Genomic DNA, 60,948 nt, shown 5'->3' with positions numbered 1-60,948 from the left:
GCTTTACCAAATGACCTAGGGAGGGGAAGAAAGAAATGAGACTGCGCAAGTTTGGTAAAGGAAGAGAAGCTTTCCCATCCAAGGACCAACCGGTGGCCCCTCAACTCTAGCTCTCCCCGCCCGTCCCGCCCCAGACCACGCCCGTCCCGCCCCAGACCACGCCCCAGGCCCCGCCCAAGGTCCGCCCCACTCGATCCTGGCGAGTCCCTCAGCCTCCGGCCTGGTTCGCGGGGCGCTTGCGCATTTCTTAAGGCGTCTCAGCACTGCCCGAATCAAAATGTGTGCGGGGGGTGGGGGTGGGGGCGGGAATTTCGTGCTTCCTACAGACCCCGCTACGGCGGCCTTCTGCGCTCTGCTAGAGCTGTCTTTTGCCTTCTTGGCCCTGACACTCCGGCTTCTTGTTCCCTGATATGGCTGAAGAGGTCATGTTATAAATTAGGCGATCTCCGGTCAGCCCGGCTCCTGGCGCAGGGTCCTTGGGCTGAGACTTAAAGCGGCGGCAGGGAAAGCAGGGTCCTTCTCTGGGGCAGTCGCGCAGGTAGCGGCTGCGGGAAGCCGGACACCGGGCGTCATGTATTACAAGTTTAGTGGCTTCACGCAGAAGTTGACTGGAACATGGGCTTCCGACGCCTATAGCCCGCAGGTACTGGTAGCGGCGGGCCGTCTCGGACAGAAGTGGTCGCCCGAGCCTCTGCGCCTGGCAGTCGTGAGGCCGGAGCAGGGCGGGATTTCTGCCTGCGGTTGGGTTTGGCTCGCCCCGCACCTCCCGGCCCCTTTCCGCATCTGCTTGCAGCGGCCGTTGAGGCTGCTCATTCTGTAGCTGCTTCCCCGGCGGGGCTGTTCCGGCGCGGAAGTTGGGCCTGGCATTCAGCTGGGGTCAAGGTGACCTCTGAGCTCGTTGCTTGTGGGTCGGGGGGTGGCTTGTGGGGTCGGCGTGGCCCAGAATGCGACCTGCCAAGAGTCTGAAGTTCGGCTTTGTCCTTTTTAAGGAGGTTCCGCTTTTGGTCTCCTCAGTGCTCCATTGGTACCTCCCTGCGTCGCCCAAAAGCTGCATCAAGGCACGAGGTTGGAGAGCTGGGATGACAGCACCGAGGGAAGCCACAGGGGCCGGAGAGGCTGTATGATCAGAATTGGGGGACTTGATGGGTTCTTTCAAATGTCCAGGTGAATCTGGGCAGTTACGTGGAAGGACCTTACGCTTCTCAGCTGTAACATGGTTGGCTGCAGCCATTTGAGTCTAAAAAGTATTCTGATTTCACTCATTTTGCTGGTTGGGAGTTTCAGCCTCAGTTGTAGACTCTTCATCAGAGCTAACGTCCTGGCTTTGCCACTATTTTTATGACCTTTATCAGGTTACTTAATTTATTGTGAGCTTAGTTTCATCTAGGGCAGCTTTAGTACAGGTTAAGTGAAGTGTGTGTCACGTCATTAGTAGTCTTTGGCAGATGGTTGGTACTGGGTAAGTGGTAGCTATTCTCCAGAAGTTGAGTGTGAGATACCATCATGTTCGTTCCTTATACTCACAGAGAAGTGTCGGAAATATTTGCAACTGAAATATGCAGTTGGAAAACTGGATTCGAATAGTAAGGATCCCAGGTGGGGTGTAAAGGATGCTCTATTGTTACCTCCTTTTTCTGGGGGACACAGCAACTTGCCCAAGTGGGGACGATGTTTTAAGAGATTTCAGGGTCACCTGGGTGGCTCAGTAGGTTAAGTGTCTGACTTAAGTTCAGGTCATGATCTCTGGGTCCTGGGATCGAGTCCCTAGTCGGGCTCCCTGCTCAGCGGGGAGTCTTCTGTCTCTCACTCTGCCCACCCCACCCTCCCCGCTCGTGCACTTGCTCTATTTCTCAAATAAAATCTTTTAAAAAAGTGATTTCAGTCTAAGATTAGATGTGCTGTTAATATTTGTGGTTTTTTTTTAAAGATTTTATTTATTTATTTGACAGACACAGCAAGAGAGGGAACACAAGCAGGGGGAGCGGGAGAGGGAGAAGCAGGCTTCCCGTTGAGCAGGGAGCCCGATGTGGGGCTCGATCCCAGGACCCCGGGATCATGACCTGAGCCGAAGGCAGATGCTTAACGACTGAGCCACCCAGGCGCCCCTAGATGCGCTGTTAATATTAACTAAGATAAGGGCGTCTGGGTGGCTCAGTCGGTTGAGGGTCTGACTTCAGCTCAGGTCATGATCCCAGGTCGCCCTGGAGCCCTGCGTCGCTGGGCTCTCTGCTCAGTAGGGAGCCTGCTTCTCCCTCCCCCTCTGCCTGCCACTTCCCCTGCTTGTGCGCTCTCTCTGTGTCAAATAAATAAATAAATAAATAAATAAATAAATAAATAAATAAATAAAAATTAAAAAAAAATTAAGATAGGGCAAGGATCCAGGTTTATAAATGTTGAACTTGTGATGATGTCATGTCTGGTAGTAGCTGGATTTAGGAATACAGAGTTTAATAGGTCTCGGTGTCTTCAGCCTATAGGTGGTAGTAGAATCTGTGGTGGGGAGATCACGCAGGGAGCATATAGAGAAGAAAGGTGGGAATATGATTAGACTACAGAAATACGAAGGGGAGGGTAGAGGAGGAACTTTTTTTTTTTTTTTAAGATTTTATTTATTTGACAGCGAAAGCAGGAACACAATTAGGGGGAGTGGTAGAGGGAGAAGCAGGCTTCCCGCCGAGCAGAGAGCCCGATGTGGGGCTCGGTCCCAGGACCCTGAGATCATGACCTGAGCCGAAGGCAGTCACTTAACGACTAGCCACCCAGGCGCCCGGAGGAGGAACATTGATCAAAAGAACAGACCAGGATTAGAAGGGAAACCAGTGTGGAGTCACTGAAGCCAAGTTGGTAGTGAGGTCTAAAGGAGGAGTTGTCAACAACAGTGATTTATTTCTTTTGCAGATTACAGGGGAATAGCCATTTCTATCATATTTGCTTCTATAGGAGTGTATTTTTCAGGGCACTGATCTTAAATGTTGCAGTTCAGTGAGTTTTGACAAGTGCATACACTGTAACCCATACCCCTGTTAACATATCGACATTCCGTCACCCCTAGGAAGTTCCCTTCCCTATCTCTGTCTTCCTTCCTATTGTGACTGTTATAAATTAATAGATTTGCTGTTTTTGAATTTCACGTAAATGGAACCACACAGTACTCTCTTGTGTAGGGCCTCCCCCCAGTCAATATTTTTGAGGTTCATTCATGTTACATGTATTAGTAGCTCCTTTTATTGCTTTGTAGGATTTCATTGTGTGAATATATCACAATTGATTTGTTTGTGGTTGTAGATGTTCTTTTATTTTTTTTTTATTTGTTAGCGCACAAGCAGGAGGAGCGGCAGGCAGAGGAAGAAGCGGCCTCCCCGCCGAGCAGGGAGCCCGATATGGCATTTGATCCCAGGACTCTGGGATCATGACCTGAGCCACCCAGGTGCTCTGTAGATTTAATAGAATTTTAGCATAATCTAGGTTTTGTTACTTAGCAAGGAAGTAAAATTTTAGACTAAAACATATGAAATGGAATTGGCTCTCAGAGCAGAGATTACCCTGAGATGCATGTGGTACAGGTAGGGCCTTCAGATTTCTAGTGCCTCTTAAATCACTGGGGAATCATTGAGTAGTAAGTTTAGCCATGGTAGATGGAGATAGATCATGAAGGGTGTAGGATGGTAGGACTTAATTTTGTGAGAAACAGGAATTTTCTTTTTTTTTTTTTTTTTTAAGATTTTATTTATTTATTTGAGACAGAGAGAGACAGAGAGAGCGCACATGAGAGGGGGGAGGGTCAGAGGGAGAAGCAGGCTCCCTGCCGAGCAGGGAGCCCGATGCGGGACTCGATCCCGGGACTCCAGGATCATGACCTGAGCCGAAGGCAGTCGCTTAACCAACTGAGCCACCCAGGTGCCCCAAGAAACAGGAATTTTCAAAACATCTTGATGGAGAAAGTTGTGCTAGAGTCTTGTCCAGAGGTTGAAACAAGGGCATACTTCTTACCTTTAGTTTCATGGAGGGTTTATGATGGAGGAGCAAGTATCATGACAGAGCTACGCCTGAAAAGATAATATGACTGGGAGAGACCAGTACCAGGGATGCCTGTTAAACCCATAAAATAGTTCAGGGTCTTCTGAGTGGGAAAGGAGAGAGGTCTGGGGGATAAGGATTTAGCAACTGATGCGGGAGACTGGGGGGATCAGAAAGGAGGACTCCAGGATGATTGGGTAGTGGGAGGATGGTGGTGCTTCCATTATAAACAGAGAGCTTGAATAGGTCTGTGAGGAACTGTGTGAATTTTGGACCTGCGGAGTGTGTTGTGTCCTGGAAACATGGAGGTGGTGATATCTTGCTGGCAGGTAGAACTTGAGTTGCTGCAGATTGACAGTTGTTTCTAGCCCTAAATCAGAGTGAATTCAGATCAGAGCACTGAAAAATTCTATCATTTAAAAATTAAAACAAAAAAATCATGTAATTCTCTTATTTCTCCACTCTCCTCAAACCTAAAAGGTAGAAGAAAAGGGAAACTTGGGCCAGTGAACTTCGAGGGGAAAAAAATCGAGTTGACTTTTCTCTTTAAAAATTTGGAGCAACTAGGGGCACCTGGCTGGCTCATTTGGTGGAGCATGAGACTCTCCGATCTTGAGGTTGTGAGTTTGAGCCCTGCATTGGGTGTAGAGATTACCTAAAAATAAAATCTTTTTTTTTTTTAAATTTTTTTCCCGAAGATTTTATTTATTTGACAGAGAGAGACACAGCGAGAGAGGGAACACAGGCAGGGGGAGTGGGAGAGGGAGAAGCAGGCTTCCCGCCGAGCAGGGAGCCCGATGCAGGGCTCGATCCCAGGACCTGAGCTGAAGGCAGACGCTTAACGACTGAGCCACCCAGGCACCCCTTAAAAATAAAATCTTAAGAAAATTTTTTGGAGCAACTATATTAGACTGGGAAGAACTCAGCCGCTGAATGTGGTTGCTGTTGAATGGCTCTTAATTGTAGAGGTAGTGATTGTGTAAATAGCTAAGAGATTTGGTATTAAAAAGCAAAACCTGTGATTTCCACTTGGTCTGCAGTCCACTATTTTAAGAACAGTATTCACTAGTTTTCTCATTTGTGGGAGATGTGGGAGGCTCTGCCATCAGCTACTCATTTGATTTACATGACTTTAGTTCTGAAATATTTAAGTCTACATGGTGGTGAAGCCATAGCTTATTTATACATTCAGCAGATATTTACTGAGTGTGCTCTTTGCTTTTTTAAGTCTTGGGAAGTAAGAGCAGTGAACAAAACATGCCAAAATCCTGCCTTTGTGAGGCTTCCATTGCAGTAGGGGGAGACAAAGTAAACAAAGTAAAATTTGGTTTGTTAGGTGCTTATAAGTGCTGTGGAGAAAAAAAAACTGGGAACGGGTGATAGGTTGTTAGCAGGGTAAAGGGGAGGACATGCAGTTTAAAAGGGTGGTAAGGGAATGTCTTGCTGAAAAGGTGACACATGGGCAAAGACCTGAAGGAGGTGAGGGTGCCAATCATGTGGATACCCAGAGAAGAGCATTCTAGGTAGAGGGAACAGTGCCTGGTGCCTGGGAGGTTTAAGGGGCTTGTCTAGGGGACTGGGGGTAGAGTAAGGGGATGATGTAAGTGGTAGGGTGGTGGGGTTTGAGGGGTGCATCTTATGGCCCTGGAAATCATTGTAAGAACTTTGGGTTTTGCTCAGTGTGAGGAGGCTTTTGGAGAGGTTGGAGCTGAGTAGTGACATCTACAATCACTGGTCACTGCATTAAGAGTAGACTGCAGGGCAGCCAGTGTGGAAATGGAAGGAGGGTGATCAGTTGGGGGGCTGTTATAAAAATCCAGGGGTTTGGACCAGAGTGTGGATTGGTGGAGATGGATGAGAAGTGGTCAGATGCTGAGTGTATTTTGAAAGTAGAGCCAAAAGGATTTGCAGTGTGTAAGCAGTATTAAAAATGATTCTGGGCACCTGGGTGGCTCAGTCCGTTAAGCATCTGACTCTTGATTTCGGCTCGGGTAATGATCTCAGGGTTGTGAGATTGAGCTGTAGAGGGCTTCGCATTCAGCGAGGAGTCTGCTGAGATCCTCTCCCTCTGTCTCCTCCTCCCCCACTCGCTCGGTCTCAAATAAAATCTTAAAAAAAAAAAAAGATTCCAAGGATCTTGGCCTGAAAACCTGGAAGGATGCTATCGTCAGTTACTGAGATGGGGAGGCCCATAATTCTTCTACATTGGGGCAGCCGCAACCCTGGAAGAGGCATAGGTGAAGGGATTTGCTTTAGGTACCTTCCTGTAAATACAGCTTCCTGTTCAAGTCCACTCTTGAGAACCCCAGGGTCAGTCCTGTCTAGCTGCCTTGAAACATTGGAAGCACTGACTGCTTTTAATTCTTAGGAAATTTAATGAGATAGGTGAATATCCATTCATACACATGATCTTAGCCAAAAGGCCGAGAAGCGATTAATATCCATTCCTTTTACCTGTGGGGCCAGGACAGCTGAATTATTGATTGTATGGTATAATAAAAATGTGTGGGTTTGAATCCCATCTTTCTTATGGAATCTCTGAGCTTTGTTTTAATCGTCGGTAACATGGGAGGCGCCTGGGTGGCTCAGTCGGTTAAGCGTCTGCCTTCACCTCAGGTCATGATCCCAGAGTCCCAGGATCGAGTCCTGCATCGGGCTCCCCACTTAGTGGGAAGTCTGCTTCTCCCTCTTATCTCCCCCCCCCAATGCTCGCGTGCACGCTGTCCCTCTCTCTCACTCACTCACTCTCTCAAATAAAATCTGAAAAAAAAAAAAAAAATCTGTAACATGGGACGATAATACCTCATTTACAGGGTTAATGTGAAGAGTAAATTTATTTATGAAGATTATGTAGGATCCTGAAAAGAAATGTTTATAAATAAAAACAGAATGTAGAATTTTATTTTTTAAAAGAATTTTATCCATTTATTTGACGGCATAAGCAGGGGGAGTGGCAGGCAGAGGGAGAAGCAGGCTCCCCACTGAGCAGGGACTTGGGGGCTCTATCCAGGACCCTGGGATCATGACCTGAGCCCAAGGCAGGGGCTTAACCGACTGAGCTGCCCAGGTGACCCTAGAATGTAGAATTTTATACTGCAACTGTAAAGATGTTAAAATACGCCTATAAAAAAAGATTGGAGGAGAATATACAAATTATAATAGTTAATGGGATAAGATACTGGGATTATTGGTAACTTTAAAATTCCATATTCTAAACTTACAGTATTATAAATGGAAATACGGAGTTATTTAAAACCATTAAGATGGTTGATACTCTTTTTTTCAGATGATATTGTTCAAAAACTTTGCTGTAGTTTTGAATCACTTGATGGGTGTACAAACACTGAGCGATTAGGTATAATCCTTTCTAAAAATGCACTCACATTAGTCCTGTCAAAACAAGAATTTAACTTCAAACCATTTTCGGAGCTGCTTGGTAGAAAGAGTTTTTAAATTTTTGCATTCAAGGGGAAATGATCCTTATAGGAGAAAATACAAAGCTCACAGAATAAAGGAGCCTGTTAAATTCTTTAGTTCAAAGAGAGATACTTTCTAACGTTGGTATCTCAGTAGTTAGGGCCTCTCTTCCCATCTCTAACTCCTTCTGAACCTGAGTGTATTATATACTAAATTTAGACTAGCAACTTATAAAACTTTCTCTCTAAATCAGTTGTTGCCTTTAAGCAATAGTTGAGAGGGGCGGGGCGCCTGGGTGGCTCAGTTGGTTAAGCGACTGCCTTCGGCTCAGGTCATGATCCTGGAGTCCCCGGGATCGAGTCCCGCATCGGGCTCCCTGCTCAGCAGGGGGTCTGCTTCTCCCTCTGCCCTCTTCCCTCTCATGCTCTCTGTCTCTCATTCTCTCTCTCTCAAATAAATAAATAAAATCTTTAAAAAAAAATAGTTGAGAGGGGCAGTGGGGCCAGGTAGTAGAATACTTAAAAACCCAAGGCTGTGGACTTTAGAGGGGCCTGAGTTTCGACGCTAGATGCCATCCTTTTTGCTACACGATCTTAGGCAAGTTGCCTTCTCTGATCTAGTTTTCTCCTCTATAAAATGGGAATAATAACATCTTGGTAGGGTTGCTGGCAGGATTAAATGAGATGATGTGTGTGAAATGCTTGATAGGATGCTGGGCATATAAGAAAGGCCGAGCACATAATTAGTGGCTGTTATTCCATAACATTAATATCCGTAATGGCAGGGATTGTATCTGTCTTATTCATCGTGTATTTTCAGGATAGAGTAAGGGCTCAGTCATATATGCTGAATGAGTGAATGCAGTGCAGAAAAAAGTCCACGGTTCATTCCCATTTGTGGGACTGTGTCAAAGAAATAGAAACGAAGTTTACTTTTTGGTGGGGGGTTAATTGAAGTATAGTTGATTTACAATATTATATTAGTTTCAGGTGTACAACATAGTGATATATACATTACAAAATGCTCACCACATAAGTGTAGTTATCATCTGTCACCTCACAGCATTATTGACTGTATTCTGTATGGTGTACTTTTTATCCTCCTGACTTATTTTACAACTGGAAGTTTGTACCTTTTAATTTCCTTCACCTCTTTCCCCTCATCCTCCCACCCACTCCACTCTGGCAACCACCAGTTCTCTGTATTTCTGAGTCTATTTCTATTTTTTGTTTTATTTTTTAGATCCCACACATAAGTGAAATATTAATGTGTTTTTTTTTTTTCTGTCTGACTTATTTCACTTAGCATAATACCCTCTAGGTCCATCCAAGTTGTTGCCAGTGGCAAAATCTTATTTTCATGGCTGAGTATTACTCCACTGTGTGTGTGTGTGTGTGTATCACATCTTCTTTATCCATTCTTCTGTTTTTTTTTTTTTTTAAGATTTTACCTACTTATTAGAGAGAGAGATAGCGAGAGAGGGAACACAATCAGGGGGAGTGGGAGAGGGAGAAGCAGGCTCCCTGCTGAGCAGAGAGCCCAATGTGGGGCCCGATCCCAGGGCTCTGGGATCGTGACCTGAGCCAAAGGCAGACGCTTAACGACTGAGCCACCCAGGCGCCCCTCCATTCATATATTGATGGACACTTACGTTGCTTCCATATCTTGGCTATTGTAAATAATGCTGCAGTAAACATAGGGGTGCACATATCTTTTTGAATTGATATTTTTGCTTTCTTTTTTTAAATATTTATTTATTCATAAGAGAGAGAGAGGCAGAGGGAGAAGCAGGCTCCGCAGGGAACAGGGAGCCTGATGTGGGACTCAATCCCAGGACCCCGGGATCATGACCTGAGCCGAAGGCAGACGCTTAACCATCTGAGTCACCCAGGCGCCCCCTATATTTTTGTTTTCTTTGGGTAAATACCCAGAAGCAGAATTACTGGTTTGTATGGTATTTGTATTTTTAATTTTTTGAGGGACCTCCATAACTGTTTTCCATAATGGCTGCACCAATTTATATTCCCATGAACAGTGCATGAGGGTTGCCTTTTTTCTGTATCCTCTACACACTTGTTATTTCTTGACTTTTTGATACTAGCCATTCTCATTGTGGTTTTGATTTGCATTTCCCTGATACTTAGTGATGTTGAACATCTTTTCATGTGTCTCTTGGCCATCTGTAAATCATCTTTGGAAAATGTGTGTTCAGGTCCTCTGTACATCTGTTTTTTTGGTATTGAGTTGTATAAGTTCTGTATAGATTTTGTATATTAACCCCTTATTGGATATATCATTTGCACATAATCTTCTCCCATTCAGTAGGTTGCCTTTTTGTTTTGGTGGTTTCCTTCACTGTGCAAAAGATTTTTAGTTTGATGTAGTCCCAATTGTTTATTTTTGCTTTTGTTTCCCTTACCTGAAGAGACCGATTCAGAAGAATGTTGATAAGGCTGATGTCTAAGAGACTGTGTATGTTTTCTTTTTAGGAGTTTATGATTTCAGGTCTTACATTTGGGTTTTTAATCCATTTGAATTTATTTTTTGTGGGTTTTGTTTTGTTTTTTTGGGGGGGGTTCCAATGATCCTTTATTGAAGTATTTTCTTTTGTAGTTCTTAACTAGCTGGGTATTCCACTGCACCACTATTGATGTCATCTATGATGTCATGAGGTGGTGGTCACCAACATTTGCAGCCCAACTGGATAGTCCCCATGATCTCTTCAATGGTTCCAGAGGGTTCTGTGGCTAAAGATTGGTGCCACATCTGTCAGGCAATGTTGACAATCTCACCAAAAGTGATATTTCCACTGTGCTTAATGTTTTTTTGCTTCTTTTTGTCTCTTGGCTGTTCCTTGAGGGCTTTGATAATCAGGGCAGAGGCAGAAGGTGCCTTTTCATTCTGGCCCTGTCTAATTTGAATGGTCACTTTCATTATAATCCTCAGACCCTTCCAATCACCCGTTGCCTTGGTGATGTCATCACCAACCTTTTTTGGAGACAGACCCAGGGGGCCAGTCTTCGAGGCTGGGGGGACGTGGCACTGACTTCCCCACTGGTGCTCCTCAGGTATACAGTACAGCTTTGATCTTGTTAGGATCGGACTTAGGTGGCATGGTGGAGGTGGCTGGTGTTGGATGAACCCTGATTCAGGACAACCAAAGACCATTGCAACTTTGTCTCCTAGTCCAAAGCCAAAAGCTCTTTTTTTTTTTTTTTAAATTTTTAAAAGTAATCTCTATACCCAACATGGGGCTTGAACTCATAACCCTGAGATCAGGAGTCACATGCTCTGGGGTGCCTGGGTGGCTCAGTTGTTAAGCATCTGCCTTCGGCTCAGGGTCCTGGGATTGAGCCCCATGTCCGGCTCCCTGCTTCGAGGGAGGCCTCCTTCTCCCACTCTCCCTGCTTGTGTTCCCTTGCTTGCTGTGTGTGTCTCTCTCTGTCAGATAAATAAATAAAATCTTTAAAAAGAAAAAAAAGTCACATGCTCTGCTGACTGAGCCAGCGAGGTGCCCCAAGTTAATTTATTTAGAGAGAAAGCAATGGGTGGGAGGGGAGGGAGAGAGAATCTGGAGCAGACTCCACACTGAATGCAGAGCCTGATGTGGGGCTGGATCCCACGACCGCAAGATCCTGACCTGAGCCAAAACAAAGAGTTGGACACTCAAGCGACTGAGCCACCCAGGCACCCCCAGTTTCATTCTTTTGCATGTAGCTGTCCAGTTTTACCAGCACCATTTATTGAAGAGACTGTCTTTTCCCCATTGTGTGTTTTTGTTTCCTTTGTTGTAGATTAATTGACCATATAAAGAATGGTTTTATTTCTGGGCTCTCTATTCTATTCCATTGATATCTATTTTTGTGCTAGTACCATACTGTTTGGATTATTATAGCTTTTGGTATACCTTGAAGTCTGGGATTGTGATACTTCAGCTTTTTTCTTCTTTTTCAAGATTGCTTTGGCTATTTGGGATCTTTGTGGTTCCATACAAATTTTAGGATTATTTTTTTCTTATTCTGTGAAAAATGTTATTGGTATTTTGATAGGGACTGTATCGAATCTGTAGGCTGCTTTGGGTAGTATGGGCATTTTAACAGTATTGATTCTTCCAGTTAATGAGTATGGTATATCTTTTGATTTATTTGTGTCTTCAGTTTCTTTCATCATTGTAATAGTTTTCAGAGTACAGGTCTTTCACCTCCATGGTTAAATTTTTTCCTTAGGTATTTCATTCTTTTTGATGTAGTTGAAAATGGGATTGTTTTCTTAATTTCTCTTTCTGCTGCTTCACTATTAGCATATTGAAATGCAACAGATTTCTGTATATTTTGTATCCTGGGACTTTATTGAATTCATGTATTCTAATATTTTTTTGGTGGAGTCAGCTGGAAATAGTGAAAGTTTTACTTCTTTCTTACCACTTAGGATGCCTTTTATTTCTTTTTCTTGTCTGATTGCTGTGGCTAGGACTTCAGTACTGTGTTGAATAAAAGTGGGGAGAAGGGACATCCTTGTTTTGTTCCTGATCTTAGAGAAAAAGCTTTCACTTTTCACCATTGAGTATGATGTTAGCTGGTGGATTTATCATATATGGTCTTTATTATATTGAGCTATGTTCCCTCTTAACCCACTTTGTTGAGAGTTTTTATCATAAATGGATGTTGAATTTTGTCAGATGTTTTTTCTGCATCTGTTGAGGTAATCATGTGATTTTTATCCTTCATTTTGTTAATGTTGTGTATCATGTTGATAGATTTGTGGATATTGAACCATTCTTGCATCCTGGAATAAGTCCCACTTGATCATGGTGAATGATCTTTTTAATGTATTGTTGAATTCAGTTTGCTAAATTTTGTTGAGTATTTTTTGCATCTGTATTCATCAGAGGTATTGGCCTGTAATTTTCTTTTTTGTATTGTATTTGGTTTTGGTATCAGGGTAATGCTGGCCTCGTAGAATGAATTTGGAAGAATTTCTTCCTCTTCTATTTTTGGGAATTGTTTGAGAATGACAGGTATTAACTCTTCTTTAAATGTTTGATAGGTTTTACCCCTGAAGTCCTGTAGTCCTGGACTTTTGTTTGTTGGGAATTTTTTGAAAACAAGATTCGCTTTCTCTACTAGTAATTGGTCTGCTCAGATTTGCTATTTCTTCCTGATTCAGTTTTGAAGATTGTATGTTTCTAGAAATTTATCTATTTCTTCTATATTGTCCAACTTGTTGGCATACAATTTTCATAGTAGTCTCTTATAATCCTGTGGTGTTAGTTGGAACTTCTCCTTCATTTGTGATTTTTTTTTGAGCTCTTTTTTCTTAATAAGTTTGCTAAAGGTTTATCAATTTTATCTTTTTGAAGAACCATTTCTTAGTTTCATTGGATTTTTTAGTCTCCATTTAATTTATTTCTACTATAATCCTTATTATTTCCTTCTTTCTTCTAACTTTGCTCTTCATTCTTTTTCTAGTTCCTTTAGGTGTAAAGTCAGGTTGTTGAGATTGTTCTTGTTTCTTGAGGTAGGCCTGTATTACTATAAATTTCCTCTGCTTGGGGTGCCTGGGTGGCTCAGTTGGTTAAGCGACTGCCTTCGGCTCAGGTCATGATCCTGGAGTCCCTGGATCAAGTCCCGCATCAGACTCCCTGCTCGGCGGGGAGTCTGCCTCTCCCTCTGACCCTCCCCCCTCTCATGTGCTTGCTCTCTCTCATTCTCTCTCTCTCAAATAAATAAATAAAATCTTTTAAAAAATAATAAAAATAAATAAAAATAAATAAAAATTTCCTCTGCTTTTGTTGCATCCCAAAGATTTTGAACCATTGTTTCCGTTTTCATTTCTCCGTGTATCTTTAAAATTTCCTCTTTGATTTCTTCCTTGATCCATGGATTGTTTAGGAGCATGTTGTTTAACCTCCATGTGTTTGTGTTTTTTTCTAGTTTTTTTTCCTAGAATTGATTTCTAGGTTCATACTGCTGTATGATGGAGAAGATGCTCCATCTTCTTAAATTTATTGAGACTTGTTTTGTGGCCTAACATGTAATCTGTCCTGGAGAATGTTCCAGGTGCGCTTAAGAAGTATGTATATTCTGCCGCTTATGGATGGAATGTTCTGTATATATCTGCTAGGTCTGTCTGGTCTAATGTTTTTTTTTTTTAAGATTTTATTTATTTATTTGAGAGAGAGAGAATGAGAGACAGAGAGCACGAGAGGGAAGAGGGCAGAGGGAGAAGCAGACCCCTGCTGAGCAGGGAGCCTGATGTGGGACTCGATCCCAGGACTCCAGGATCATGACCTGAGCCGAAGGCAGTCACTTAACCAACTGAGCCACCCAGGCGCCCAGGTCTAATGTTATTTAAAGCCACTGTTACCTTATTGATTTTATGTCTGGATTTTCTGTCCATTGATGTAAGGGGTGTTAAAGCCTCCTACTATTATTGTATTACTGTCAGTTTCTTCCTTTGTGTCTGTTAATATTTGCTTTGTATATTTAGGTGCTCCTATGTTGGGTGCATAGATATTTACAATTGTTGTGTCCTCTTGTTGGATTATTCCCTTTATAAAATGCCTTTCTTTGTCTCTTGTTACAGTCTTTGTTTTAAAGACTGCTTTGTCTGATAAAAGTTTTACTATCCCAGCTTTCTTTTTGCTTTCATTTGTATGGAATATTTTTTTTAGATCCTTTCACTTTCAGTCTATACGTGTCTTTAGGTCTGAAGAGAGCCTCTTATAGGCAACATATAGGTGCCCTTGTTTTTTATTCATTGAGTCACCCTTGTCTTTTTTTTTTTTTTAAGATTTTTAGTTTTTATTTATTTGTCAGAGCGAGCAAGAGCGCACAAACAGGGAGTGGCAGGCAGAGGGAGAAGCAGGCTTTCCACTGAGCAAGGAGCCCGATGTGGGACCGATCCCATGACCCTAGGATCATGACCTGAGCCGAAGGCAGATGCCCAACCGACTGAGCCACCCAGGCATCCCTGAATCACCCTTGTCTTTTGATTGGAGCATTTAGACCATTTACTTTTTTTTTTTTTTTTTAAGTAGGCTCCATTCATGACCCTGAGATCAAGAGTCAGACCCTTAACTGACTGAGCCACTCAAGTGCCCCATTTTTTTTTAGATCATTTACATTTAAAGTAATAATTTACAGGTGCCATTTTGTTGATTGTTTTCTGGTGGTTTTTGTTGTTTTTCTCTTTTTTCTCCTGGCTCTCTTCCCTTGTAATTGGTGACTTTAGTGTTTTACTTGGATTCCTTTCTTTTTTTTTTTTTTTGTGGATTTATTATAAAGTTTTTGGCTTCTGGTTAGCTTAAGGTTCATATATAACATCATTAGTATATAGCAGTCTATATTAAGCTGATGGTTGCTTAAGTTCGAACACATTCCAAAATCATTAATATTAAACCCTCCCCCATGTATGTAAATGTATATGATGTGATATTTTACATCTTTATTTTGTGAATCTCAACAAATTTTATAGATGTAATTGATTTTACTCATCTTCTAACTTTCATACTAGTTTTTTTTTTTTTTAAAGATTTTATTTATTTATTTGAGAGAGAGAATGAGAGAGAGCACGAGAGGGGAGAGGGTCAGAGGGAGAAGCAGACCCCCTGCTGAGCAGGGAGCCCGATGTGGGACTCGATCCCGGGACTCCAGGATCATGACCTGAGCCGAAGGCAGTTGCTTAACCAACTGAGCCACCCAGGCGCCCTCATACTAGTTTTTTAAGTGATTGATTTACTACCTTTATCATACGTTTGCTTTTACCAGTGAAGTTTTTGTTTCATAATTTTCTTCCAGTCATGGCCTTTTTTTTCCTGCTTAAAGTCCCTTTAACATTTCTTCTAAGTCTGGTTAAGTGGTGATGAACTCCTTTAACTTTTGTTTGTTTGGGGAAACTCCTATTTGTCCTTCAGTTCTGAATGATAATCTTGTCAGGTAGAGCATTCTTCGCTGTAGGTTTCTTCCTTTCAGTGCTTTGAATATATTGTGCCACTGTCTTCTGGCCTGCACAGTTTCTGCTGGAAAATCCATAGCCTCATGGGGTTTTCCTTGTACATAACTAGTTCCTTATCTCTTGCTGCTTTTAAGATTCTGTCTTTAATCCTTGTCATTTTCGTTGTTGTGTGTCTTGGTATGGATCTTCTTGGGTTCATCTTGTTCGGATCTCTCTCTGCTTCCTGGACCTAGATGTCTGCTTTTCCCAGGTTAGGGAAATTTTCAGCTGTTATGTCTTCAAGTAAGTTTTCTGCCTCTTTTCTCCTGGGACCCCTATAATGTGAATATTAGTATTGCTTGACATTGTTCTAGAGGGTCCCTTAACCTGTCTTTGTTTTTGCTGTTCAGCTTGGGTACTTTCTGTCTTCCAGATTGCTAATCTATTCATCCGCATCTTCTGATCTGCTGTTGATTCTCTCTAGGGTGTTTTTCATTTCAGTTATTGTATTCTTCAGCTCTGTTTGGTTCTTTTTTATATTTTTTATCTCTTTGTTGAGTTCTCTTACGCTTTTCTTTCAACTCCAGTGAGCATCTTTATAACCATTGCTTTGAACTCTTTATCAGGTCATTGCTTATCTCCATTTTATTTAGTTCTTTTTCTGAAGTTTTGTTCTTTTCTTTGGAGCATATTCCTTTTTCTCATTTTGTTTGTCTTTCTCTGTTTGTTTCTATGAATTAGTTGAAACAGCAACCTTCCCCAGTCTTGAAGGAGTGGCCTTGTGTAGGAGTGTCCCCTCTGTAGACTGTGTCTGGTGGCTTTGGCTGGCTAGAGCTGTAGTGGGCACAGGCTCAGGGCGCATTCTTTGGGTCTGCTCTGTGGGATGGTGGGAGCTGGGGCAAGTTCAGGCCAGGTGGTTCAGGGGTGCTTGGGTCTAGCACTGCCCTGGTGGGATGGCAGGAGCTGGGTCAGGCTCAGGCTGGGTTGTCCTCAGGCTCTCCACCCTGGGACACCATAGTGGGATGGCTAGAGCTGGGGCAGGATGTGCTGGCATGCTCTGCATAGGAAGTGCCCTGGATGGCTGCTGAAGCAGATGCGGGCCAGCGGTGTTCCAGGGTGTTTTGTGCCCAGGCCACCTTGGTGAGATAGCAAGGGCTGTAGTTGGTGCAGGCTGGGGTGTTCTGGTTTGTGCTGTGCTGGGGCAGCCGTAGTGGGATGGTTGGAGCTGAGGCAGGTGCATGTGGTGGAGAACACCTTTGGGGGACAGCTGGAGCTGGTGTGGGTTAGGGGCCCGAGGCTGCAGGCTGGCTAGCATGCCTGCTCCCATCTGCACTATCAAGGCAGAGGGGGAATGTAAACAATGGTGCTTGCTAACACCTTCTAACCAGAGGGAGTTCCAGCAGTTCTCCCACTATTTAGTAGTTGCTGTAGCATTAGTGTACGGGGCTTCCTTCACTTACAGTCTATTTGCCTTTTATTTTATTTTACTTTATTTTTTAAGATCTTACTTACTTGAGACAGAGAGAGAGAGAGCACAAGAGGGGGAGGGTCAGAGGGAGAAGCAGACTCCCCACTGAGCAGGGAGCCCTGACGAGGGACTCGATCCCAGGACTCCAGGATTATGACCTGAGCCGAAGGCAATCACTTAACTGACTGAGCTATGGGGTGCCCTCTGTTTACCTTTTATTTTTTATTTTTATTTTTTTTTAAAGATTTTATTTTTATTTATTTGAGACAGAGAGAATGAGAGACAGAGAGCATGAGAGGGAGGAGGGTCAGAGGGAGAAGCAGACTCCCTGCCGAGCAGGGAGCCCGATGCGGGACTCGATCCCGGGACTCCAGGATCATGACCCGAGCCGAAGGCAGTCGCTTAACCAACTGAGCCACCCAGGCGCCCTGTTTGCCTTTTAAACTGCTGTTTTTTTTTGCCCTACCCCCAGGTTGGGTGAATCTCTGTGTGGGCCTGTCAGTGCTATCCCTCCCTACTGCAGTTCCTGGCAAAAGGTGGGGTTCCTGTTGTTACCATGTCTTTGTCTCCTGCCATTCTCTGTGTGGTCCCTCTATCCTTTGCTATGCAGAAGCTGTTCAGTCAACCTTCAATTCTTCTTCAGGAGGATTTGCTCTCTATGTGTAGGTGTAGATTTGGTGTGTTCTTGGAGGAAGTGAGTTCAGAGTCTTTCTGTGCTGCCATCTTGGACCAAAACCAAGTTTGCTTTAATGTGTTTTTGTTGCCCTGTTGATCTTAATGCTTCCCTGGTGGGAGTATTATTGAAGCTTGCTTTCTTTCTTTCTTTCTTTTTTTTTTTTGAAGATTTTATTTATTTATTTGACAGAGAGCGAGTGAGAGAGGAACACAAGCGGGGGTATGGCAGAGGGAGAAGCAGGCTTCCTGGCGAGCAGGGAGCCTCATGCGGCGCTTGAGCCCAGGACCCTGGGACCATGACCTGAGCCAAAGGCAGACGCTTGACGACTGAGCCACCCAGCTGCCCCTCATTGAGGCTTTCAATATATGATCTTTAGAGTAGGTCTTGTCAGTTATATGTAAGTTTTTATTTCTTTGAAGAGATCAAGGACCAGGGGTCCGACAACTCTGTTAATTTGAGCAAAGGATTTTCTTTTTCATCTGTAAAATGAAAGAGGCTGAGCTTGAACCCTACTTCCTAACTTTAAATTTTTATTTTTTGTAGTTAGAATTTAATATAAAAGGATGTGATTTTATTGGTTTGTAACTCTTAGCTCATATCTTAATCTGCGGGTTATTTTGGAGAACCATCTCTATACCTGCCACTGTGGGTTTACTCTGTCAGATAGAAAACCAGACTTCCCCTTAGGTTCTTCTTCTTCTTCTTCTTCTTTTTTTTTTTTTTGTAGCTTTATTGAGATACAGTTTACATACCATACATTCACTCATTTAAAGTGTATAGCTCAGGGGCGCCTGGGTGGCTCAGTTGGTTAAGCGACTGCCTTCGGCTTAGGTCATGATCCTGGAGTCCTGGGATTGAGTCCCGCATGATTTGTGATTAGCAGCTCCCTGGGCCACATGAAATTTTGGTTAGATTTCCAAAGAGACCTGGCTGTCCCTTTTCTCCTCTGGGTGAGCAGACTCGGGTCTGCTGCTCCCTCTGACCCTCCTCCCTCTCATGCTCTCTGTCTCTCATTCTCTCTGTCTCAAAAAAAAAAAAAAAATAATAATAATAATAAAGTGTATAGCTCAGTGGTTTTTCAGTGTATTAATAGATACTGTGTAACCACTGCCACATTAATTTTTGAGCATTTTCGTCACCTCCAGAAGAAACGTATACCCTGCAGTTATCACCCCCCTGTTGCTCACCTCCTAGCCCTGGGCAGCTGCCGATCTACTTTCTGTCTGTGTAGATTTTCTTATTCTGGACTTGCATATGAATGGTGTCCTATAAGATGTGGTCTTTTTGACTAGCTTCTTTTACTTGGCATGTTTTTAAGGGTTATCCTTGTTGTAGCCTGTGACAGTACTTCATTTTTCTCCCCCTTTAGGTTCTTTTTAAGCTTGTGTGTTTGTCCTTCTGTCCATGTGGCCCAGGGAGCTGCTCATCACAAACCTGTGTTAACCCCCAATGTCGTTCAGTTTATATTATTGACTGTGTGCCGTGTGCCTGTGGCAGGCCCGCCGCTTTAGGCACGTAGTGTCTCATGCAGTCTTTTCAGGGGTAGATCCCAGTACTTTTATATACATGTCACAGATGAGAACACTGAGTTTCCTTTATTTTTACTATATCTGTTTTACTTACAGCTTTGTTAATGCTGGAAGGTTTAATCGCTCTAATTGTTTTGTTTTGTTTTCTGGTCCTGAAAGACAAGTCTCTTACCATTACAGGCTCTTCCAGATTGAGACATTTCTTTACTGTGTGTCTGGACAGTTTTTGATGTCTACTTTGGAGTTAAGAGATAACATGTTAGTACATCAGCTCACCCAGAGGAGAAAAGGGACAGCCAGGTCTCTTTGGAAATCTAACCAAAAGTTCATATAGATTATAAATGTTTTACTGATTTAATAGGAAGATAGACATAATAGTTATTTCTGGAAGCCCAGATTGGGCTTTTGTGGTTGGTTGTTTGCTTCCCTTCCTCCCCTGACCCCCATCTTAATGTCAGGGAATTCTTCTTGATGGGGTTTGCTGTGGGAAAGTGGACTAATGTATTTTGTTGAAAGTTTAAGGACTTTAAATCTTAAAATTAAAGGCCTTGTAATGCAGACTTGGAGAGCCTTTCCTTTCTTCTGGTGTGGTTGAATTACTGCCTCCACGATTCCAGACAGCCTGCTTGTGGAAAGGTTGTTCATAAGCTCAGGCATGCTTTCAACTTGACATTTTCCTTTTTCTTACAGGGATTAAGGCCTGTGGTTTCCACAGAAGCACCGCCTATCATATTTGCCACACCAACCAAACTGAGTTCTGATTTTGCGGTATATGATTATGCTGGGAAAAACAAAGTTCCTGAGCTGCAGAAGTTTTTCCAGGTGAGAGAAGACACTAGAACAGACACTAGAGAATAAGTTATTTTGGCAGTGAGTTTTCTTCTGGTGGTTTTTTGCTTGCTTGATATTAAAATTCACTGAGCTGTTAGAAGTAGAGGAGGCTCTCTTGGGTTTGCTGATCAACAGAGAGAAGCCAGAATTGGATTTTAAAATATTATTAATGGTAATCTGTGTACAGATAATAGGCCAGTGACCCAGCTGCAGATCAGGTGCTGTGGGAGTGGCAGTGTCTGTTCCTGCTGTTGCTAGAAGGCAGCTTCCCCATCCTCAAAAATATGTGCAGATTCAGGACCGGCTTGGGGACTTTTGGTCAGTTTAATCCCTTTTTATCCGATAAGTAAGACTTGATTGGGCATTTGGGGTCTTGAGTTATTATGGGGGAGGGAGTTTGGAGACTGTGCAAAATAATGGATTCAGCATTTTATGGAGTCTTTTTTTTTTTTTTAAGATTTTATTTATTTGACAGAGAGAGACACAGCGAGAGAGGGAACACAAACGGGGAGTGGGAGAGGGAGAAGCAGACTCCCTGCAGAGCAGGGAGCCCAATGTGGGGCTCGATCCCAGGACCCTGGGATCATGACCTGAGCTGAAGGCAGACGCTTAACGACTGAGCCACCCAGGCGCCCCTGTGGAGTCTCTCTCTTTTTTTTTTTTTTTTTAAGATTTTTATTTATTTATTTGAGAGAGAGAATGACATAGAGCATGAGATGGGGGAGGGTCAGAGGGAGAAGCAGACTCCCTGCTGAGCAGGGAGCCCGATGTGGGACTCGATCCCAGGACTCCAGGATCATGACCTGAGCTGAAGGCAGTCACTTAACCATCTGAGCCACCCAGGCACCCTGGAGTCTCTTTTTTAAACAAGGGTTTAACAGCTTAATGCAAAGAAGCCGAGTACAAAATGGACTAGAGCCTATTAATTGATCTGGTGAGCTCAGACATCATTGACTAAAGATCAGAAGTCAAACATTTCTTGTGCCTGTGGTTATTTAGCTGTGGCTTACTTTTGCTTTTTTTTTTTTTTTTTTTGCGAGAGAGAGAATGAGAGACAGCATGAGAGGGAGGAGGGTCAGAGGGAGAAGCAGACTCTCCGCTGAGCAGGGAGCCTGATGTGGGACTCGATCCCGGGACTCCAGGATCATGACCTGAGCCGAAGGCAGTCGCTTAACCAACTGAGCCACCCAGGCGCCCTTACTTTTGCTTTTAAAAGAAATCCACCCATGCTGCTTTCCTAATTAATATATGATGAATTTCTTAGAAATGTGGAATCTGTTGCATGCGTGTTCGTGAGGCTCCGTTTTGGAGAATGGCTTTGGCCTTACAGGGCTGTAGCTGCGTGTGTAAGGAAATGTATACCACTATTTCTGTGAGCATTCCGACGGATTAGGGCTTTTTCCACTGCAGTGTGTTGATGGATTAGTTATAAAGTAGAGACATTTGTTCTTTATTAGCCTAAACTGTAAAATCTTTTTATTATTAACCATGTCCTTGGTACTTCTTGCTTTCCAGAAATCTGACGGTGTGCCCATCCACCTGAAACGAGGCCTGCCTGACCAAATGCTTTACCGGACCACCATGGCGCTGACGCTGGGGGGGACCATCTACTGCCTGATCGCTCTCTACATGGCTTCGCGGCCCAGAAACAAATGAGTTAGGCTGCAGAGGACTGGTTTGCTTTTTGGCATAAACCCATTGAATTTTCATTTTTCACCGCTCTGTAAACATTTTCTTTTTTACTTGAATGGTTTACTTAAATTTTCCCAGAGAAATAGGAAGAGACTAAGGCACTATTTTGGTTTGTTTATGAAATGCACATGGTCCATCAGAGCTCATTGGACAGTTAAAACCATTGTTTAAAGAGATACTGCTGCTCTTTAGGCTCCTGATTTCCCTGGAGGTTCTGGAGGAAGGTCGCACACAGACTCATTGACAACAGTCTGTACTGAGGTCCTTGGGGACTCACAGTGGTGTTTTTGAGCATGGGGTGCAGAGACCTTTCTGGATTTGGATGTGATTGAGGAAGGAAGGAAGAAACCAAGGCCAGGAGCATGAAACGGGGGTTTGCGCTAGTAGACACCTTGGGGGTTTTTCCTTCTTGCAGTAAAATGTTAAGAAAAGTTATCTGCAGCCTGCCACTGTTCATTGGACAGTTTGTTTCCAAGGGCTACTTGCCTCCTCCCAGATCTTTAGTGAAATTTTAAGTGTAATTGTTATGTATTTATTCCACCTTGGGAGCAGAAAACACCTGTTCAGTGTTGCACTTTAGGCCAGTGTTGTTTTATTAATGCCACTGTGACACAGTCTCCTTTACCTTTTCAAAATGTTATGGCTTTAAATTATGATTTATTTTGATTGTGGAATAAATACATGAATGAAAAATCTCAGTTTTGAAGTCCTTTTGAATGCCCTTTCAGAATACCAGAGGCATCCTAAACCTGAGTCTCATTTCTTTCTTTTTAATTAGACACTAGATTATCTTTACAAAATGGTTCCTCAAAGTCAAGTAATAGGCTAATGGCATATTGATAATTACCATATGGTTCCTTATAAGAAACCAGCTTGCCCCGTAGTGAAATGTGCCTGTAACACACAGTTCATTTAGATATTAATTTCCTGTGCTGTCACAATCGGTAGGCTTCACATACGCTATATGAATGCTGAGAAAAGGTGGGATTTTATTATATGTAAAGTGGTAGTCTGTATCTTGCCATAGCAAGGAACAGTGACCTTTTACTGAGGTTAAAATAAACACCCAGTAGCATCCTCACAGGCTAGCTAGCAGGCCCTTACTTGTCTGTACAGATCTAAACTTTATTCTTCTCTGGTATTTCTTCCAAGTTTTTATTTTGAAAAACTTCAGACTACAGAAAGATTTTAAGACTGGTACAGTATACATCTGTGTCTCCTTCACTTAGCAATATATTGCCACTTTTGTGCTCTTGCTCCCTCACAAATGCAGGCACACCTAATGTATGTAAACACACATTTGTTCTTTGCTGTAGCAATTAAGATTAAGCTATGGAATTATGATAATTCAGCCATAAATATAAATACTTCAGGCAGTATCTTAAGAATAAGGACATTTTCCTTTGTAGCCATAATACAGTTGTCACACTCAATTTAACAATGATAACAATACTGCTTATTTAATATATATTCTCTATTTAAATTTCCCCAGGCATCCCAATGATGTGTCCTTTATAATTGTGTTTTTTAAAATAACAGCTTTATTGGAATATAATTCCCATACCATACAATTCACCTATTTTATTTTATTTTTTTAAAGATTTTTTTATTTTAGAGAGTGTGTATGCATGGGTGAGGAGGTGCAGAGGGAGAGGGACAGACAGAATCTCAAGCAGACTCCCTGCTGAGTGCAGAGCCCTACATGGGGCTCGATCTTAACACCCTGAGATCATGACCCGAGCTGAAATCAAAAGTCGGACGTTCAACTGACTGAGCCGTCCAGGCGCCCCTACAGTTCACCTATTTAAAATATGTAATTCAGTGGTTTTTACCATATCCAGAGTTGTGCAACCATGACTACAATCAATATATTTAAAAATATTTTATTTATTTATTTGACAGAGACACAGCAAGAGCAGGAACACAAGCGGGGGGAGTGGGAGAGGGAGAAGCAGGCTTCCTGCGGAGCAGGGAGCCCGATGCGGGGCTGGATCCCAGGACCCTGGATCATGACCTGAGCCGAAGGCAGACGCTTAACGACTGAGCCACCCAGGCGCCCCACCACAATCAATTTTAAAACATTTCGTTACCCTAAGAGGAGGTCCTGTGCCTGTTAAGTCATTCCTCTTCTCCACCCCACCTCCTAGCCTGAGGCAACCGCTGATCTATTTTCTTTCTCTCTAGATTTGTCTTTTCTGGACATTTCATGTAAATATAATCATTTGATAGGTGCTCTTCTGTGACTGTCTTCTCTCTGTAATGAATTCAAGGTTCAGCCGTTTGTAGCACGTGTCAGTACTTCATTCCTTTTTATGGCTGAATATTTCATTGTATAGATAGGCCACATTTTGTTTATCCATCCATCAGTTGATGGACATGTAGGTTATTTCCACTTTTTGACTACAACGAATATGCTATTAATGCTTCAATGGACACCGGTGTACAGGTTTTTGAATGGGCCTGTGTTTTCATTTCTCTTGAGTCCATACCTAGGATATACCTAGGAGTGGAATTGCTGGGTCATATAGTGACTCCGAGTTTAATTTCTTGAGGAGTTGCCAGACTTTCCAAATCAGCTTTACCATTTGACATTCCTGCCAGCAGTGCTAGTTGATTTTGTTTTTGTTTTAGGTCCAGGAGCCTCTCGAGGATCACACATCGTATTTAATTGCCGTGTCCCGTTAGCCTTTTTTATCCAGAATAGTCCCCGGTGTCCTTCATTGTAGAGTTTGGGGAGTTCAGGGCAGTTTGCAGAACATCCTTCAACTTGGATTTGTCTTACTGTCTCCTTATGATTGGATTGAGGTTAAAACATTTTTGTCAGGAATTCTTCATATGTGGTATTCTCATTATATCAAGTGGTACTTGAGGATAACTTTATTCAGCTATTGTCTGCCAGATTTCTCCCTTATAAGATACCCTTTCCCCTTTGTAATTAATAAGTAATCTGTGGGGTGATACTTGAGCCTGGGAATATCCTATTGTTAGCAGTTTTACATCCAGTGTAGTAGTCTTGGTGTTCTTGACTGAAGCATTTATTACTAAGGTGGTTGTAAAAAAGTGATTCTCTATTCTGTCATTCCTTCTACATTGTTGACATTTCCCTGTGAAGATGAGCTCTCCTCTCCCCTTTCAGAAGTTTTAGTGGGATTTCCTCATTCAGTGTAATCACCGTGTCTGTCATTATTCATTCCAATGCTTCAGTGCACCTCAAATTTGGCTTCTGTGTCCTATTGACATGCCCCGTCAATCTTTGAGTATTTCTTTACTCTCTGACACACAAAATGCTTTCTGTGCTTACCTTGCTTTTCTCTACCCTAGTTTCTTCTGTTTACTTTCAGATGTGTTCTGTGTATACATATGGATGCATTTTCCTTCTCTGCCTATTTTATTTTTGCCTAAATGGTACTGTACATTCCTACTAGTCAGTCGTAGTTTAGAGATTGTTCTCTGCCTCATTTTCCTGAATTATTCTCTATCTTATGAATACACCGGAGTTTATTTAACTATTCTCCTTTTGATGGGTATTTAGTCTTAAATTTTTTGCCTTAATCACCACTTTAATATATGATCTTTCCATCTCGTCTTAGATATTGTTGAATGTATTTGTAGGATAATTCCTAGAAGTGAGACTTATAAGGCAAAGGGGATGTGTATTTCCAGTTTTCATAGCTAGCCTCACTGATAGGGATGGTGCCCATGTGCGTTCCTACTTAGCTGTGTTGAGGGTACCTGCTCCTCCTCCCTTTTGCCAGCAAAATGCTCTCTCAGACTGTTTGATCTTTGCCAGTTTGGTAGGTGATAACATTTCTCTGGTTTAAATTGTCTTTCTAGGAGCACCTGGGTGGCTCAGTTGGTTAAGCGTCTGCCTTCAGCTCAGGTCATAATCCCAGGGTCCTGGGATCGAGTCCCGCGTCGGGTTCCCTGCCCCTCAGGGAAGCCTGCTTCTCCCTCTCCTTCTGCCCCTCCCCCTGCTCGCTCGCTCTCTCTCTCGTTCTCTGGCTCTCTCTCAAATAATATCTTTTTTTTTTTTTTTAAGATTTTTATTTATTTATTCATGAGAGACAGAGAGAGAGAGAGGCAGAGGAAGAAGCAGGCTCCCAAGGAGCAGAGAGCCCGATGCGGGACTCGATCCCAGGACCCTGGGATCATGACCTGAGCCGAAGGCAGACGCTTAACCATCTGAGCCACCCAGGCGCCCTCAAATAATATCTTTTTAAAAAAAATTGTACTGTAACTAGTGATGTGGAATATCTTTTATTTACAATTTTTAATTTTTAAAGTCCTTTCATTTTAAGGTTAAGTTTTCTTTTCCTTTTTTGTGAACTGTCTATTCATGTACTTTGCTACTTACATCTATTTGCTCCTTGCTAATGCTGTCAGTGTCATTGGTCCATGCGGCTGACTTCATCAGGAGTGGGCTCTGCTGACTCCTGTGTGAGCCAAACCTCCTCCGATCGCAAGTCCCTGAGATGTATTAGAACCAGCCGGTGCAGAAAGGGGCTTTTCCAGGACCCGAGTGGAGCTGGGCCTCCCAGGGCTTACTTTTGGGACCAACGTGGTTGACCTTTCTGTCACCCTTCAGCTGTGCAGCTGTGTCATTCTCTGTTTCTCATTGCACATGGTAGGAAATGGTTGTCGAGTCACTGGAAACCAGCCTCAAATGTCAGGAGAGAGAATATCTTTGGCTTCTTTTGGGTCAGGTGTCCCCCATTGGGCCAGCCAGCTGTTCGGTGCCAGGCCTTGGGGGCAGATGTGGGAAGGGGCACAAGTGGTTGTATTCTTGGGCCTTTAATGCTGGCTTCAGGCCTTTTGGTGTATTCTGAGTTAGGACTCTTCCTTCCAAGCAGGTTACTTTGAACCTTCGTCACGTTGGGTTGTTTCCTCAGAGGCGGATTGACTGTCCTCCTCCTCAGTGCTGTCTGGATGAAATGCTGTCACCAGAGGGACATTCACCTCTCCTCGCCTCCTTCAGGCGATATAGTTAGTCTGTACAATGTCCGTCCGGACTCATGTTCCCCTGGGGGTAGGAAGCCTCCTGAAGTAGAGCTGTCTGAGAACGCACCTGGCTCAAGGGCTCCCTTACCATCTTTTTCCGCTCTTCAAAAGGATGGCAAGCCCCTCAGCCATCTAATCAGACCACCCTGGGTTGTCCTGGAGCATAAAAACCATCTCGGGGTGCCAGGGGATAATTGCAGATATTGATCATGTTGAGATTGTGACTCTAAGCCTGGGTAAACAAATCCTTTTGCAAGTTACAAATTTTCTGGGTCCTTGCTTTTAACAGAGTTGAAGGAGGAACCAATTGAGTTCAGTTGATCACTAAAAATAATTTGGATAATAGATTAGTATGTAGCTTTTGGCATATTATAACTCAGGAGTTAAGAATTCAGAGATGCTGTTACCACAAAACTGGAGTGGAATTGGTGCTGCAGCTGTCTTACTTTAACAGTAAGCAAGAGTCATCCATGGAAGTATGAGCCAGCTCCCTTCACCTAATCAGGATGCATTTCTTTCTTTTTTCCAAAAAAATTTTTTTGGGTGGGGGGAGGGGGAGAGGATTCCAAGCAGGCTCTGCAGTGGGTGTGGAGGGCCCAGGGCTCTCCTGATGCAGGGCTCCATCTCACTACCTGATCTCATGATCTGAGCCAAAATCAAGAGTTGGATGCTTAACCGACTGAGCCACCCAGGTGCCCCAGGGTGTATTTCTAATAAAACTTTGCTCATATGTAATAATTATAGATATTTATATTGTTGTTTTGATCAAATTTGTGTTAAAAGTAATTCTATTTTTTTTTTTTAATTATTTATTTGCTAGCGAGAGAGGGAACACAAGCAGGGGAGTGGGAGAGGGAGAAGCAGGCTTCCCGCTGAGCAGGGAGCCCGATGCGGGGCTCGATCCCAGGACCCTGGGATCATGACCTGAGCCGAAGGCAGATGCTTAACGACTGAGCCACCCAGGTGCCCCTAAAAGTAATTCTAATAGCGTTAATCCAGAATAAAATATTTTTAACACTTAGATCTTATGGTCATAGGAAATTTAACCAATATTAAATTTTAATGTTGCAGAGAATTGTAAGTATGATCAATAAGACTTTCAAGCCTAATAATATCTTACATTAAGATAAGATTTGGGGAACGCCTGGGTGGCTCGGTTAAGCGTCTGCCTTCGGCTTGGGTCATGATCCCAGGTTTCTGGGATCGAGTCCCGCATCAGGCTCCTTGCTCAGTGGGGAGCCTGCTTCTCCCTCTGCCCGCTCTGTCTGCAGCTCTCCCTGCTTGTGCTCTCTCTCTTGCTCTGACAAATAAAATCTTAAAAAAAAAAAGATAAAGATAAAATTTGGGGGGCAGGTAAAAGTTTAGGTGGAAAAGAGAAATCCATACAAGCTCAAGGAGAAATTTCCATTACATAGACATTTGTATTTTTGACTAGATGAAGGTAGGTGTCTAACTGCAGTGGTATTTATATTCCACTGAATACATTTATACGAGTGATTTAATAGTTTACACCCATATCTGTCATACACCAGAAACTATACTCTTTGCAGCTATTTAAACATAACATCTAAAATGTTTCATTGTAAGCTTATATATACAAAGGGCACACATAAGTTCTCAGAGTTCTTTTCAGGTGCGCAAGAGCAAGAAAGGTTGCAAGTGGCTGTACTTCTCCCTTCAAAGAAGTGCCCACTCCTTCGTTCTGTCAGCCAGATTCCCCTTCGGGGGCTGGCTAGCTTTCCCTCTGCTCCCTGGGCCCTCGTCCGGTGTGGCGCTGGTGTGAGGCCGTCAGTGGCCTGGCAGAGGCAGGCGGCTTTAGAACACTAGCTGGCCGGCTCTCGTTGCTGTACTTTTCCTTCCCTTTGTGTGTGGAGCCCTAGGCAGGCTCCCTGGGCTTGTTTGGTGTTGAGCTTTCCGTTCCCCAAGTCTTCGTGCAGACTTTTCTTACGGTTGCAAGCTGTGGAAACCTCTTATTTTCTGCCCATTGACCTTCAGTAGCTAGAGGTTATGCCAGGGGCAGTGATTCATTGCATAGAAATTGCCATACTACTTGCTCTGAGCAATTAATACATTTATTTGACATTTTGCACATATTCTGGGTTGCATCACCTTTTTTTTTTTTTTTAAAGATTTATTTATTTATTTATTTGACAGAGAAAGAGAGCAAGAGAGCACAAGCAGGGGGAACGGCAGGCAGAGGGAGAGGGAGAAGCAGGCTTCCCGCGAGCAGGGAGCCCGATGCGGGGCTCGATCCCAGGATCCTGGGATCATGACCTGAGCCGAAGGCAGACGCTTAACCGACTGAGCCCCCTCCAGGCTCCCCTGGGTTGCATCACTCTTTAAACTAGCACCCAAAACTGTCGAAGTGGGGTCCTGTCCTCAGTGCCCTTCTTGTCAGGGTGATTGGCTGTCCTCCTTGGTTGTCCAGGGCTCCTCTGACCCACGGTTATCAAGGAATTCCACTAATCCTCTGCTTCTACCAGCTATTTCATTAGTGTGCAAACGCACATGCTCTTAGGTGCCGGGGCCCAAAGATGAATCCGATGCCTTTGCCTTTGTAAGCAAGCACTGTGATTGTATTTAAGGAAACACCTTGAAATTTTTTAGGTCCTTTTCAGGGTCTTAGAGTTGATAAACCATATGACCAAGAAACTCTTTTGTTATGGAGGAGTTCCGCTATTAACACTCACCTGTCCCAGTCTGGGTGCTCCATGTGTCTGGTGGAGTTTGGTGCTTTAGGACAGGCTGTGCCTGGGTGGGTGCGGGTGGGGGGACCCTGGCTGTGGCTTCTTGCACCTTGGCTGTAGGAGGTTGCCCCTGCTGTCGTGAAGGCTTCAGCCGATCCTTGGTCTCGTTATATGAAGAGAGCAACTGGGATGGCTCAGCCACCTCCCAAGGTGGGGACAGGAGTGGGATGAGTCATTTGCCTTTGGTGCCGCTGGCTGCTGTCACTTGCATAAGCTTGAATCGGGAACCTGACCTTTGTGTGGTTCCAGGATGGCGTTCCGGGCTGCCTCAGGACGGGTTGGATAGGCGGGTGCTGCTTTTGTTGAGGGTCTGGAGTTGGTCAGAACGGATTTCCAAGGGAGTTGTTGCAAATACCAATGGAAACGGGGTAAGCAGAGTGGCTGGGAATGGCATTCTTTAGATGTTTTTTTCTTTTTTTTCCCCCTCAAATTCTGACAAAGCCCTCCTGGGACATCCTGTGTTCCCTTGCCCATGACCTGGAGCTTTGTCACGGTCAGATGAGTATACCTCAAGGCCAAAGCACTGGCCCTTTACGCTGCCCAGCACGCACGAGCCAGACCGGCCAAGTGTAAATACCACATTCTGGTGGAAGTCGGCTGCTGCTGCCCCAGGCAGTAGCGGTAGGGTCGCCTCCCAGTCAGCGGCGGAAAAGGGCCTGGGCCTGGCTATCAAGTACAACTACCAGAATCAGGGAGCAGCGTTTTCAAAGGAAGACAAGGGGAGGTTGAGTTCGGGGCCAGGCTGAAGTGCAGGCAACCGGCTCGATGATAGGAGCGTTTCCTGAGGGCACCTCCCCGTAGGAGGGCCACGCCAGGGCTCCTGAATGTCTCAGCTCGGCTCTGGAGTGGGGAGATGGGGGTGGAGGGCAGGAGGCAGAGGGAGAGCGTGGGGGGGCTTGGACAGGGGTCTGCTGTCCCCAGCATTTGTGGGAAAAGTCAAGGAAGGAGGCGGCTTGGTTGCTCAGCTCAGCCCGAGCCCCTCTCCTTAGGCCCTGGCGTAGGTTAGGGAATTGCCTTGCCACCGGAGAGGGTGGGGGAAAGACGGAGGAAGTTCCAGAATCGGTTAATACCTGTCAGGCTCCCAGCCCATCTCATACTCCCCCACAGCTCTCCCCTGCTCAGGCCACAAAACCTCTGTGTTAGACAGCAGATTAATTTGAAAATTGAGTTGCAGCTGGATGAGTTGATGTCAACTTCAAAGTTCACTGGTGTTTAATTAAAGCCATCCAGAGACTAAACCTGCTTCCAGGAAATTATTCTGACCGAATAATTAAAGAGAATAAAGGTTAGATTTGTGTTTCTGGCTGAGTCTGTGTTGCATTCGGCATCTCCAAAACATGAATTCCATTAACCTTTCATGAACCAACATTAAATTGCTTTCAATTAGTTGTCATTCTAATTCAAGTAGAGTCACACAGAAGAGCCTTTGTTTATACTTGGTGTCTGTTCCCTTTTCTCCTCTGGAATTATGTCCTCTTGAAACAGTCATTTGGAAAATTGGTTTGTAACTTCGTGTCTGCCCATCCGTCCTTCAGTCAGGACCTACTGAGTGAACACCAGGAAGGACTGCGCGGGGGACAGGGAGGCCACGGCTGCAGCCCGGGGCTGGGGTAAGTCTCCACCGCTGGGGCTGGGTTGAGGTGTGTCACTTGCAGAAATGTGTCCCGGGACAGCGGGAGCCAAAGTTAAGGAATGACGAGGTAGCCCGTCCAGCCTGGGCCAGCTTGGACAGGCCTCGGGGAGGTCTTCCCAGGAGGGCTTGTGGGTTGGGAGGGGAGGGTGCTGCCATTAAAAACAGAAGGGACGGCCTGACTCCACTTGTGAGGACAGTCGTGCCTTAGGCTTCGTATACAACAGCCGCTCAGGCCCGGGGTTTCTTGGTGTTGCCAGTTGACCCCAGCACCGCTGAGCTGGCTCTGGAAGCCTTGTTGCTGCTTTTCTTTCCTGATTCCCTCGCTCCTGGGCTGTCTCTGGCCCCTCACGAGTTTTATGGTTTTTGTGGGGTTTTTTTAGGATTTTATTTATTTATTGGTCAGAGAGAGAGCGCACAGGCAGGGGGAGCGGCAGGTAGAGGGAGAAGCAGGCTCCCCTCAGAGCAGGGAGCCCGATGCGGGGCTCGATCGCAGGACCCCGGGATCATGACCTGAGCTGAAGGCAGACACTTAACGACTGAGCCACCCAGGTGTCCCTAAGTTTTATGTTCTTAACCCTATGACCCACCAGGTGTCCTGTTGTCCTTTCCCAAAAGGCTTTTCTGTGAGCAGATGTGGGGTTATCTGAGGATAGGCAGGTTCCCTGTCAGACTGGGGACTTGCCCCGTCTTCACTGTCATTAACCCTCAGCACATTCTGTCCCTTCTCTAATGGCTCTGTGCCAGATGCTGTGTCGGGCGATAGGGACCAGAAAGCGGTGACCTTGTCTCTGGCCTCCAGAGCTCACAGAATGATGAGCTTAACCAAAGTGCAACAGAACCGTCTAGACGCAGAACCAGGGCCCAGGAGGGCGAGGGGAGGGAGCACTGTTTAAATTCATAGTGCACAGCTAGATGCTTTCCAGCAGAACGTGGTGGGGAAGGACATTTGGCCTGAGGGAAGAACGTGTGCTGATGGGTGAGAGCATCCTGGATGTGCTTGAGGAGGTGGGGAGAGGAATGGCAGGACTCATGAGGAAAGAGGGAGGCTCAGGCCAGGTCATGAAGAGTGTGTGTGTGTGTGTGTGTGTGAGAGAGAGAGAGAGAGAGAGAGAGAGAGAGGAATGGCAGGACTCATGAGGAAAGAGGGAGGCTCAGGGAGGCTCAGGCCAGGTCATGAAGAGAGAGAGAGAGAGACAGAGAGAGAGTGTGTGTGTGTGTGTGTTCGTTCCAGTGATGACTCAGCTTGGCTTCTGGGTGAGTGAAGGTACAAGACTGGGGGTAAGCAGAGCAGGGCATGTTTTGTTGGGGAAAAATGGATTGTTGGTGAGGCCTCTAGGCGAAGAATTCTGGTAGGCAGTTGGGTCTGGAGGTATAAACTGGAGAGTGAGCAGGATTCAGGGGGCACTGCCCCACTGCTAGGGGGTGTAAGTAAGTGAGGAGACAGAATGGGGGAAACACGCCTATTTCCAGAGTAGGTGGGAGGGAGGGAGCCTGGGATGGCTCATAGGGCAGAAGAGCAGGGGGAACACAGTGTTCTATGGAAGAAGCCAGACACAACAGAACACAGGATATCATTCCATGTGCGTAAAAGTTAAAACCAGGCAAAACTAATCCATGGTGACAGGGGTCAGAGCAGAGGTTACCCTTGTCGGGGTACTGACAGGAGGAAGGGTCACAAGGCCGACTCCTGAGTGTTGGGAATGTTCCAGGTCTTTATCTGGGTGCGTTACACGTACGTGTGCGTGGGTACAGGTATACTAAGGTTTGTGTTCTGTACTGTAAGTTAGACCTAAACAATAATGTTTTTTTTTTTCCTAGAGAGAGAGAGTGTGTGTGCATATGCTAGCGCGAGGGGGGAGGCGGGCAGGGGCAGAGGGAGAGGGAGAATCTTAAGCAGACTCCATGCCCAGCGTGGAGCCCAACTTGGGGCTCCATTGCATGACCCTAAGATCATGACCTGAGCCGAAATCCGGAGCTTCACCTGCTGCACCCCACCTAACCGAGCTTGCAAAAAAAAAAAAGGAAGATGGATGTAGAGGGGAGGAAAAATAATTTTTTTCCATTCTTCTGGCTTCTTGGCTGAGACCCCTGAAATAAAAGAGATGAACACGAGAAAAACCGAAGTTGAACAACACATTTACCTCATGTGTGCCCGGGGGACGCCGAGGGGGCGACGAGTCACTCCGCGGGGTAGCCTGGAGTTCAGGCTTCGGTCCGTCTCCGTGGGGGAAGGGGAGAGGAACGAAAGCCTTTTAGGGGAGAGTAAATGACTATCAGGGAAGATGAGGGGGCCCTAGAAGAACAGATGGGAGGTATGACAGTTTGCGCCGAGGTTTGTCAGGGTGTGGCGTCCATTTCTAGTCTCCCCTCCTGATGAGACCCGGGCCCCCCCGGCTGAAGACGCTCCGGGGCGGGGCGGGGGGGGCTGTGCTCCTTGAGGAGCGGCGGTTTTAGGCAGACGGGGCTTCCGAGAAGGCCCCTCCCTGCATCTGCTGGCTCTCAGGGCCTCCGGCTCCCGATCGCCACCAGACCCGGGTGGCCTGGGTCTGGGGGCGTGTTCTGCCACCCTGCGGAAGGAAGATGGAAGCAGGCGGGAGGGAGGGCGGAGGGAAGCGGGAAGCCCGGCGCCGGTGGCGTCAGCCGAGGACGGGCAGCCCCGGAGGAATGACGGCCACTGGCCGCACAGGGTGGAGGCTGCCCCGTCGGGGCTCCTGTGCTCACCCGTGCTGTGCAGCGAGCGGCTGCGAGCGGACCCCGACACTGACTCGGAACCGGGAGGAGCGCAGACGCGCAGGGGCCCCGCGTTCCCGAGAGCGGCCCCGTGCTTCGTCCGTGCCTTCGGGGGGCAGGCGGCCGCGCCTGCGCTTGCCTGACCGCCCTCCCCGCAAGGCCCCGTGTTTCAATTTGGTAATGCTTCATTAGAAAAGGTGATTCCTCTTTTTTTTTTTTTTTTGAAAAGGTGATTCCTTACTGCAATTTAACTTAAAAGAACTTTCTTCGAGTTTACTGTGCGGGTTTCCCGTAGAAACCACTTGAGCCGCGGTGGCCCTCCACGGCGGCTTTTTTTTTTTTTTTTTAAGATTTTATTTATTTATTTGAGAGAGAGAATGAGAGAGAGCACATGAGAAGGGGGAGGGTCAGAGGGAGAAGCAGACTCCCCACTGATTGGGGAACCCCATGCGGACCCGATCCAGGGACTCCAGGATCACGACCTGAGCCGACGGCAGTCGCTTAACCAGCTGAGCCACCCGGGCGCCCCCACGGCGGCTTTATTAGCAGAGCCCCCTGCGGGTTCCCTGGCTTTCCGGCCAAGCTGCCGTGCTGCTCGCGCCCTCCGGGGCAAAGTGTTTACCGTGAGGCCGGCTCCAGCGCCCGGCGCTAGCACGGCTGCGCTCGCTCGCTCTCTAGCTCGCTCTCTCGCTCTCTCTCTCGGTCTCTCGGGCTCCGGCAGCGCGGGGCTTCCCCGCGCAGGTAGGGGCAGCGCCGGGGCTCCCCGGGGTGCCCCGAGGCAGCACGCAGAGAACCTACGCTTACCAGAGCCCGCGATGAAGAATGGCTTTGCTGGCCCAGCTTCGTTTTTTCCTTTTCCGCACTCCTCCCTTGCCCCCGAGGCAGGGCGGAGCCGGTGAGCCTTGGCCGCGGGCCTGGACCTTCCTGGTGCTCCGGGGCCCCGTGAGGGCGGAGTCTTAACATACTCTTCCAGGGGAGAGGGGCGCTCTTGGCCCCGCTCAGACTGAATTCATCTTCTAAATGGAAATGTCCGGGCCTGGCAGACATGCTCGCTGACGGTTCTGGCGGTGGGGTGTTCGTGGGCAGCAAACGGTAGGCCGCGTGCGAACGCATTTGGCCGAGGAAGCCGGGGCCTGTCGCTCTCCAGGGAGAAAGTCTGACGACCTAATCTCCGTTCCGCTGCAGCGCCCGACCTCGGAGTGGAATTATTCTGTCTCCTGTCGTTTTATTAGTTCTCCATAGGGGAGGTTTCAGCCCAAGCGCCCGAGGGCAGGCAGCGGCGGGCGGCGTCCGGGGAGGGTTTCCAAGGGCAGTTTCCAAATCCGAAGCGAAGGCAGCCAGAAACGAGGAGGCGGCAGGGGGTGCAGAATGCCCCAGCAAAGGCGGAGGACCCCCGAGGGCCATTCGTCGCCGCGCGTGTCCTCGGAGGGGCGCGCCAGCGGGTGAAGCCTCGGCGCTCCCAGGTTGGCTCTCGCCCCTGCTGTCGCAGATGCTGAGCGTTACAGCCGCGCCTCCGGCCACTGCCTCCACCGCGCCTGGGGTCCCTGGGGTCCCTGGGGTCCCTGGGGCCCCTTCACGCCCACCCCGCAGCTGGGAATTCTCCCGCAGACCTCGGGAGCAGGGGGCGGCCGCGCGGCTGTGGAGAGGCTCTTTGATGAGCTGCAAGGTTCTACTTGACCTGTAGGTGGAGGACCTCAAGTGCACGAGGTCAGAAATTTTATGAAAAAGGATGGTTGTATTAAGGCCCATTTCCTCTTCCACGTTCCCTTCAAAAGCATAAAGGGAAGGTCAAGTTCCTACACCATTATTTTTAAGCTTCGTATTTTGAAATAGGTAGACTCACAGGAGGTTTTTTTTTTTTTTTTAAAGATTTTATTTATTTATTCATGAGAGACAGAGAGAGAGGCAGAGGGAGAAGCAGGCTCCCCGCCGAGCAGGGAGCCCGATGCGGGACTCGATCCCGGGACCCTGGGATCATGACCTGAGCCGAAGGCAGACGCTTAACCATCTGAGCCACCCAGGCACCCTCACAGGAGGTTTTAAGCAGAGTAGAGAGTCCTGTGAGCCCTTCCCTAGGTTTCACCCAACGGTGAGGCCTGAGATAATAATGTAGGCCCATCACGCGGCAGGGATCCACACTGCAGACCTTGTGCAGTCTGCACCAGTGTTGTATGTGCTCACGTTCGTGCGAGTGTGTCATTCTATGCATTAGAATCCCATGTATGGATTTGTGTGATCACCGTCACCACCGATACGCCTGCAGACTGTTTATCCCTGCAGGGCCACCCTGCGGGGTGATACCTCCCCCCTTCTGTCCCTGTGCCCTGGCAGTCGCTAATCCGTTCTCTATGGTCATTTCAAGAATGTTATATAAATGGGAATATAGTAAGCATTCAAGATTGGCTCTTTTTTCACCATGTATAATGAATGCCCTTATGCTCCATCTGAATTTTCACGTGTGAATAGTTTTTTTTTTTTTTAAGATTTTATTTATTTATTTGAGAGAGAGAATGAGATAGAGAGAGCATGAGAGGGGGGAGGGTCAGAGAGAGAGGCAGACTCCCTGATGAGCAGGGAGCCCGATGTGGGACTCGATCCCAGGACTCCAGGATCATGACCTGAGCCGAAGGCAGTCGCTTAACCAACTGAGCCACCCAGGCGCCCTGAATAGTTCTTTTTTATTCAGTGTTCTGTTGTAGGGGTTCTGCATCATTATTTATTAAATATCAAAATTTAACCTTTCGGATGTTAGAGAATTTAAGCAATGGATGGGTGGTTTCCATAGATGACCAATCCAAGATTCCTTAGTAAGGATATTTACTTTTCTTCTTTTTTTTTTCCAAGATTTTGTTTATTTATTTGACAGAGAGACACAGCGAGAGAGGGAACACAAGCAAGGGGAGTGGGAGAGGGAGAAGCAGGCCTCCCACCGAGCAGGGAGCCCGATGGGGGCTCGATCCCAGGACCCTGGGATCATGACCTGAGCCGAACGAAGGCAGACGCTTAACGACTGAGCGTTATTTACTTTTCACATTTCAAATCATATACTACTAATAGCATGCAGTTCGTTCTCTAATTCTGGGGGGGACCTGATTTTGCCACATACCAGTTCTAAGCTATAGAAGGCCTGTCTTTACAACCTTCCTAGGTCACATGCACCATTGAGGGCAGGGCTGTGTCTGTCTCGTCGTGGGATTCCCCACCGAGCCCGGCACAGCTGCCCGCCCGAGGCAGCCTGGTATCATCTACCTGCTGTGTGGACGACTCTTTTTGACCCAGTCCCGTACACGTGCCCCAGGAGTCAAAGTAGCTACTGCGTGGAAGGTGCTAGCAGCCCAATACATAGTTGTAGAGAGACTGGAGTCTATAGAAAGAAGAGGACCTGCCTTCTCCGGACGCCAAGCTTACAGTTCTGTTAACGGAACCAGTGTTCTGCAGTTGACACGGTAAGAGAATGCGGGCTTCTGGTTTCCCTGCTTCCAACCAGGTTTCCGAGTGAGCCCCACCGAGTGGGCGCTAAGCGGGCATCGCTGTGCAGAGGCAGGCTGCAAAGCCTTTTCCCAGGATGCACTCTGGGTGGCTACATGAACATCAAGAATGAAACAGGATGGTTGGGCGCCTGGGTGGCTCAGTTGGTTAAGCGACTGCCTTCGGCTCAGGTCATGATCCTGGAGTCCCGGGATCGAGTCCCGCATTGGGCTACCTGCTCGGCAGGGAGTCTGCTTCTCCCTCTCCCGCTCCCCCCTCTTGTGCTCTTTCTCTCTCTCACTCTCTCTAATAAATAAATAAAATCTTAAAAAAAAAAAAAAAGAAACAGGATGGCCAGGTTATGAAGGCTTTGCTTTTTACTGAAAAAGTTGCTTTTCCTACCTGAGGCCATTTCTTCTGCCCCCCCCCCCCCGTTTTCTGTGCCTTTGGTGAGATCTGGTGAAAGTCAACTCCGCCAGGAGTTGAAACCTGCCTCTGGAGCCGATTTTGTGTAATCCCACTGAGATGTTTAGCCATCAGCCCCGTAATTATGTGTGTTCATCTCTGTCGATGGGTGGCTCCCAAGGAAATCTATTTTCAGGACCACATGTTTACATTGTTGAGGGAGAGGAGGTGCAAGATCAAAGCCCTCTGGCTGAGCGTGGGGCTGGCAGAGACGCCAGGCTTGCGGTGAGAAGTGTGGGATGGGGAATGAGGACAAAGTGGGGAATACACTTGGCTAATGACAGAAAGAAGCTGCTACGCTTCGTTTTCAACGTAATGGAAATTGCCCAAAGGTCGGAAAACAAGGGAGCAGCGTCTCCACACAAAGAGGTTTAAACTGAACACGAGGGACTGAGGACCTGTGCGCCTGACTGTGGCTAAAGAAGGCAGGAAGAGCAGGTACTTGTTGGCAGCAGGTGCCACAGGATGGTGTAAGGGCCTGGAAGCTTCTCGGCCCTGCGCTCTGGTTATGGGGGTGGCAGGAGAGGGGCTTGTGCATGAGGAGGGTCACTTTAACTTGGTGCCTCTGTTCAGAGCTCAGTGCTGCCTTCTCCAAGTCGAATTGCTTTGTAGCTTTTCCTTACGCTGCTCTTCGGTGCTTGCAACTCGTTTAACCTAGTTCATTCTTGGTAGTAGGAACGACTGAGTCCTCTGTGGTGTGCGAGCAGCGGGGCGCAGGGGGGCAGGAGGCGCTGGCGTCCAGTCTTGGCTCAGCCACTTGCTAGTAGTGTGACCCGACTTCTCTGTTCAAGTTGCCTTGTGCGTAAAATGGAGGGAATCAAATTTAGGATTGCCGGAAGAACCGAACGAGTTTGCACACGGAACGCCTGGGTTACCCGAACCGTTAGCTCTTCCTGTTGGACAGCAGTTAGATATGCGGGGAGCCCTACTGTAGCCACTGGGCACTCATTTCCACCCACCTCTTCAGGTTTTTGTCCGGGTACAGAAGGGGTACCAGTAAGTTTCTCTGCCAGATTTCTGGACTGGCCCAAAGAGAAAACAAAACCCAACAGAAACGTATTCAGTTCAGGAAGCCATGGTCTCCTGAGGATGTCACTCATGGACACAGAAATCAAACAGGCTGACATTTCCAGGAGAGTCAGTGAATTTTTTTTTCCCCGTTTGGGATGATTTCTCTTTATTCCTTTGCCTTCTTTATATTAGAGCATTAAGGATTATTGTAGGGACTTAATGAGTGTCGAGTAGAAATTCAGGTTTTCTTTGGAAAAGGTGAACCAATTAGTGCAGAACATTTAACGTGATCTGAGGTCTGAGACCCTGGGAGGAGAGCAAAAGCCGCCTCTTGACTAAGGGTTACATCTGTTTTATGGTAAACAGGCCTGGAGACCTTTCTGTGGTCCTTGAGGACTGCGGTCCTGGGGCCCAGGCAGAGCAGGCTTCTCCAGCAAGGCCTGGCTTCCGTGCTGGGGACAGATGTGCGGCATCACTGTGGGAAGTCTTACCGCATGCCGCCCCCCCGTCCCCCGGAGTGAAGATGGAGATGGACACAGGCCCTCTTGTTTCCAGATTCTCTGTATTTACCCTATTTACCCTCATTTTTCCCTCTGTCCTCCCTGTTTCTACAGCATGTGTTTCTCAGGGCACCTGGGTGGCTCAGTCAGTTAAGCGTCCCAGCTCTTGATTTCGGCTCAGGCATGATCTCAGGGTCCTGAGATCGAGCCCCGTGTTGGGTGCTGCCCTGAGCGTGAAGCCTGCTCGAGACCCTCTCTCCCCCTTTCTCCCCTGTGCGCACTCCTCAGGTCTTTCTCCTTGTGGGAGTGGCAGAAGCACGGTTACGAAGCATGACATCCAGGCATGGCCATTACCTAAGTAAAAGGAACATGGATCACTTGCTACATCTCCCCATCTCCTTGCCTACTGGTAACACTCCACCAGCGCATGAAGGCCCGGGCTGCTGGAGGTGTGCTGGCCCACTGGTGCTTCTCTTGACCCAGGTCCTATCTAACTGCTCATCAAGCCTGGTCATCTTTGTCCTAAACACATGTTCTTAAACTCACTCAACTTCATCTCAGTTCCAGCTTTAAGCTGGAAACCCAGTTCCTTCTAGAAGTTATACCAACAGGCCGGTATGTTTAAAATCGATTTCATCATTTCCTCTTTATGGATCTCCTCTTTTTATTGAGAGGAAAAATCACATTGTTCAGGGGGTTTGTTCTGATGCCTGTCAAGCCATTTTGTCTCCAAATTGGTAGGAGAGTAATTCCTGCCCCAGGGCAGCCTCTCTGGGGTGAGTGGATAGGAGTGGCTGGGAACATAGATTCATAGTCACTAAGGATGAATAAGAGAACGATGAAAACCCCATTTCCATGCTTTTGAAACTAAGCAACGTATGGAATGCTCCCAACCTGATTTTTCAGAAAGAAAAATTTGTAGCAGCCAACTGATGGTTGTGGCCCAGAGGATGTGTCCCTAGGCACCACGGGAGAGGAGGAGGAAGCCGGGGGTGCAGGGCCCTGCCCAGGGCCAGGACTTCACTGAGGCGGACGCGGGAGGCAGTGACAGGAGGCTGGCAGGCAAGTAACCAGGATCGCCAGGATGATCCACTGTTAAACATTAGACAAAGTGTGGACATGGAATAAATTAAAACGAAGCCATTCCCCTAGTAAGCGGAAGCATACACCAGACCAGAACGGGGGTATCCCCGGCAGCGGTCAGCTGGTAACGGCCGTGTCTTCTGATAACCGGACAGTTACGGAAACGAGAGTCAAGACGCCTGAAACATTTTGATCGTTTTATTTTATAATCTTCAAAATTTTCTGCCATGAGACAGGAATGCATGATAGAAATGGCTCAACATCTTCACATGAAACACTTGGATTCGCTTTCATTCACAAGTTTTTCTAAAAACATCTACAATTTCATAATCCCACCCACTTGCAACCATTATCACAGATTTAATTGACCATTAAACAGTAGTTGCCAGCAAGAGAGCCGGACCGCTTTCTGCGCATTAGTAGTGTCTTCTGAAACTACCACCCAAGATATCACGATTATAAGTCTCATTGTACACAGCAGCCCCGAAGGTGACTGGGGTCCCCAAAGAAACTCCCTGCTTATCACGGAGAGCTGTGTCGCCCAGGTACTGAAAGAAATGCTTTTTCTTCTAGAACTACTTGTTCATCTCAGCACATGCTGACCTGATGATTTAATTACACTGCTATAAGGCAAGTATATATGCCTGGTATTTACTGATGCTCTGATAATTACGTATAGAACATACTGAAGAAAGATGGGATTGCTTGGAATCTCTCTCTCTTCTTTTGAAGAGAACTACTTTGAGGTTTTTTTTTTGAACAACTGTAAACAAAAGGAAAGAGATATACATGGACATATACCTATACACACGGAGATAGACACTGAGTATTTTCAATGTGGCGTATATCTTCCTATATAGATACACACAGAGTGTCTACACTCACCCCTTCACACATACCCGCACCCTTACATACAGCATGTGAATGTAAATGTGAGTGTCCTTAGGAGTTCACTGCAGTTTGTATATTAATTACCAAATGATGATGAGATACCTGATTTGTATTACTCCTGAGAAGATACTAGAAGGGAATGACAGTTCTGATGCACTTTGGAATGGCACAATCACGTAAACACTTGCATACTTATACTTAAGACTTATGAACTCAAAGTTTCTAAACATGATCTAACAAAAAATTCAGCAAGTTAAAAAATAAATCAAAACAGTTTTTTTATAATCAATGTATAAACAAATATATAGGAAATGCATATTTGTCAGTAACTATAGTAGAAACATGTACTTAAGAAAAACAGTCATCTGACAAAAAAACAAAACAAAACTATCCAATGCATAATCCATGCATTGCCCAAAATAGCAGAGGACAGCCACATCAGAACTGCAAGGCTTACAGCAACTCTACCAGAGAAAAATTACCATATATAGGAAGTCTGTTAAGTATGCAATTTATAAAAAATTACTGTGACTGTTATTCATACTTCTATAAAAAAGAATTTGTAATTTTCAGTCTTACCCCTCAATATAATCTATATAAAAATTATAACTAAACCAATGAATTTCAAGCACCAATTCAAACTTACTGTATTTATATTTCTCCTATTATCAAAGGAACAAATTATGAGGAAGGCTAAGCTAAAATTAGCCAAGTAATTCTTGCAGTTTAGTTTTATAGGCATGCGGTTTTTCTTCTTCCATTCACTTGAATGCCAAACACTGAAAAATGTTCTGGCCAGTAAAGGAATCCTTGGAGGAATCCATTATTTCTGAGTATTAATGGTTTAATATACATTAAAAGCTCTTTAACAAACCACTGCTTTCTTAGTTCTAAGATAAAATAGATCTGCACACAAGAAATGAAGGGACTGTTCCTCACAACGACTTAGAAAAGGCAGCACCAGAGGGCAGACTAGCAAGCACGTCTGCCCATCTAGCGCTCATGTAAGGAAACGGTGTTGGGACGCAAGGCAACCCCACTGCAGGTGGCAATACTCAAGTTTTTCACTAAAAAATTTCCACCAGACATTCGGGGTGGGAGGATATCTCAGAGTGCATTTTTTCTTTTTTGGTTGTTTTTTTCTTCTGATTTTTCTGCTTCAGGGGGGAAAAAAAGGCAGTCTGAGCCAGTAGATGAGTAACAGTGTTTGTGATGCCTCTGGGTTGTTCCTGAAGAAAGCTTGTTCAGATAACAAGGGGTTTATTTTAAATCCATACAACTGCTGTTTTTGTTTCCAGTATTGACATCATACCACTTACATACAAGGTAATTTCTGAGACAATGTTTCAGTCTTTCCTGCTATTAAAAGTTTGGTTAATTTTCAACACACACCCAACTGAACCTTTAGGTCTGCCGCACTTGAGAGACTGCAGGTAAGACTACTGAAAACAGATCGTGTGGAAACCCAGATCTCCATCAAGAGTGATCTCCACCACTCCCCAGCCTGTTACCTGAACTCTATCACAAGATCACACGCAGTTGAAGGAGGAGAGAGTCGCACTGAAGTCCTGCTGTTAAGACAGGAGCGAGGGGTCTTGCTGGTCCTCGGTAAGAATGGCTTCACTCTGAGTGGATGGCTCCTCATACATAGGCTCACCGAGGTCTTCACTGCCCCCTTCACTCTGCTCCTCGATGGGGTCCTCACTGGGCTCCACAGTCTGTTTCAGGCTGTTCTCCAGAAGTGTGGGAGAACTGCTTATTCTATTTTCTTCTTCAGCTGTCTCATTTAAGGGCTGGGAAGGAGGTGGCGTGGGAGTGTCAGACTGCATGACACTTTCGATGGAAGAGACGGGGGCTTTGGTTAGAGTACCATCGGCTACAATCTCATTTTGAGGCAAAGATAACTTTTCTACAAGTTTCCACTGAATGATGCTCATGTCTTTTCCACCAGTTGAAATCAGGTGACTGTCATTATGAGTAAAACTGACATTGGTGACATGGCTGCTGTGGGCACTATACTTGTGACTGGGAGCCTGGAAGAAACAAATCAGACAGGAAAATTAAGCTCATTCTTCACATTTACATGCCTGCTTACAGCAATGGAAGCGACTAGCTGAGGGAGGTAATTCAAGTCACAGAGTCAGCAAATCTGAGGAATGGAGCTAGCAGTAATTTCCTTCTGATACCTATTTCTATGGGAGAAACAAAACAGAGTAACTGGATATACATCCATACAGTCAGATCATATATTTCAAAAAATAACATCATAAATAATCTCTTCCGGATGTCAGTTTAGTACACTTGTCAGAGCTTAGTAACTATTCTGTTGAGATGGCTAGGGGAGAATTTAGGCAGGCAGGACTAGGAACTCTAGGAGCTTTATAATGTTGATCGTATGTATAACAAAATGTTTTAGTAGGTTTAGGAGACATTAAAATACCTGCTAAAAAATTACTGATCAACAAAAATGAATAAAACAACTGTCTTCTGTAACGGTCTTCTTGACCTTAACGGCAAAGGAGTAAACAAGGAGCGCTGGCCTGGACGCTCATGGGGGCACTGCCCCCCGCTCCCCTCCCCCGGGCCCCACGGCATCACAGGCAGTGGAGTAACTCTTACACATCTCTTCTCATCATCAACACAAAAATATTCCCAGACAAAAGGCCCTACACCACTAGTTTTTATTAAATTGATCTTACCTTTGCTTTGGAGCAGGGATACTGAAACAGATGAACTTTGCAGAAATCATCAGCAACAGCGATCACCTTCCTGTTGTGGGATCGCACCAGTGCATTGATATCAGTCCCGTCGGATCCTTCTGGCCAGACACCTTTGATATGGGAACACAGGGGTGTAGAAAAATTAGTCTAAAAGATAACTGTGATGCCACATGGGTTTATTTAATTTTAGAATCTTAATTCACTTTAATCTGTGTTCAGATTTCTTAGTGGCTCAACACTTCATTCAAAGGATGAAGTTTTACCCAAAATCTAATAAAATTCAGTGAAAATAGCCTCAAGATGGAAAATTTAAAGAAACAAAAGTACTCACTAGTAACCAGCAGGTGGTGCTAACAAATAGTTTTAGCTTAATTCACCTCCGCAAATAAGCTCTTCCTTTTTAAAGTTTCTAGTTGGAGGGGAAATTCTGTTACTTGTATAGCAAGGTGCAGAAAAACAAAGCTACAGCTCTAGTTCTTCAAAGCAGACTCTGGGGAAGCTGTGTAAAATGTACACACTCTTTCCTTGCTGTTCTCTTCAAGCAGGCACTTAAAAGAAAACCTCCAAGATTCTTTCTTATCTTAATGGAAATGCATAGGCCATCCACTAGTCTACCATGCTATCCCATAGAATTTTCATAGAACTATTATTTATTTCCAGAAACATAACAAATTTAATTATTCTGAATCATTATGAAGCACTGGTGATCATGTTCAACATAATTAGCACAAAACCCTATTAAGACTAGATGGAAATTACGGAATACAGAAGGGCTGAGATGCTGGCCTCTGAGAACAAAGAAATTTTTGGTAAATTCGCTAACACAAGTCAAAACACTTCTTAACTGACATCTCTTAAATAAATATTACCAAGCTATTGGCTACTGTTTCAGTTTCACCCAGAATAATGAAATCGTGTTTGGATGAGTCAGAGTTCTTTTGTTTTTAATTTCTTGCTAGCCCAGTACTCTCCTCCATCTCTACAGAAGTTGTGTTTAGCAGAGGGACCTAGAATGGATTATTTTTCTAATGTACACAGCATAAAGAACTGTTCTGATCTGCAAACAGGCTGGAGGAGAGAAACACCCCCCCCCCCCCCCATCAGAAGGCAGAGATGTTGTTAAAGGTAAAGTACTCATATTCTGGACATTGCTTGAGGGATTGATGTCCCCCTCCTATCCAGTATTCTAATTACTGAGAACAACTCTTTTTAGTTCTTTGCAGACAAGGCTTTATTATCTTAACTTTCCATTTGTCTTGTAACTTTTTCAGAAGGATGTCCCCAGATTGGGAAAAGGCTTACAAAACTGTCACAGAAAAGATTTCAAGAAATATCTAAAACATCAGATTAGGAATGATTTCCAAATTTTATCTTATTTAAATAATGTCTACTAAAAATGCCTTTATATTTCAACAAATGGTGCTGGGACACCTGGACATTCACATGCAAGAGAGTAAGAACTGCTGACAAGGATGTGGGGAACCCCTCGTATGTCACTGGCGGGAATATAAATGGTGCAGCCACTTTGGAAAACATTCTGGCAGTTCTTCAAAAGGTTAAACACAAGGTTACCATTGGACTCTGGAATTCCACTCCTAGGTATATTTCAAGGGAAATGAAAACATGTCTACACAAAGACCTGCACATGCTTGTTCACAGCAGCATTATTTATACTAGCTGAAAAGTGGAAACAACCCAAGTGTCTGTCAACTGATAATGGATAAACAAAATGTGGTATATGCATACAAGGAGCTATTACTCAGCCATAAAACAAAATGCTGATACACGCTACAATGTGGATGATCTTGAAAACATTCTACATGAAAGTCCAGACTAAGTTATTAGAGAAAGAAAGTAGATTAGTGGCTCGTGGGTGCAGAGGGAGGGAGGGTGGGGAGCGACTGCTAATGGGTAGAATGTTTCTTATTAGGGTGATGAAAATGTTCTCAAATTAGACAGTGGTGATGGCCACACTACAGTTCTAAAACCACTGTACTGTACTCTTTAAGTAGGTGAATTATGTAGTATGCTCAATGAAGCTATTTTAAAAATGCCTTTACAAATTAAAATATTTCAGTTTTCACTTGGAGGAAAAAAAAAATAGGAAGGTGATCTGTGCTATTATTTCAAGTGTCTTTCATATTTACTGAGGAACAAAAGTCTGCTGGATTCTGCAGAGAACTTCATACTGGTCTGATCCTAACACACTTCATTTCTCTGAATCTGGCATTAACAGTGATAACACTGAAGAACACACGCAGACTCTTTTTCATTTAGAAATTTAAGCAAGTAATTGTTATATATAAGAACCCCACAAGCCATCTTTTCCCATCAGGTGTCATGTTCTTACCAAAGACTTGAAAGCCTAGCACACAGGTATATGTTGTCCAATCGGTGTCCTTACAATCTGATCGATTCCTGATTAGTTTGCAGCCATTTGGAATGTCCCCTTTAAATTTAGAAACAGGAAGTATAACCATAGTGCCTGTGTATAAATGTATTTGAAAGTGTATCTTGATTCAAACTAGCCACGTTTATTTGTATTTATAATCCATACACTGAAAAATGTTAAGATACATTTAAAAAGGAAAAAACAGTGTTGCCTTTAACAGGGTTTATAAAACTACAAAACTGTTCCCCACTGAAATTGTTTTTCTTTAAAAAAGCATAAATGCCCATGCATTATACTCTTTCCTCTCTCCAGGAAAAGTTAAATACAAAGCAGTATTAAAGCAGCAATCTCCCTAAGTAATTTCTTAGGACTACATGTCTACATATATAGTAAGTTAATTCCTTACTTTCTTGGAGAGGTGAACCACATTTGAGATTCTCATTCCTTAGCTCAGGGTAACATATGTTTTGTCAAGTCAGAGAGCCAGCATGCACTCTACACAATTCAAATTCTGCACAGCCTGTTCATTTGCGCCCCTGACAGACACTTCTCAGCTGGATGTGATCATTCATACTTACAGTACAATATCTCATAGTCTCCTGAGTTAGACATTATATACTTGTTGTCTGGGGACCAGTCAAGGTGTGTGATATAGCTGGAATGTCCCTAGGGAATAACAGATCGACTATTAGAAAGCATTTAGCGTTTTGAATAATAAACAGTTTAGTAGCCAACAGGTTTTCTGAGTATAGCCATTCATCTGGAATTACTAATGTATACAGTGGAGCATCACAGCCTCTAGAACAGACCAGGGCAGGTCTTTAGTTCTTTTTCACCCTATCTTGTTGGGAACCAAAGATGCAGGTATGCAAAGATGCCACGTGATACATGAAGAGTTCTAGTAGAACTCTGGAATGGGGGCGCCTGGGTGGCTCAGTCGGTCAAGCATCCAATTCTTGATTTTGGCCCAGGTCATGATCTCAGTCGTGGGATCGAGCCCTGTGTCGGGCTCTGCGCTCAGGGTGGTCTGTTCCTCCCCCATGCTCTCGCGTTCTAGCTCTAAAATAAATAAATAAAATCTTAAAAAAACAAAAACAAAACAATTAACTCTGGAATGAAAGAGATCTCACCACAGTGGAAACATTAAGCACCTGGAACTCGGGAGTATCCTGCTGGCCTCTCCACCTAGACAGCAGCAACAAGCACCTATTACCTGTGTCAGACTTCCAAGAAAGAGGAGTCTTGTAGACTTGTGCCTTAAAGGACACTTCACAGATCACCTTCCCTTGGGTCTTCTTCCAAGTCACTGGTGTCCCCTTTAGAAGAACTTAAGTTTTTGAGAATGAAGTAAAGGGTTCTAGGTTGGTCACAGAGAGTACAGTTTTCCTGGGCTGCTTCTTAGCATCCATGGTACACCCCAGAGGCTGGGGAAGATGGTGCAGATACATGGGCACGTGGAGGTCTCCTAGGAAAACTCTTATCTCCAAAGAATATTTCTGGGGAAAAGTCACCCAACATGTACTCCTTCAGAACAGCTGGATCCAATATGACCACCTGACTCATTAAAACATTCCTGAAACAGGAGACAAGATCTTATTCTGCTCTAGTTTCTACTAACACTGTGGGAATTAAATTAAGACAAAAAACTACTAAATGCTGTACTTTGTTGCCTGTGTAAGCATTTGATGATTTCTAAGCTAAATCACGCACAGGTCTTAATGGTGGCACAATGAGACTCAAAAGCACTTTTATCTCCTATAGTCTGTTGTAAAGCATATTTAATTTCTATTGTACTTTTTGAATCACCAGCTTTCTGCTTTTTAATTAAAAAATTCAAAGTACCTTAGGTGCAGTTTCTAATGATTCACACAAAGTACTCTAATTACTCTATTACTTTCTGAAAGTCTAATGACACCTCTCTGGAGCTATGATCTCCCCCACAGTGCTGTATGGCAAATATATTTATACATTTAAATAAATTTAAATGCTGTGAATTTGAGAACTGTGAAGCTCCTGAAATCACCAGAGATTAGGAGGTGTACTGGAAAACAGGTTGGGAATCACTTGCTAGGCACAATGGAGACCTACCAGCTTCACAAGAATTCAAGTTTCAAAGGCATAAAGACACATTTGGTTACTGGATATTTTCTGAATCTGGCAGGAGGATAAGGTTCACACAAATCCTTTTCATGGTACACCCGAGTCTGATGATGCCTGGCTCTGGTGTTAGAAGCCATGCCTCTCAGATAAGAAAACTGCTGGCTGCATGCATGAAGGATTTTACCAGATTCATCAGGCAAAGTGCAGTCCTCCAAGAAGCATTCACACTAATGTAGAAATATTTAAAAATATCATCTGGGACTGTGAAAAGGCTTTAATAACATTATTTAAAAGAGCATCAAAAGCATTATATGTATACATAATCATGTAGTTCCATCTGTACTGGACACAGAACATATTTAGAAGGTAAATCAGTATAAAGTATTCTCAAAAAGGACTCCTGAATAGCAAAAGTACCCAATATAGAAAAGACCTTGGGGAAGTTACCAATTCATACTGGAAAAACAAAGTATTTTTTCCCTGGTATGGATTCCAATAAATAAGCAAAAGATTAAATGTAACTATTTGGGGTCTATAATGTTACCTTCCCAGACACCACCCTGGAGTTACTTTTTTAAAAAATTTATTTATTTGCGAGAGAGAGCAGAAGCAGGGGAGAAGCAAGTTCCCCGCTGAGCAGGGAGCCTGACGTGGGACTTGATCCTAGGACACTTAACCGACTGAGCCATCCAGGCGCCACCCCGCCACCCCAATCACGTTTCTGATGTACTTTTGCTGGTTCAAGGGAAAGCTGTTCTTTAAAAAACAAAAAACAACCCCCCCCAAACATGTATGTATATTTATGTGTGTGTATATATAAATGTGTATGTGTATATATATGTATGTGTGTGTGTGTGTGTATATATATATATATATTGATAAGGTTATCAATCCTCAACTCACACTCAAGGATATTTCAGATAGCCAACTGGCAGTCTTCAAATTCTTTTTAGCTATAAAATCTTTCTTACATATTAAATCTTACAAGAGAAGCCCAATATGCAAAGCAAAGAAAATCATATCCAGCCCAGCCCAGCCCCACCTTAGGGCTTTGCAGGAGACAAGTTAAAAAGAGCTCCTGAATCCAAAGCCTAAACTTTTCTATAGCAGCAGTTATAATATCAAACTGCTTAGGGGCACCTGGGGGCCTCAGTCACGCGTCTGACTCTTGGTTTCAGCTCAGGTAATGATCTCAGAGTTACGTGATCAGGCTCTGCTCTACGCTCAGCATGGAGTCCCCTTGAGATTCTCTCTCCCTCTGCCCCTCCCCCCACTGACTGCACACACATGCACTCACACTCTCTCAAAAAGAAAGAAATCAAACTGCTTACACACTCAATACAGGATACAACCATGAACCCCTGAATCCTATAGTTTGATCAAGCCACTTTTTCTAATATGTACTGAACACTAAGAAGATGGATGTTTTCACGGGAAAAGAAAGAAAAAAGGTTATTCTAAATTTTATGGTCTAATTAAGAGGCAGAAAATGCCACAGATCTGGTAAAGTAGGTTTGGGGTATGTGCAGGAGGGAATGCGGAGCACAGGGGCAGCTGGAGACTGTGCTCCCAGGGGCAACCGTGGGAAGTGAGAGGGCAGACAGGTCACAGAAGAGAAGATGAAAGGCTGCCACAGACAAACAAACAGTATAGAGGGATGACTCCATTCTCTCTTCTTCTCCATCCCTCACCCCGCCCAGAGAAGTCAGGCTTAGGAGGAGCCGATAACTTTTTTTTTTTTTTAAAGATTTTATTTATTTATTTGACAGAGAGAGACACAGCGAGAGAGGGAACACAAGCAGGGGGAGTGGGAGAGGGAGAAGCAGGCCTCCCGATGAGCAGGGAGCCTGATGTGGGGCTCAATCCCAGGACCCTGGGATCATGACTGGAACCAAAGGCAGACGCTTAATGACTGAGCCATTCAGGCGCCCCAGAAATTGGTATTTTATAAAACAGCTTTGGAGAACTTGCATAATATAAGTCCATTTCTCTAAAATGGATCTTGTTTGTTTCTTAGCTTCTGACTGTGAGCAAGGCCTTGGCCTGTAACAACCCTGTCAAGCATGCCACTCCCCTCTACCAGGAAGTACTCGTTTATGTTCTCGGGTACCAGTCATCTTCTCAATTGACGTTTGCCATGAAGAGGGACAGGCTCCAACTGCTTGGTTAATTTATTAAAGGGACATTCTCTAAAGTTCTAAATAGCTTCTGCAGCTATGGTGGTTACTTAAATATTGACTAGTACTAGGAAAATACTGGAAATAAAACAGAAAACAGCATTTGTATTTGCAACTCTGAGAGTAGTTCCTAACCTTCACAACAATCCTATATAGTAGGAACTGTTATAATGTCCAATTTTAAGATAATAAAATTAAGACTCAAGTAAGTTAATTACTTGCCTAAAGTCTCAATCTAGTAAGCGGCAAAACAGTATTAGCTCTGTTCTGTCTGTTCTATACTTATACCCTAGCAGACAACAGATAAAAGCAGTTAACATGAAACTCTAAGACCAGCTGGTGGAAGCAGACAGCAAGGAGAAGTGAGAGCTGGAAGCAAAGCACAGAACATTAGATAATTAGAAAAGCAGACTAGCTGAGCCTTTCATTACAGCCTCAAGCAGTACTATCAACTTTTAACAGTTCCTAAGGATATCTCAAAATAATACTTTCAAATGCTTTAAAGATAAAAGCTGCCTAATTGGAGAAGGCCAAGTCTTTTGCAATTGATAAGCCTGCCATTTCTCAACACTTCCAAGGTCATTCTCATTATCCAATGTCATATACTGCTGTTTCCTTTCTGGATCAGTTGTACTCTAAGTGCATACGACAATGAGACAGATACTGAAAAATCTGGGCATTATTACACTGGAGAGTCTGCTCTACTAAGAGAAGAGGGTTCAGGCCCTGGATTTGCCACCAAGTCAAGATGTGACCAAGGACAAGTCTTTTGTCTGAAAGTCAGTCTCTACATCAGTGAAATAAGACCTGAGCCAAGTGTGTGCTACAGGGCTACCTGTAAAATTTTATATGATTCCACAAGATTAAATTTTAATTGATATACTCTGTTTATTAAGACATGAACTTTTAAAAGATTGAGGCAGAAAATTAAGAGAAACTTAATTTTTCTTAATTAAGGTTAAGGAGCCTGGTAGGTAAACTTCAGTAACCTGAAAATTCCTTTCAGTGGAACATTTCATTTGCTCATGTGGTTACAATGAGGCATTACTGTACTATTTCATATAACAAGTATTATGATAATAAGCTGATTAAAAGAGATTTCAATAAATTAATGGTTAATGATTCATAATTATTATCAAGGCAAAAAGATTATTTTGGATAAATTCTGAAACTTTGACGTTGCTTGTAGATCAGTTTATAGGCTGGTTTTAGCCTATGGTACAAAATAATGTGTGTGCACACACACATGTATACGCACAAAGTAAATAAACAAGTCTCTTCTCTGAATAGTAGTAAATGGTCTGGATTTTGCTTATGTATAGGCTTCTAAAAACGAAATTCTTTTATTTATCCCCTAAAACTATTTTGTGATCTGTGCTGCCACTAACCACTAATTCATCAAGTAATTTTCTAATCCTTTCCTAACATACACACCAAGCTACCTCATTTTCTATAAAAATAGTTAACACATATTGAGTACCTATTATTGCCAAGCACTATTCAAATTATTTTATATGCATTAATTTATTTTAATCCAGTGAAGTAGAAACAGCTGTTATCCTCATTTTATAGATGAGAAAACTGAAACAGAGATTTAAGTAACCTGCCCAAGGTCACACTAGCTTGTACGTGGTGAAATAAGAACTCAAATCCTGGTGGTCGAATCCCAAGTCGGTGCTCTTAACCACTCTGCTGTATTGACTGCCTTTCTTGTCCTGCCCTCAGCTCAAATGTATACTTTTTGAGGATAAGGAATAAATCTTACATATATTTCTGGTGTCTAGAACATTTCTCAAATTAGCAGAATGCCTGCCATAAGGTAAGTACTCAGTATGTCTATAGAATTGAATCAAGTCTACCTTAAAATGATAACAAAGTCGATCAGAATAAATTAAAGGAAATATGCTTCTGTTAACTCTCTTAATGCAGACAGATCTCCATATAAATTACTTTACTTTTAGTGGTGAAAGAGGTGATACAGGAAATTGCAGGGTGTTGAGGATGGACAGGAATGTGGGACACTGGGATTAAAAGTGAGATAGCCTTTCATTTCTGACTCACTCCATTTTCAAAAAGTGTTATTCTAAGGGTTTCCTATGGAAACAGCTTTGATTTAAGAAACTGCCTTTAATCTAGTCAGAAACAGATATTAAACTCCCATCAAAAGAAGAAACATTTCTAAAGCACACAGGGAATGGCAATATTCTGCCGTTAAGTAATCTGTTTTCAAAGAGATTAAAGTTTAAAGCAGTTAAGGACAGAAAACAATGGATACATCAATGTAAAAATTTAACTTATTAAAAGTAAAATTTTCCAACAATTTTACAGCTTATTTTACTTTAACTACTTACAGTGCACTTTCCATGTCTGCTATATTTTCTTCCATTTTCTGAGACTACATAGAGGTAAATAAAGTTGTCATGAGATCCTACCGCCAGGAGGGTGCCATCTAGAATGAGACAGGAAAAAGTGTTAACTAGAGAAATGTATTGACAGATTTGCTGTCTTATTGGACCTGTACTAAGTGAATGATATTTTACAAATGTTAAATCTAATTTAACTGTTATTTGATGAATGAATCCTTCCATCACTAAGCAGATTTGAAAAACATGGCCATCTAGTCCAGTCATTTCTTAGAGATACTCACAGGTCTTAGACTCTAGGCTCATCGCCTTCTAGTTAGCTACAAACTGGCTCCAAGGAAGTTAACCTGCTCTTATGGGTCTAAGTACACAGTACTCATAAGCTGAGTGTTCAATTGCTCATTTCAGCTGAGCACATATGACCTCTCCAACCTGGGAAGCGACTATGTTCTCTTCTTTTATGGTCTCTTCTATTGTTCTTACCATGTAACAGATGGTCAATAAAGTCCAACTGATCTTTGGATTTTAATTGCTATGTTTGTAGTAATTTGCTAGTACAGCACTAAAAAAGCCAAGACAAACAGAAAACCTCTTCTGCTTTAGGATAACTTGCCAGGCTTTATAGCCTGAGCAAATACTCTTCCTTCCATGTTCAACTCAGAGAATAGTATTCTGTGTTTCCTTTTAAACAACTTAGAAGCAATCAAAAAGATCCTTTGGATCCCACACTGATCCAACAACTACTGGAATATATTTTCAAATATAAGCAAATGTCACTCACACTAACTCCAGAGAAGAATGATAAGAATCAAAACCATATTAATAATGGGAAAAAGGAATGGGAATATTATGGAAACATAATTAACATTTTGAATAAAGTATAAAGAATTATTCAAATAAGGCTAAATGAATTTATCAAATTCTTATGAGCTGCTGAGTATTTTATCTAATTAACAAAACTAATCAATACTATGTAGTCAGTAATGCAACTAGATTTTAAAGAGCTTGAACAGCCTATAATAGTGTGTATTTTGAATATTACTATAATTTATTTTATATTTTCTTACATATAAAAAGATTACTAAATAGATGTAACATTCAGCCTAATACCTATTCAAAATTCTAAGTATGTGTAATTCCCCCAAAATAGGATTTGACTGCACTGTATTCTGCTTTCAATTGCAAATGCAGTTGTAACAGTTCATTCTAAATTTGATGATTTAGAATGTTGTTTAACTTTAGAAGATCTTTTGCAGTTTCCTGCAACAGAATTTAATCTGATGTTGGGGGAAACATATTCAATAGTTAACAAGTTTAGAGAGTAAAGAAAAAAAGTAGTCAGCTTTAGTGGAAGTGAAAATATGCAATGACAGAGAAATGCTGTGTATGCCAGGATGGGGGTAAATCTGCCTACCTACTGAGTAGCGCATCACAGAGAGTTGTTCATTCCCATCTGTGTGGATAGAAACTAGATCTCTGGTTTCTGCATCTAGAACAAACCACCTGTTAAGAAGTAAAAATCAAAATTTTCTTTAGATATTAGCACTTAAAGAAAAAAACGATTTTTTCTCCCTTTTAAAAAATTCCAACAAATTTTAATAATGCCCTTAAATGACATGTTTCCATCATCCACTGAAGGATAAATTCATTTTGCAAAATGTTGCTAAATACAATATACATATATGGGCCTAGGCATGTTCTCATTTCTATTTAGGTATTCACTCAGTTCAACTGGGTCTCTTTGCTAGGTAGCATCTAAACAGAAAGTTAAGATGATAGGATCAGTGTTCCTGAAGATTAGAGATGGGGAAAAAGAAACAACCCAAGTGAAACAAAGGACATTTAAGAGCCAATCTCAGTGATGGTGACCATATATAATAGAGGAGCTCACAGAAGGGAAATGAACAATAGAAGACACAGAAAAACCTTTAGGAAGGACGTAGGATAGGTTGAGCTGAACACGGAGGGAAACAGGTACAGGCGGTTCAGTGGCAGGAGGAGGGACAGCTGCACAGCTATGGAGATGGGAAGGAGCACAGGCAGTATGAAGGTGGGAGGGGAAGGCAGAGGGCCCTTCATTTAGTGTGATTTCAAAGGAACCAGCAGGGGGCGCTCTGCCTCTCCAATACCTCCACATGTGCACACAGCTCTGAATTCTTTCAAAGACAGTTCATTGTTCACATTTACAGGAAAAGTCAAAATGTAAAAGCCTTTTGAGAGGTAAGATAATGGTTAAATTCAACTATATAATAAATGACTTCTCAAATCTTTTTATAAGAGCACTTGAAGGGGCGCCTGGGTGGCACTGGTTAAGCCTTGGACTCCTGGTTTTGGCTCAGGTCCTATCTCAGGGTCCTGAGATGGAGCCCCGTGTTGGGTTCCTTGACCAGCGTGGAGCCTGCTTAACATTCGCTCTCCCTCTCCCCTTGCCCGCCCCCACCACCGTGCTCACTCGCTCTAAAATAAGTAAATCTTAAAAAGGGGGGGGCACTGGAAGGGAAGGATGGTGCTTCGGAAAAGCATGGCAAAATACGAGGCATAAAGCAAAGACTGGCAACTGAGGACAGACAACTAGAAACTGGGTAAGTGAGAAAAAAGCAGGTTATAAACAGCATGCACAGCTAATTCAAGGAGTTTAGAGTTGGGCATGGCCTGGCTCAGATCAGTCACTAAATAAATATTGGGAGAATGAATAAACAAATATAAAGTCAGTCTTGAAAACGACAAAAGCCAAGTTTTTGGAAGAATTATTTAATAGTGCAGTGTGTAGGAAGAAATGTTTGATGTGGAGAGAACGGGACAAGACTAGCAAGTTTTGTTTTTAAGATGGGAAAAAAAATCCACCACTAAAATAAGCCAATACAGAAATCATGTGGACAGTTCCTTGTAATTTTAAAACTAATACCCAGAAAAAGACCATTTCCTCTTCAGAGTAAAAGAAATACTATTTAGGAGAGAGAAAATGGCATGAAAGAATTAAAAAAAAAAAAAAGTTTAGTGACATTGTTTAACATGCCTTAGTGCATGCAAGGTAGAAGATGAAAGACTAAAAGACGCCAACTCTGGGGCGCCTGCGTGGCTCACTCGTTGGGCGTCTGCCTTCGGCTTGGGTCATGATCCCAGGGCCCTGGGATCGAGCCCCGCATCGGGCTCCCTGCTCTGCGGGAGGCCTGCTTCTCCCTCTCCCACTCCCCCTGCTTTTGTGTTCCCTCTCTCGCTGTCAAAAAAAAAAAAAAAAAAAAAAAGACACCAACTCTTACCATAAGTGAAATCCCTCTTGAATTAAAAACATTCATGAGTGAATTTTAGTAACTTGTGAGCTATGGTTGAAACTTCTAGGTAGCTAGCCTAATTCATAAATTCTGTCTTCTACGTTGGTAAGAGAAATGGCTTCTATTTGTCAATGCTTGAGTTAAGGCCAATAGTAGGAAACTGGTACTGTGAAGTTCTACGCTGCATGTTTATTTCCATTTCAAAAGGTGTGTTAACTTACTGCAACTGGACAGTACCCATAGATTATAGGTTTCTTCTGAGAATGTAATTTATTAATCGATTTTTATGGCTACCATTGTAGCCTCTGAGCCAAGAAATGCCAAAGCTGATGCCAAGTGAACTGTGAACTGCCTTTTCAGAATAAGGGTAACAAAATATTCCAACCCAGACTGATCAGACAGACCTAAATAACAATGAGATACAGTGCTACTTCTGTAGGTACCAGATTTCAAGTTTTTTAAATGAATTTATGGAAACTTTGTTATCTTAGGCATTTGAAAAATTACCATTTTTATTTTTATTTTTTTTTTAAGATTTTATTTATTTATTTGAGAGAGAGAGAATGAGAGACAGAGAGCATGAGAGGGAGGAGGGTCAGAGGGAGAAGCAGACTCCCCGCTGAGCAGGGAGCCTGACGCGGGACTCGATCCCGGGACTCCAGGATCATGACCTGAGCCAAAGGCAGTTGCTTAACCAACTGAGCCACCCAGGCGCCCCGAAAAATTACCATTTTTAAAAAAGATTTTATTCATTTAATTGAGAGCAAGTGAGCACAAGTGGGGGGGAGGGGCAGAGGGAGAAGCAGACTCCCCACTGAGCAAGCAGGGAGCCCGACATGGGACTTGATCCCGGGACCCTGAGATCATGACCCGAGCCGAAGGCAGACGCTTAACCAACTCAGCAACCCAGGCGCCCAAAAAATTGCCATTTTTTATCTGAAGAGCCCAACTACCATTCCCCTTGACCCCAAACTACTGTTTTAAGACTGTTTCTAAGTCAATTTAATCTTCCTAGGAAAATTGCAAATAATTTTCTTTTTGGAAATTCCCTTAAAAACTAGGAAACAAAACAAAACCCACAACAAACCCCAGAATGTCTGTTGGTGTAACATGCAGAAACCTACAACTCTGAATTGTTGACTGATTAGAGATGGGAGCTATCAAAATCTCTCCAAAAAACAAACCTACTTTTTCTATTTCTTTAATTATATATCAGAGGTTAATTATCCTACTTTAATCAAGTAATTTTTAGTTAATAATTTAATAACTTTGTTATAAAAAAGTAACTTCCATAGGGATCCCAGCAATAATTTTAAAGTTCCCACCCTTTCCATTGCATGAAGTATGTTCTACCCTCAGAAAAGACTTTTGGGCTCAGGACCTCTGTCTCTAAGAAATGTATGGAGAAGAGAACAAATCCTCTAGCAAAGGGAATTTTAAAGAAATAAGTTTTTAAGTTTCACGATGTTGAATTGTATTCTTACTTCAGTCCAAGCTTCTGCTTTAAGATAATTTGGCATCATTATCAGGCTTTATATGGCCTAAAGGACCTAATGCATACTTCTAAATGTAACTGCTCGGTATCACAGAGGGGGAATCTTTGGTGATATATTTAAATTACTCTTGACCTGTGGGTCACGTAACAAAGAGTAGTACCATCATTTATCTCAACTTTCTAAAAAGACACTATATTGATTTCCTTAGTGGCAAGAAAAGGATCAAGATTTTAGATGGAAAGTATCAATTTTAAAGTCCCTAAATGCATATATATGTTTATAACAGGAGTTAAAAAAATATTCGTCATAATATAAAGTGTGTCCTCTGGGTGGCAGGTTTGTAACCCCACCCCCACCCCCGCCCTGTGCCACCCCCTTCCTTCTTCATGATCTTCTACTTAAAAGAATAGGAATAATTTAGTATCAGAAAAATGTAAAGTCAAAACAGGGGGAAGAGAAGCCTAATTCAACCCTCTTATTTTACAAATAAAAACAATGAAATGCTCTGATTTTAAAACATCTGACCAGTCATCAACCAACTAGTTAGGTTGGGAGAGCTTCTGGCCCTTGTGCTTTTCACTAATATCACACAAGGGAAGGGTATGATTCCACAGAAAGTGCTCTTTCTAGGTCTTTGAGATACATTAACATTTAGGGATCCAGAGAAAAAAGGAGTTAGCCAAGGAGGCAGAAGAGGAGTTTATAATCTAACTGGGGAGACAGAATGAGTATAAAGTGGTAAACAGTAAAGTAATATGAATTATACAAGTTGTAAGGATTATGAAGTCTCAGAGCAGGGAGTAATCACAGAGGAGATGGGTGGTCTAGGGTTTCATCACATCAAAGGTGGCACCAAATAAACAGAGCAGTAGGTAAGAAACCACAGAAAGGGCTGGCATGTATATAAAGGGTAACAACTTGACCACTCTAGCTGCAGTGGTGAGGAAAAGACTTTTAATGAGCTTTAAAGGCCAGGCTAAGGAGTTTGGATTCCACTGTTTAGGTATCAAAGAATTTAGGAACGGGGCGCCTGGGTGGCTCAGTCGTTAAGCGACTGCCTTCGGCTCAGGTCATGATCCCAGGGTCCTGGGATCGAGCCCCACATCGGGCTCCCTGCTCAGCGGGAAGCCTGCTTCTCCCTCTGCCACTCCCCCTGCTTGTGTTCCCTCTCTCGCGGTCTCTCTCTCTCTCTCTGTCAAATAAATAAATAAATAAAATTAAAAAAAAAAAAAGAAGAAGAAGAATTTAGGAATGTGCTAATCCAGTTGGCTCATAGTTTCCCACATTTGCTCAATCCATTCCTCCTGCTTAATATGAGCTCCTCACTCTTCACTGCTTCTTCAAGATCCAAGAACTTCAAGGCAGGACCAATACCTCCGCTGTGAAGCATTCTCTGACCACTAATTTCTCTGTTGATCTTTAAGTATTAGTGCCTGTTTTTTTTTTTGTTTTTTTTTTATTAGTGCCTGTTTATTCAAGTAATATTACAACACTAATAGGAAATGCTCTTTATCTCTTTATGTAGTATCTAAATAGGTTATAATCTACTTAGGGTTGGGACCAAGTCTCATATTTCTTTGTGCTACCCACTGCATCTAGTTCAGTGCTTTACAAGTTGCTGGAACTCAATAAGCATCTGAAGAGTGACTCAGAACTGGACTTACAACAAGGCAGAACTCAGGGAGATTCATGCTGATGGAGTTCAAAGACACTGTGCACAATGGGAAATGAGCTCAGGAGTACCCGTGAGCCAAGTTAACACTAAATTACAGAGGAAAAAAGCTATTCTTTTCTAATTAGAAGCCTTCTCTTTTAATTATGTCAAAGAAAAGTCTCCACTAACACTAATATGTCTTTGATTATCACTCCTTTTGAACAGCAGGAGCATATTTTAGACTCAAAACTTTAGAGTCAACAATACTTTAGCTACACTGCTGGTTTGCTGAAGTGACAGTCACCATCACAATTGAGGAGTTGAGTCAGATCACTTAAATCTCTCCAGGTCTAGGATTTTGTGATTCCATGTCAACAACTAAATTCTTTACCTACCCACTCACCAGGCTCACCTTCCGAGCCTGCTTCCTTGTCAAAGCTATCACTATCACTGTAGACCAGAAACTTCGGGATCTTCTTTGAAGTCACCTCTCTCAGTCTGTCCACTCCCCTTTACATCCAGATATGCTATAAATAGTTGTTTTATATACTGACTCAATTTTAGGGATTTCTCTCTTTGAAACAATTTCCAACTTTAATCCTTGCTTTTTATTCTCCTTATCACTTCAGGTCTATTGATTTCTCTAATTTCGGGTGTCTCACCCCCATTTACCAGCCAATAAAATGACTGGCAAAAACGCTGTTGGTTTGGAAACAGAACTGGGTCCAAACAACACCAGAGTAAAGTTCTGTGTAAGGTGCCTGGAGAATTCTGTCTGAATTGATATAGACCTGATATCCTGATGGGATGGTAAATATCCGTGGTTCCTCTGAGTCTGAGGGTGATAGGTAAGTGTCTTTAGAGAAACTGGTTTCAAAAAATAGGAAAGGGAAGGATATCAACTGGGGTCTTGGAAAAATCAAGAATATATTTTTAACAATTCAGAGATTATAAACTTTCAAATTCATAACAGTTCAGGTTTACACATATTGTTAGCTTTATGAAAAACTTTAAATCCCATCAAGAAGCCCAAATTTTTTAAAAATGAGACAATATGGTAAATATACAATGGAATATTAATCTGCCATAAAAAAGAATGAGATCTTGCTATTTGCAACGTGGATGGACCTAGAGGATATTCTAGAGGACAGAATGCTAAGTGAAATAAATCAGAGATGGGGTGCCTGGGTGGCTCAGTTGGTTAAGCAACTGCCTTCGGCTCAGGTCATGATCCTGGAGTCCCGGGATCGAGTCCCGCATCGGGCTCCCTGCTCGGCGGGGAGTCTGCTTCTCCCTCTGACCCTCCCCCCTCTCATGTACTCTCTCTCATTCTCGCTCTCTCAAATAAATAAATAGATCTTAAAAAAAAAAAAAAAAAGAAAAGAAATCAGAGAAAGACAAATACCGTGAGTTCACTCATGTGGAATTTAAGAAACGAAAAAAAGAGACAAATAGACTCTTAAATACAGAGAACTGGTGGTTTCCAGAGGGGTGGGGTGAAATAGATAAAGAGGATCAAGAATACACTTATCTTGATGAGCACTGAGTAATGTACAGAATTACTGAATCATTATATTGTACACCTAAAACTGATATAACACTGTATGTTAACTGTACTTCAATTAAAAAAATTAGAGAATGTTATATTTGAAAATCACATGTGGGGTGTGGTGCCTAAGTGTA

General features: G+C 43.7%; 2 protein-coding genes across 3 annotated transcripts in view; one reads left to right on the top strand and one right to left on the bottom strand.

Moving 5' to 3' along the window:
- Positions 1 to 495: 495 nt before the first annotated feature.
- On the top strand, positions 496 to 22,263 carry LOC118007814 (cytochrome c oxidase subunit 7A-related protein, mitochondrial). The gene is made up of 3 exons (XM_035000990.1): positions 496 to 643; positions 19,733 to 19,864; positions 21,389 to 22,263. Exons 1-3 carry the CDS (start codon positions 572 to 574, stop codon positions 21,527 to 21,529), a joined length of 345 nt encoding a protein of 114 aa, XP_034856881.1. The 5' UTR covers positions 496 to 571; the 3' UTR covers positions 21,530 to 22,263.
- An 18,115-nt stretch (positions 22,264 to 40,378) lies between these two features.
- The window catches only part of EML4 (EMAP like 4), a 147,420-nt gene continuing 126,850 nt past the window's right edge, over positions 40,379 to 60,948 (bottom strand). For both annotated transcript variants that reach the window (XM_035000988.1, XM_035000989.1), the window contains 6 exons: positions 54,258 to 54,346; positions 52,832 to 52,929; positions 46,782 to 46,869; positions 46,162 to 46,260; positions 43,791 to 43,921; positions 40,379 to 43,124 (listed from right to left, as the gene is read on the bottom strand). In XM_035000988.1, the coding sequence (XP_034856879.1) occupies positions 42,666 to 43,124; positions 43,791 to 43,921; positions 46,162 to 46,260; positions 46,782 to 46,869; positions 52,832 to 52,929; positions 54,258 to 54,346 (964 nt within the window). In that variant the 3' untranslated portion in view covers positions 40,379 to 42,665. The remainder of the gene's footprint in view (positions 43,125 to 43,790; positions 43,922 to 46,161; positions 46,261 to 46,781; positions 46,870 to 52,831; positions 52,930 to 54,257; positions 54,347 to 60,948) is intronic.

This window comes from Mirounga leonina, unplaced genomic scaffold (assembly GCF_011800145.1).
Source record: "Mirounga leonina isolate KUSES-001 unplaced genomic scaffold, KU_Mleo_1.0 Mir_125, whole genome shotgun sequence".
Lineage (NCBI taxonomy): Eukaryota > Metazoa > Chordata > Mammalia > Carnivora > Phocidae > Mirounga > Mirounga leonina.
The sequence above is the reverse complement of the archived record's forward strand: the minus strand, read 5'-3'. Positions and strand labels throughout refer to the sequence as shown.

Bases quoted from the DNA above. Each gene is read 5' to 3' on its own strand.
- LOC118007814 (XM_035000990.1), top strand. From the start codon at position 572: ATGTATTACAAGTTTAGTGGCTTCACGCAGAAGTTGACTGGAACATGG. The intron at 644-19,732 runs GTACTGGTAGCG...TTTTTCTTACAG, and splicing joins CCGACGCCTATAGCCCGCAG to GGATTAAGGCCTGTGGTTTC. The intron at 19,865-21,388 runs GTGAGAGAAGAC...CTTGCTTTCCAG, and splicing joins AGCTGCAGAAGTTTTTCCAG to AAATCTGACGGTGTGCCCAT.